We start from the raw sequence: 65,573 nt of genomic DNA on the forward strand, positions 1-65,573 counted from the left end.
AAACTACAAACCAATATCTTTCAAAAATACAACTGCAAAATTCTAAACAAAATTTTAGCAAGTCAAATCCAACAATATATAAAAAAGATTAAAATATACTGTGGTCAAGTGGAATTTTTCCAAGGAATGCAGGGTGGATTTAACATTGAAAAATCAGTGCAGGTTCTGGGGCTGGTCCTGTTGCCTAGTGGTTAAGTTCACTGCGCTCTGCTTCCGCAGCCCAGGTTCAGTTCCCAGACATGGACCTACACCACTTGTTGGTGGCCATGCTGCAACCCACATACAACATACATACAACCCACATACAAAATAGAGGAAGACTGGCACAGGTGTTAGCTCAGGGCAAATCTTCCTCAGCAAGAAAAAAAAAATCAATGCATGTTCTGAAGATCTATTGCACAACAGTGTTAATATACTTAGCACTTTAAAGTGGTTAAGATGGTAAATTTTATGCCAGTTATTTTTGCTATAATTAAAATTTTTTTAAATCAATGAAAATCACCATATTAACAATCAAAAAAGAAAAACGACATGATCCTCTTAATAGATGTTGAAAAAGCATTTAACAAAATCCAACATCCTTATAAAATCCAACCAATCTGGATAAAGACACTCAACAAACTAGGAACAGAAGCGAACTTCCTCAGTCTGAAAGTGGTATCCACACAAAAAAATCTATAGCTAACATTTTACTTAACTTAAGAAACTAAATTTTTTCCCACTCTAATATCAAAAACAAGAAAAGGATGTCTACTCTCACCACTTTCTTTTCAACATTGTGCTGGATTTTTTAACCAATATAATCATTAAAGAAAAAGAATAAAAGGAATCCAAATTGAAAGGGAAAAATTAAAATTGTTCTTATTCCCAGGCAATATGAGTGTCCATGCAGAAAACCTAATGGGACGCACAAAAAGTCAGCTAAAACTAGTATGTTTGGCAAGATTGCAGGATGTAAGATCAATATACAAAAGTTAATTGTATTTCTATACGCTACCAAGAAATCATCAGAAACAAAAGATTTTAAAAACATTTACAAAGGTATCAAAAACACTAAATAATTCAGGATAAATCTGACAAAAAATATGAAAGACCTGCACGCTGAAAACTACAGAGCATCGCTAGGGAGAGAAAGCAAAGATGACAAGCAAATGGAGACAGACCTTGTTCATGGCTCAGGAGATTCACACGGCTGATGCCAATTCTTTCCCAACGATCTATAGATGCTCGCAATCCCAATCAAAGTCCCAGAGCCTTTGTGCGTGAATTGATTAGCTGATTCTAAAATTCGTGTGGAAATGCAAAGGACTTAAAATAACAAAAACAGTGTCGGTGGGATAACTCTACCTGATTTCAAGACTTAGTATAAAGCTACAGTAATCAAAAGTGTGGCATTGAAATCAAAGCAGACAAATAGATCAGGGGAACAGAATACAGAGGCCAGAAAGAGACCCACACCTACGTGGACAACTGATTTTTGACAAAGATGCAAAGGCAATTCAGTGGAGAAAGGACAGTCTTTTCAACAAATGTTGAAGGAACAATTGGATACGCATAAGCAAAAATTTATAAAAGAGCGTATTTAATCCCAAACTCACACCATATACAAAAGATTAACTCAAAATGCATCAGAGACTTAAACGTAGATCATAAACCTATAATATTTTTGAGAAGAAAATATAGGAGACAATCTGTGTGACCTTAGGTTAGGTAAATTTTTTTAGATTCAACATCAAAGGACAACCCATAAAAGAAAATTTTGATTTAAGACTTTTTCAAAATTTAAAACTTCTGCACCTCAAAAGACACGTAAGGGAATGAAAAGGTCAGCTACAGACTAGGTGAAAATATTTGCAGAGCTTATGGTTGATAAACGACTTGTATCCAAAATCCATTTTAAAAACTCTCAAAATTTAATAAAAAGAAAACAAGAAATCAATAAAAAATGGAAAAAATATTTGAAAAGACATTTCACCAAAGAAGATATATGCATGGTAAATAAACACACGAAAAAGTGATCATCACCATTAGTCATTTTAAAACTGCTGTGTGATACCACTACGCATTCAGGAAAATGGCTATAATTTCAAGACTGAACATGCCAAGTGTTGGTGAGGACATGGAGGAAGTGGAACTTTCGCACACTGCTGGTGGGAGTGGAAAATGGCAGGACCATTTCAGAAAACAGTATGGCTGTTTCTTTTTTTTTTTAAGATTGGCACCTGAGCTAACACCTGTTGCCAATCTTCTTTTTTCTTCTCCTTCTTCTTCTCCCCAAAGCCCCCCAGTGCATAGTTGTATATTCTAGTTGTAGGTCCCTCTGGTTATGCAATGTGGGACGCCGCCTCGGCATAGCTTGATGAGCAGAGACATGTCCATGCCCAGGATCCAAACCAGCGAGGCCCTGGGCCACTGAAGCAGAGTGCTTGACCTTAACCACTAGGCCACGGGGCCAGCCCCTGGCTGTTTCTTAAAAGGTACAGCCACCATATGATCTAACCGTTCCACTGAGGACATAGGAAAGCCTATGTCTGAACAAAGACTTGTACATGAATGGACATAGCAGCTTTATTTGGAATAGCCCCAAAATGGAAACAACCCAAAGTTCCATTGACTGGTGAATGGATAAATAAATTGCTATATATACATACAGTGGAATGCTGCTCAGCAACAAGGAAGAATGAACGAGTGATACAGGCAGCAACATGGATGAATCTCAAAATATTTACACTAAGTGAAAGAAGCCAGACAAAAAAGAGTATGTACTGTATGCTTCCACTTACATAAAACTGTAGCAAATTCAGACTGATCCTACAGGACCAGCACATCGATGGCTGCCTGGGGATACTGGGGATGGGATGGGATGATGGGAGTAATTTACAAAGGGGCAAACTTTTACAACGAGAACTTGGGGATGACAGATCTACTCACTCTCTTCATTGTGGTGATGGTTTCATGAGTGTACGCATGTGTCAACACTGCTGAAATGGTACACTTTCAATGTGTGCGGTGGCTCAACTATACCTCAATAAAGCTATTTAAAAAACAAAGCAAGTATCCATCTCTGGCTCATGTGCACCCTCACATTCCAGTAGACAGAAGTCGAGCTCTTCCTAGAACTTTCTCTCATGTTCTGCTGTGCTCCAACAGCAGGTCTGGGATGGGCCTGCAGATTCAGCACCGCAGCAAGCCTCTCTCCAGACAGTGAACTGCCAGGCCCCTCTGCCTGTAGGCACTCCCAGCCTCCAGGGGTTCTCTCTTGGAACCTCCTCTCTCACTTAGATTAGGTGAGGGAGAAGGCGGGGGGTTGCAAGTACCCTCTCTATAAACATTGCACTTCCCACAAAGATTATGACAAATTTCCCCCTCTCTCCTGACTTGTCTTCTTGTGCAGACTTGGGGGCGGGGTGCTTCAAAGCTGCAGTGAAGACTGGGTTTGGCTGGGATGCTTATTTACCTGGCAAGGAGGTCTCTGATCCCAATTGTTAGCAGCTTCAGGGCAATCTCTTGCTCAAATGGAAAAGTCCGGAGGAGAAGCTGCATGACGGAGGAAGCCTGACTGTTTCTCCCAGGCCAGGGAGAGGAGGAGGACGGGGAGTGGGTGGGGAAGCTCAGAAAGCTTCAGGCTGCACATAGAGCTAAGTCAACAAGCCTTTAATGACGTCTCTCTTGGGGGGATTAAGACGTGGGTCAGCCAAATCTTGAAGTCAGCAGAGTTTTGTCTCAGGCTCTTCCCCCACATTCTTCCATCCTCTTCGGCTCCTCCTTTCAGCTTCAGCGTTGCTGAGGACGGAGAACAGACAAGTCTTTCATGTCTGATGTTTTCCCACTACATGTTCTTTCTATCACACAATTGTTTAGCCTTGACCAAAAGCAATTTAAGTATTCCAATCATGTACCTGTCATGTCGATTCACGTAGGTTTTAATGATGCCTGCCATATGCTGAGTCTTGTTCTGGAAGTTCTGAGAGAGAAGAATGAGGAAGAAAATCCTCGTAAGGATCCCACAGGAAACTCTAGAAGGCTTTCTCTCTGAACCGTATCTGGAGTCTATCCTTCACTCTCCGTGCACACAGCCTGACCTCTCACTTCTCCCCTCACCTGAAATTCTGTCTCTTCTTGAGATTCTTGAGCAGGCCTTGCAAGGATGTCCGAGGGCCTGGCTCCCAGGCGGGCTGGGGTTAATGCTGGGGTTAATGGGGTTAAGCAGATCTGCCAGGGAGCATTATTCTGGGCTCCCAACTTTGCCCAAACAGACCACATCAATCGTTACTGAGACTTCCTTCTGAGGAAGTGAGCATGAGGGCCTGGTTATTTATGACAACCTCCTGAGGATCTCCCTCTGCCAACTGGGCTCCCCAGGAGGGGAGATGGTCATTAAACTACCCATGTCTGCTGTCCCCTTCCTTTATAAACAAGATCTCATTCTTCAAGTGGATACCAATGCCAAGAAAGGGGTTGGCTTAGTGGGGGAGGGGCCTAGAGAGAGAAATACGAGGGGCAGATAAGCTCACAATGAACCTTAGATCTAGAAGGAAAGTCACCTGCCAACTATACAACAGTGATGCTAAGGCCCAGAGAGGGAACGTATCCAGGGCTACACAGACAGAGGGGCAGGACTGAAACTAGGAGTGGAGGGTCCCACCTCTCACTCAAGGGTCCTTTTCTGCAGTTATTTTCATTTTCAAAGGAAATTTCGAAGTAACTGAGAGATTTCTCAGAATCTTGCTTTTAGTAACCTTGGAAATTGAAACTGCTTTGTGTGTGTGTGTGTGTGTGTGTGAGGAAGATTGTTGCTGAGCTAACATCTATCCCAATCTTCCTCTATTTGATGTGGGATGCCCCCACAGCGTGGCTTGAGGAGCAGTGCTAGGTCTGCGCCCGGGATCTGAACCCACGAACCCTGGGCCACTGAAGCGGAGCACACAAACTTAACCAGTACATCACCAGGCTAGCCCTTGAAACTTGCAAACTTCTTCCTTCTCTCTTGGAGAACTGAGTTTTGTGATCAGGATGAAATTTCATTTTCTGGAATGGGGTGCCTCAGAATTTTCTTCTGAGGGGCAGAAGGAGGGGTCACCTCTCAGAATGTAGGTAAAGATAGAGCAGGAGAAAGCCTCATAGCAGCCCTGCGGAGTCATTTCTTTTACCTCCAAGTGGTGGATGAGCAGACAGAGGACCAAAGAGGGAGAGCAGTTTGCTGTAGTCAGTTTTTGAATCCATGGTTGATTCGATTCAAATGATTAAGAAATAAAAGAGAATATAGATAGAGGCGTTATTGGTTAAAGTTGGAGAAAAATGAGTCTAATGGAAGATACTGGATAGATGCTCAGCAAATCCACTTCCCCTTCTTCCTGGGCATCAGCTACACTACATTTCCCAGCCTCGTTCACTGTTGGGTGTGGTCATGTGACAGTTCTCGCCAGTGCACTGTGGGCAGAAATATTGTACATCACTTCCAGGCAAGACTCATCAATTCTTCCCACGTGTAACTCTATTCCCCTGTCTTTCTTCCTCTGCTGGTGGTGTGCCCCAAGAAGGCCCTAGAACAGGATTTTTCAACCTCAGCACTATTGGCATCTTAGGTCAGATAATTCTTTGTTGCAGGGGCTGACCTGTGCATTGTAGGATATTTAGAGGCATCTCTGGTCTCTACCCACTAGATGCCAAAAGCATCCCCACTTGCCAATGTGACCACAAAAATGTCTCCAGACACTTCCAAATGTCCCCTGGGGGGCGAAATCATCCCTGGCTGGGAGCCACTGCTCTAGAAGATGCCAAAGCCACATCATGGAAGGAACTTGGATCCTGAATGACTTCACGGAGCAGAGCCCCCTTCCCATATTTTTCAGTAACATGAGCAGGAAACCCAAGTTTTACTGCCTAAAGCCAGTGCAATTTGAGAGCTATTGGTTCAAAAGTTAGCTTCTCCTGACTGGTACAATATTGCTAAATGATCCCCATAAGTAGACAGACTTACCCAACCAGGCAGAGCACACTAGACCAGGAGCCACCCCCTGCCTACAAGGGCCGGGCCCAAATAGAGCAGCAGACAGTCACTTCCTGTGAGTAGACACCTCCCAAGATAAAGAAAATAGCAGAACTGAGCTCCACAAGCCCAGAATGTCTGCCCAAATTCACAGTCAGATAAGTCACTTCTCGGCCACAGGGGCAGAAAAATCTGAAGTTTGCTTGGAAGAAAAGTCTTCTTCTGGGAAACCCCCATCTCTGAAATCAGGAGGCTCTGCTCTGGGGAACTCCAGCGCCCGCTGTCTTTTCCCAACTCAGGACATTCGCTCAGTGCAGAAAATGGTCTGTATTCTGCTCTGTACAAAACATGGCCTGTGTTCTAATTTTCTCACTAAATACTTTATCTTATTTTGTTGTTGAAGTCAAGGCTCAAGCTTTGGCCAAGGTCAAGAGCTGGCCTGTGACCAGACTGAGGCTTTGCTTTGTGACCAAGGTCCAGGTTTGGCCAATTAGGAACCGGATTTGGTCAGGGCCAGCCCCACGGCCGAGTGGTTAAGTTCATGTCCTGTGCTTCAGTGGCCCAGGGTTTCACAAGTTCAGATCCTGGGCGCGGACATGGCACTGCTCATCAGGCCACGGTGAGGCGGCATCCCACATGCCACAACTAGAAGGACCCACAACTAAAATATACAACTATATCCTGGGGCCTTTGGGGAGAAAAGGAAGGAAAAAACAAAAGAAGAAGATTGGCAACAGTTGTTAGCTCAGGTGCCAATCTTTAAAAAAAAAAGTAGAAGAACAGGACTTGGTCTGAACGGGCCACAGAAGGGTAAAACCCACAGCCTTGCCCTGAATTAGCTGATGAATTTTGTCCAGAGCTCCCATCGCACAGTCCATTTCCTTTCTCCATCGTCCTTTATATTTCCATTTACTAAATAGCCCAGTGATACACTCACTGCTTCCCATAAAGCTGTCAAAGGAATGAAAGGAGTGACCTCGGTCCAGGAGAGGCAGACCAGGGGAAGGGAAACGACCGGCTGGAGATCCAAACACACTGACTCGTGTCCAGATCTGATCTGCCGCTAACACGTTGTTCCAAACCGGACAAATCACTTCCCTTCTCCAGGCTATGTCTCCTCAGCTTAAAGTCAGCACACTGGGTTGGGCGTCTTGTTTAATTTTAATGTTAGCTGCCCCGAGAAGCATTAACTTGCAGTCCTGTTTATACATCTACTGTTAACGGTAACGGGGTGCTGCTGCTTTTCCCTCCCTCATCCCTCGCTATGCCCAGCTCAAGCCTTGGCTGTCATGATACTCAAGAAAAGCTGCAATAGCCTCCAATGGGTCCTCATTAGCCTGGACTGTCCCCAAACCCCAGTCTACTCCACTATGAAAGAGACTGAACCACATACATTCTCTCCTTTCAAGCTATGGTACCAGAATTCTAGGATTCCAAGATTCTAGTAGTCTATATCAATATTCCAGATTCTAGTCTAAACATCTGGAAAACTAAAATTCTAGAAGGCTAGGAGTCTTATATTCTAAAGCCATAAAAGTCTAGAATTCTAAGTATAATTGAATTTCTCCAGGAAATAAATGAGGTTACATAATGGTAATAACTCAGATTTTCCCAGGCTCCCGCTCCACGTGCCCCAAGTTCGTGATAGGATCTCACGCCTCCCGGTGAACACACTTGGTCAGTGAGAAGACAGCACCTTCTGTGCCTCTCGCTGGGCTATTTAGTACATGGAAATATGAAGGACAGTGAAGAAATTAAGTGAACTACCCTTCCCCTCTCTCCGGCCAGGTTTACCTGTCTACTACCGAGCTTCAGTTGGCCAACCCCACTCCACTCACACACACCGACTGGCTAGATCAGCTTTGTCTAAACCTCAGTGGTGGACAGAGGCCTAGGCACAAGCTGAGCTCCTCACTTCCTAATATTCTTATTTAATATTTTAGGACTTCATATTTCTAAGTTTAAGATAGTTTAGAATTCCAACTTTCTCACAATTTACACCCTGAATATTCTTGGATTTTAATAGGCTTAAAGAAATTTTCGATTCTGAAATACTATGATTCTGAGATAGTGGAAGATGCTAGAGTGTCTTCTGCCTCCTCTTAGAGGCTCTGGGATGAAGGAAGGCAGTGAGGCCTCAGCCAGCTCTGAGCGAGGCTGCAAGAGGGAGCAACAGGCCTCAGGGCTAAAGGATGCTGTAGACCAGGATGGAAGGAAGAGCAATCAAGCTTCTTTGTAGAATGCCCAGAGTAGTCGGGCCCCAGTGGGCTTCCCAGGCCCTTGGTGGGCAGCAAGAACCAAGTCAACAACCTCCAATCAAATGTGTTATTTATTTACAAGTGACTAGAAATAGCAAAATAAATCTGAGAGTCTATGTCTGTGAGCAGGCCCGGAGTTATTAAAGCTATCCATGGCTATCCACTCGGGAAGTTTTCCTCCCAAGGGTGAGGGTGAACCCCTGGCCTCCTGCAGGCCTGGTCCAGGCCCCTTGTCTCCCAGGGTTTGGAGCGTTGGAGGCTGATCCTCCAACTTGGCTGCAGACCCCTCTGGCTGTGGTACATGGTGGGAAGGCAGGGAGGGATTCAGAGAGCGGGAGTGACTGAGGCTTGTGCCAGGAAACGGGCCTTGCCTGAATCTCAGATTTCATAAGAAGCCCAGGGGGCTGGCAGAAATTCTCGGCCCAACACATCCCAGAGATAGGAGCACCATCTGTAGACCGAAGCAGTGAAGTCCCAGCTTGGAGGAAATTGAGGACAGAAAGAGAATTGTCTCTGCTGTGGCAGGGCTGGGCTTTAACAGAAATGACCACAATATACGGTCTGGCACTGTGGAGAAGTTTTGACAAATGCTTTTATCAACCAATCAGCTGGTTTACTAAGCACCACCATGTGCCGGTCAACATGGCGGACAGGAAGGTCTCTCATTTTTGAGGGCCTCACACAGGCTAGTGCCTCAAGATAAAGCCCCAATCCCTAAGCTAGTCTTCAGGTCTTTTGTGACCTGACCCCAAGTTCCTTTCCGGTCTCACATCTGGGTCTCTCCATTGTGAACCCCATTGGTTCCCCCAGTAGCCCATATGTCACCCCAGCATCTCAGTCTGCACTCCCTGTTCCTCCAGCTGGAATGTCCTCGTCCCCTCTGGTGCTCACTTACTCCCCTCAGGACCAGCTCAACTGTCTCCCTCTCCTTTGCGAATCCTGCTCTGACCGCCCACTTGCTTGGGTTGTACTTCTCCTGAGTACTCAAAACACATTCTTACAGTGTTCCCTCTGAATGTCAGCCTCCCCATGAGGAGGCACCTTTCTCATAGCTGTATCCCCAGCCCCTAGCACAGGGCCTGGAACAACATGTTATTGAGGATATTTGCAGACATGGAGGAGTGGGAAGTGGTCAAAGCACATTGGAATAAAGTGGAAGAATCTGTGCAGATTCAATGGAAGCAAAGTGACATCTAAATGGACAGGAGGAGCCGAGCAAGAGGGAGACCCGGGGGCTGACAGTGCCGGGCTTTTAATCCCAGCAGGATGTCTGGGCTTTTACGGCCAGTTCCTGCCTTTCCTAACGGGCTGATCTTACAATCCGATTGCTTAACCTCGTTGTCCTCCTCTGTAAGATGGGGGTGGTTGGAGGATTAACTGAGTTAATACACGTAAACTATTTAGGACAGTGCCTGGCACATTATAAGCCTTCAAAAGCTATTAACTTTTGTAGTAATAATAGTGTTATTAGCTAGGATAGTGGAGGCAGCAGTAGCATCATTGTGTAGGTTATGGGCAAAACAAGGTCTCGTTAGCCAGGTTGGAACAGACCATGGGGATTGGCTTCTGGGGGAAGTTGAAGCTTCCCCACCCCCACCAATGTGGCTCTATCCTGTGACTCTCGTGGATAAGGGTCAAGTGCACTGCTGAGCCACAGAGGAAGGGCAGAGCTCTGAGTGCGCTGAAGACACTCAGGCTGGCCATCATGTAACACGGTCTGTTTGGGATTTACTTCCTTGTCAGTGTCACTCCTGAGTCTCTGTCTCCCTCTCTCACCGGACCTGAGCAGAAATGCTTTCTTTCCTTCTCTGAGGTTTGTCTTTTACTTGGTCCTCTATCTCTCTCTTCCACCTTAAAAAGACGACTAACAGTATTGTGAAGAACCGCAGATGGGAATAGAGGCCTGGGGTCCAGCCCCAGCTCTGCCCTGAGCTTCTGGTGGACTCTGGGCAAGTCCCTTCTCCTCCTCGAACCTAAGGACTTCTTTTCAATAGTGGAAACATCGAGCTGCACGCTGTTCTAAAGTCCTTTCATTCTGAACGTCTGCACGTCTCTGTGGCAATGTTCTTTCGTATGAAAACTCCTCTTGGTTTCATTCATCATTCAGCCAATAGTTACTGAGCACAGATAATACGTCAAGCAGTACACCAGGTGCTGTGCATCGTGGGGTGACTGAGCCAGACAAAGTCTCTGAGCTCAAGGAACTCACATTCGAGAGGCTCTAGAGGAAGATCAGATGATAAACTCACTTTGCAATCCAGGGCCGCTTAAGAGAGGAGGAAATTGCTGAGCACTGAACGCCTCACGTGGGCCAGGTGACGTGCCGGCCACCTTGGCCTGGGTCATCTCGGTTGAGCCTCACCATCACTTTGTGATGTAGTTGTTGTCATTTCCATTTTAAAGGAGAAGGACATGAGGCTAAGAGACAGCCAGTAGCTTGGTCAACCCCACCCAGCTGGATGAGATGGAGCTCAGTCCAATATCATGCCAAGTGTCCTCTCCAGAACAGCACTCCTTGGTCCCTCTTGAGCCTGAACCCTGAGGCCCGGGCACACCAAGAGCAAATCCCAGATCCACTGCCTAGGAAGGGCCCCCGAGGCCAACCCTCCAGCCTGGCTGAGGCTTCTTGGGGCATCTCCACTTCAGACACTACGGCTCACTCCTCTGTCCCACCGTCTCGGCAGGGAGAGCTGTAAGATTTGTGGCTGCATTCTACCCTCCTGGCCCGTAACCCTATAAAATAGCAAGCAGCCTCTGAGATTGAGAAAAAGGGGGACAAGACTTAAAAATAAACACTGATGAAGATTAAAAATGACCAGTGCGTCTTGGGGATTTACATCTCATAAAGTGAGATGGCCGAGGAGGCCAGACAGGGAGCAGACAGCCCTGACGCCTCTGCCTGGTGGATAATTTATCCCAGAAAGTAGAGGCCTCTGTCTGCGACTTGCACAGGCCACGGTGGTTCTCCGGGGTATGCCAGCCCACTGTTGGAGGAGACTCAGGCTGAATCAGTTTTGTTTTCCCAGACCAAACCCACACAGTCAACACTTTTTCATTCCTTTTTACAGCTATGATCTTGTCTGAGGTTCATCTCACGCTCCTGGTGAGGCTGACAGGACAGGGACACTTCTCTCCCCCCATCAGATGAGAAAATTGAAGCTGACAGAGGATAACTCATCCGGGATCTCCCAGGGAGTCAGGACTCTGAGCTGAGCAGTCATCGGTTGCTGTGACAGCCCCCGTTAGGCCCACATTCTCTTTACCTCTCATTCTCCTTCCTCAGCTCCTAGCCCACTCTCAAATGAGCTGTGCTCAGCCAATGAATTAATTCAGCTAAACTTTACTGAATAGCAGTATTTACTGAGAACTGTTGCAAACACAGAGATCAGCAAGATTAAGCAGATTCTAAAAGCAATTTAACACTTTTTAAATATGTGGTGTTGGTGAGGATAAAGGTCACGTCAATGGAGAGTCTCTCTCCAATATAATAAACAGAAGAAGTGAAAAAGCAGAAAAAAATAAGTAAAAGATTTGGCGAGAAATTGGGAAGAGGGAATTGATGTTGGGGTAAAGCAGAGGAGAGACTGTCTATTTGCCAATTCTTCCAAAGGCATTCCCTGGACATCGGGAAGGATTTTGTCCTGGACGACTGCCCGTCAGATGAGTTCATGTGTAGGAGCACGTTCTAAGATTAATACGTAGCTGACAATCACCCGTGATTTTGATACTGATGCCCCTGCTCACATTCTTGCCGGCTGTATCATGGGCTCTCAAACCTTCTGCCGTCCTCCAACAGCTACAGAGGTAAAGCTTCAGTCTTCACAGCAGAGTGGGAAGAACTCAGGTTTGGAATCTGATTAACCCGGTTTTCAACCTCAACTAGATGTATGCCTTCGAGTTAGTTTCTCAGGCTCTCTGAACCTGTTTTCTCATCCATTAAATGGAGATAGCAACATCCACCTCAAAGTTTTGCCTTGAAAATTTTTTAAAATGCGAAAGAGAACCTTAAAGTTTAACTACGTTAGTTCAGACTTTATGTGAGGCCCCACGATAATGGATAACACATCCCCAAGTGAGATGCCGGACCACCATGCGAGGGCGGCAAAAGGTGGTGTTGAAAACTGCCTTTGTGGTTCTTTGCTGACCACCCACCTCTGACATATAAAAGACCTGGGAGAGGCCAAGCCCACAGCCAGGGATTAGAGAGGGGATTTCTGGAAAGAGCTATAAGTACATTGCGCATCTTCATCCACTCCCTCCCATAATTCAAGCCTGGGAAAATTGATTGTAATGGGATAGTTGGAGAACTTGATGCTTTCCTATATTTGGGGGCTACAGTGCACTGGAATCTGACTCCTGCTGCTAAATCTAAAGGGCAAGAACTTGACTGACCAGCTCTTCCAGCATAGGAGAGCAAAGGGAGGTCGCTGCACAGGTGGCAAACTGCGTTCTCAGAGTTTATCAAGCAATTTCTGTTTTCTCTAAACCAGAGCTGGACCACTTGGAGATGATCTAGGTCATCCTAGACCCTGTCAGAGGACCATCTAGGAGGAAAGACTTCAGCAGAAAGAGGTTGGTGGTGCTGGCAGACGCCAGCGGCTGGGAAGGGGTCAGGAGCAGCCAGCTGGACTAGAAATGCACTTACCCACACCAAGGGGTCACCTGTATGGGGCAGGGGATGGATTTTCTCCAAAGTTCCCACAAAAATGTATGCCTGCCAAGCCCAGAGAGCACCAACATTGTAGCTTCAAGTTTATACCAGTCAGGTAAGAGCTTTCCTATCCTTTCTTTCTCTCTCTCCCTCTGCCCCTGACAATGGAGAGATCAAAAATCCCCATTGGTGGGGCCAGCTCCGTGGCCTAGTGATTAAGTTCAACATGCTCTTCTTCAGCAGCTTGGGTTCGGTTCCCAGGCACAGACCTACAGCACTTGTCACAAGCCACGTTGTGGTGGTGCCCCACATACAAAATAGAGGAAGATTGGCACAGATGTTAGCTCAGGGCAAATCTTCCTCAAGTGAAAAGAGGAAGATTGGCAACAGATGTTAGCTCAGGGCAAATCTTCCTCAGGAAAAAAAAAATCCCCAAAGGTTAGCAAGATGAGGAAGGAGAAAGAATAATCTAGATTAAAAAAGAAAAGAGACTGACCAGCAGCAGTTCCAGGTCCCAGTGGGTAGTGAGGAAAAGTGTTACCCTTAAATGAAGGCTGAAGTTTATTACTACTGTTATTGCTAATAGTGGTAAGAACAGCACACTGGACAAGACGTGTTAATTATTGAGAAGAAATGATGCTTTGTGACTTAAAATAAATGGAGAACTTCGGTTAACCTCAGAGAAGAGAGAAGAGTCATGGAACAGGTTCAAGTTTTCATCACACAGGATGGAAGGGATTCAGCCCTACAGAATGACTGGGGAAAGTTTCTTCTTGATTATACTCTTGAGTCTCACTGATTCAACGTAACCGTTACATGACATAACATATGTCATCTCTCACACACAGCTGGACTTGAGTACTGAGTTCGCTGCCGCCATTTCTCTGGGCCTCGTTGATTAGCAGAGGACATGGTCAACCTGCTAAGGTATCTTTGAGCAGCTGCAGTGTATCTGACCTATGCTCCGTTCCAGAGGTAGAGATAGGAGGAGAAGATCTGGTCTTATCCCTTGGTGAACATATAGTTCACAGGACTAGGAAGCCCCTTAGTGGTGGGGAGACAGAGACCCAGAGAGGGGCAAGGGCTTCCCAAATCCACTGTAGAGCCAGATATGGAACCCAGCTCTCTTCTATACCTGTCCCTTTACTTTGGACAGCCTCCTCCCAGAAATCTAAAACAGATGGAATCAAGTGCTAGCATGGCCAATCTGATGGTCTCTGCCACTTATTGTGCACCTACTATGTGCCAGGTCCCTTATGTAGGTTAGAGCCCATTCTCACAATAACCTGCCAAGGTAGGAGCATCAACAGCCTTTACACAGATGAGAAAACTGAGAGGCCCATGAACTTAAGTGACTTGGCCATGAGCACATGGCCAGTAAGGGCCCGAGTTGGGATTCAAACAGGTTAGTCTGACCCCAAAGCTAGTAGTCTTATCACATAACCTTACCACCTCTCTGGAGGGCTGCTAGAGTCGCAAAAGAGAAGTGCCAGCAGGGTACGGTCAGGTCTGGGTCCTCAGAGCCCCAGAGGAGCCCTAGCTGTCCCATAGTGCCATCTTTGTGGGGAAGAACTAGTCCAGACTGACCCACAGACTCCCCAGCCATCCCAAAGCCAAGAACGAACAGGCTCGCACTTTACTGGTTCCTTCCAAGGAACAAAAAGTCAAGTAAATTCTAAAAATCATAAAATGGTGCGAATAATTTTTTAATTAGTTGGCAAATTATATGGCCGGAGGGGCCTTACTCTGTTCTTGGAAGGAGATATTAACTTTATTAGCATTTTTTCCTTTTGCAGTTGAGTTGGTTCTTTGTGAAGGTGGGTGCGTGAGAGCGTGGTCTGTTCTCATTTCGTTTGGCAGGAATCTTGGCTGGGGTTTACAAGGAGAGTTACTTGCAGATTTTTCTTCTGCCGGTGAACTTGGCCTCCCTCACTCCCTGCTGAAACCCAACTCTTTACAGGCGGAAACAGGAGATTAAAAAAAAAGATAAAGAAAGAAATAAATTAGAGGGGAAAACAACTGAAGAATAAATAATCCTCTTAAAACAGTCGCTGGGAGAGGCGATGGAGAGAGTCCTAGACGGGGGCGGCGTGGGCTCTGGCTGGGCGATGCAGGATGGCTTTCTGACCTTGGGCAGACAGCCTACCCTCTCCCAGTCTCTGTCTCCCCATCCGTGACACAGGGGATGGTCCCTGCCCCATGGCCCCACTCAGGTCTGCTGAGAGGACGAGTGGGATCTCGCCTGATAAAGTGATTTGACTTTTACAAAGCACTGTCCACATAGAAAGGTCCTTGGGTGTCACTGGAGCCAAACCTGACACCTACAAGGGAGTCTTCAGGGTGACATGTAAGAAAAGGAGCTCCCTTAGCGGCGGAGCTCCTGGAAGGGACCCTAAAGGACATCTACAAGGTGGGAATATGGGTGGGAGTGAGTGTGCTGGACGCGTCTAACGTGAGTCTGCAGTCACTCGGGTCGCAGAGTGTGCAGTCTGATTGTTGCATGGGGGAGGGCACAGCGTGTGTGAATCCTTGCACTGGCATTGGGAGTTGGGGGGATATTCATTTATCCGCCCATTTCACAGGTGAGTGTTGAGGATTTATTAGGTGCTCTGCTCTAAATGCTGGGGATTCAGTGACGAACAAGACAGACTAGTCTCTGCACGTGTGTGAGAGTGTATAGCAAGTATGAGGGAGTATTTACATGTATATGCAAGCACGTGTGTGTGAAAACACGTCCGTGTGTGAGTGTGTACCTGTGAGAGTCTGCATGTGAGTGTTCGGGAGTCCGTGTGATTGCTGTGTGTGTGGTGAGAGAGAAAGAATTCCTGGCCACCTAGAGGGCATCAAGCTTTCTTAAAGCACCTTAAGGCTTGAAGGCCCTGAGATATCTTCTCGTCTAATCCTTGACGTCCAAGATAGAGACTGGAGGCCCAGAGAGGAGCAGCATGTGTAGAAGTTGAACCAGCAGCAAAACAAGGACCAGAATATAGACGTGCTCTTTTCCTACTGCAGATGCGTGAGAAGGGGAGTGTAAATTAACCGAGGGGCTGTAGGGAGAAATCTGAGGGACAGAATGGAAAGGCGGGCCAGGCAGCATATGGAGGGTCCCGAATGCTGGGACGAGGAGGTGAAACTCATTTTGAGGAGCCACAGGAGGATTTGTGCAGGAGTGTAGAGTGGTCAGGTGTCTGTTTTATGTACATCCTGCTGCTGCAGAGAAAATCAACAGGAGCAAGAGACACAGCTGGGAGGGATCCCGGAGGAGGCAGGTGTAACCACCCAGGTGAGAGGAGATGAGCCCTCACATAAGGAGGGCGGAGAAAGGAGGGAATGAGCCGAAGGATGCTTCTAGCCTGGAATCAGAGGCCTTTGCAGCCTTCAGGATGTGGAGGGTGAGTCCCATTTTTCTAATTGTCTACGTGACGACGTGGTTTCCCCTAAACCCGGGAACTAGTAGAGTCCTGGGCGTTTACACGGCATCTCCTTAAAACTGCACGACAGCCCTGTGAGCTGGACATTGTTTTCTCCATGGTACTGATGAAAGAGTTGTGGTTCAGAGTGGGGAGTTAACTACCCAAAGACACCCAGCCTGACTCTGGCAGAGCCAAGACCAGAACTCAGGTCTTAATTGCTCCAAACTGAATACTGAATGAATCGGTAATCACTTACTAGGCATCCACTTTGTGTCAGGCCCTGGGCTTGGCACCTTATGTGCATTACTTCATTTCAGCCTTCCAGTCGCCATTTCTCCATCTTTCGGGTGAGGAAAATGAGATTCATAGGTGTTAATTAATTTGGCCAATGGTACACAGCTGGTTCAAGCCGTACCTGAGTCTTCTGATTCCCAATGCCCATAGTCTTTCAACAATCCTGCATTGCTTTCAAAATCAGGACAAATATGTTTGCAACACAGCTTAGGATGAAGTGAATTTAGGAACTCCCATTCCTAGAGAGTGTACAAGCTTAGAATATAGGCCGGTTCAAGAAAGTTTTATCAAATGCCTAGGTGACAGGCCCCTGCTGGGGATTAAAGGGTCCCACTCCGAATCATCAAGAACCACATAAAGGAATTCAGATTGGGCTTCAAAGTCCCATTCCCTGCCGCCTTCAGAGACAGAGCAACTGTGATCTCCTCTGGGTTCCCAAGGACAGCCACACGGGGCCGGGGCTGGAAGTCAGGACACGTGGGATGTGTGGCCCCAGTAATATCATCGTGAAGCTCAGGCAAGACCGTGTCAGGTCTTTCCAGCCGTCTAGGATTCTATGTCCTCACACCCATCAGAGGCACAGTGTGCTTTTCCTCCGGTGACTAAGATGGTGGACCTTTGCATCGGTGCCAGCCTGGGTTCCTTCACCCTGAACCAGGGCAGGCACCGGGAGCCTTCACGCTGCCCACTCAGACCTGCTCCATCACTAATCTCCATCCAGTCTCTCCATCCAATGCAGAGAGGAGAAGGACCCTCCCACCGTAGGGGGATATCTACAATTTTTCTTGTTTTCCTAAGCCTAGTATCGGGTTCATCTGCCCTGAGACTCTCTGGCCCTACCACTCTTTCTAGATATTTCCTGCCTTCACCCCCATTCCCATTTCCTCAAATTGCTGACCTAAGTCAAGACGTCCAGAATCTGACTTCCAGGACTGCCATGTACGTCCCTGAGATTCCCACTGCCGGCCCTAGTCGGAGGCCCTGGATGAGGCATCAGAACAGATGGGGCCTGAACTCCCCACCCCATCCTGAACTGTGAGTCCAAGACTGGTCACTCCGATGACCCACGGCCATGCCAGCTCCAACACTATCCTTGCCTTCCCCACCAGCTTAGCTGCCAAGAACCCAGCATGCCTGTGGTCAACCTTACCCAATTTACCACGCTTGGACTGATTTCTTCGGGCTTTTTGGTCCCAGAGTCTCTAACCTCACTCCACCCTAATCCCTGAAACTAATTCCTGGCCCCACTTGAAAGGCTTTCAGACTGAGTGAAAGTAATCTTCTGCCCCAAGTGCATTGACATTAAGACACCGTGGGTACTTCCTTCCTGACCAGAAATGCCATCAGAGAGTCCAGTAAGGGCTTGGCTCACAGCCGGCGTCAAGGTCTCCCCAGCATCCGCTCCAAAAAACATAGTCGTCAGAAAACACACCCAAGAAAGTTGTCAGGAAGCAACCAGTCGTCTGAATTATTTACTGTCCCCTGGAACATAGCCAGCTAGATGCTGGCCACGCAGACGCTGGGAAAATATTTATGTGGGTCCTGTTGGATGCTTGGCCAAGAAAGACTGCCCGCTGTCATCTTTTCTTCCTGCTGATAAGGCAAAGCTACATATGTCAGACGGCTCTCAGAAGGGCCTGGTGGTGGGGGCCTGGCATCTGATCAGAGCAAGTTTGATGGCTGCAGCCTTCAGTCCCAGGCCTATCTCTGCCACCAACTGGTTCTAGCCCTCCCAGAGTCTCAGCTCCTCCATCTGTAACATCATGGAGTAGACCAGATGACCTCAATGTCTCTGCGATCCTATGAGATTGTGACTTAGAATCAGATCTATTTTCCAGATCTGCCATCATGATGCCATTGGCTCATCACAAAGCTATTTTTCTTGGCATCCTGGAAACATTCCTGAAATTCCAACATCCTAGAATTTCTTTCCACTGATCCAGTTTCGGTAACCAGATGGGAGAACTCCATCTGGAGGAGGAAGATCTGAGCTTAAAATAAAAGAGTAAAATGGAAGAGGGGAAATTGAGTTCAAGCAGCTTTCATCATGCAGCCAATATTTGCAACACTCGATGCTGAGCCCATGGGGACGGCGAAGTGCCTTTAAGCCACACTCAGCCCAGTCCTGTCCTGCAAGAGCTCACAGTAGGGCAGTGGGCAGGTGGCCCACAGGGCTCCTCTTGTTCCCAAGGTGACCCTCGTGTTTCTTCCTTCCCATAAATCCCAGGACCTCTGCTTGCCACCCTCCTCACCTGGCAATTCTGTCCTTGTCCGTGATCATCCTGAGCACCCCACTGCAAGGAGTTTTGGCCTCCCCAGCTGCCCACTCCGTGTGGACAACCTGCCCTCACAGGCCCTTCTCCATTTCAGAGTTTGCGGCTGCTCCCTTTGAAGACTCACCCAAAGTAACAAAGCCACAGATCTAGACACAGGACAAAGTTTCAGAAACCCCAGAGTTCTTTCAATTTCTCTATTCAGAGACTCCTGACATCTTCCCTGAGTTGCTCGATGATGTCTCAGGACCTCCTGCCTGCCTCAGTTTCCCTGAGTAGGGAGCTCCCTCAGCCTTCTCTCCCCAGACCCACCCTTCTCTAGGAAGTTTCCACACCCCAGTCTGTCGGTGCAATCTGGTGGCTGTAGCCATTGAGAAATTGGAATGCAGGAGCAGTTTAGGCTGGGTGAGTGCATTCAATGGATATCTCCCCAAGAGAGTAATCAGGACCAGCAGCAGTGGTTGGGCCTGGTGTCACCTCAGTTTACCTGGTCTGAAGAACCATCCCTTGTGGACTCTCCTTTTCTCCATTCAATAGCCTCACTTGACACCTGTTCGGTGCTAGACACTGCGCAAGGCATGAGTGAGGAAGTGTGCAAAGGCAGATAGAGCCTTGCTCTCCCCCTACGCCCCAGGTCCCTGGGGTCCTCAAACCAGGGCCGAAGACGAGACCAGGCCAGCTCTCAGCCTCTTCTCCCTCATCCCCTATCATGACTCTTGCCCTGTCACCTGCCTCCCTCCCGGAATAATTGCATCACGGGAGGTCAGAGCCAGAAGGGCCCTTAGAAGCCAATCTAAGAAACCTCAGACAATCTGAAATCAGTAAGGATGGAGCTACGTGGTATAGTTTAATAGTAGCCTCCCCCTGAAAGGCCTTGTCCCGTGTGATGCAGACATGTGACCAAGGATCACAGCTTGAAAAACTCTCATAGCAGAATCATGTTATGCTACAAACGAGGAAACGGAGAGCCAGAGAGAGGCCGAGCTGGGACCGAGAGAGGACGACCAATAGTTCTGACTCTCAGGGCACAGTGTTCTCCTATTCAGTGTAGACATCTCTTATAATCCTTACAAGACCCCTAGGAGGTATGCTGTGTTAACATCCCCTGTTCAAACAAGGAAACAGACTGAGCGAGAAAAAATAACCTTCAAGGTTACACAGCTTTGAAGTGTTGAGTATCAACTCATACCCAGAGCTGTTTGATTCTAGAGCCATTTTGTCTAGAACCCAGGTACTCAGCTGTTCAAAAACATCACCCAGGGGAACAACGACCAGTACTGATGTTGTAATTAGCTGAATAAGGCCAGTCTCCCAGGGAAGATGCATTTCAATATACCCTATTCATTCAAGAAGAAAAATAGCTAAAACGCAAACAATATCCCGTGGGACAATGGTAGCGAGAGCAACAACATGCCACACCAACTCAGAGGAAGCAACGAATAACTTCAGCAGAGGTTTGTGGCAGGGAATTGGGAAGCTCCCCGGGAGAGGCGATAGTTAAGCAGGGCCTCGAAAGAGGGGTGGAAATTCACCAAGAGGAAAGGGGTGAGGAGTCGGACGTGCCAGGCTAAGGGGGTGTTGAAGGTCCATTTTCTGTGTCTATGAGGCAATTCGTGGGTAGAGAGATGCAGGTGAGGAGGGAGATGGCGGCCATGGGCTGAAAGTCCCTGGGTGCAAGGCAAGCGGGGCCTGATTTTATATTTAAGGCCCCAGCACATAAAAGTTTTCAAGCAGAGAAGCAACCCCTTATCAGTGGAAAAAGACTCTGGGGATAAAAAATTAATACATCCCAGGGATAGGAGCTCATAATGTTCACGATGATAATGACAGCTCACATCATTCTTACAAATCTCAGAATAAAACTTTCAAGCAAACTAATTTATGCCTAACATCAGTCCTGTGGGTTAGGTACCCTTGTCACACTTCTACAGAGGGAGAAGGCAAGGCCCACAGTCACACAGATCTGCCCTCTCCGAGTCCAGGGCAGTCAGTCAAGATGCACCTCTGCAGATAATCTCTCAGGGGCAAGAGTACAAACTGAGCCTGGATTTCTGCCCTGGATGGGAGTCTGGACTAGCTGCTCTCCGGATCTCATCTAACATTTGAGATTGCAAAATTCTGAGACTCAGCAGCAGGCTGGCTGCCTCATGGGGCTGCCTTTCTGAGCTGTGGGTGGTCAGGAATGTTTCAGGACCTCCTGGGCCCAGTGGTCCAGGTCAGAGTGTCTGGATTAATGATCCATCTCCAGGCAGAGCGAGCCGAGGCCCTGACGCCAGGCACGGGGCATCGATTCGACTTTACACTCTGAGCTTGCTTTCATCTGAGGCTCTCCGGGTGGGCTGGGGCCTAATAATTAACATCTCTGAGCCCCACAACATGGGTGAACTGGAGGAAGGGAGAAAGAGTCTCTGAGTAGGTCCCCATCAGCCGTGGGTGTGGAGCCTCCCCAGCAAAAAACCTGGGCATGGCTGCTTGGCAGACGACCACATCCCCCCCGCAGCTGCCACATCAATGCTGCCTGGAGTTTGCACAGTAAGTGGTTTTGGTCTCATCTTTGAGCTTCACAACATTTCTATGGGAAAGTAGCACTAGGATGATTATCCTCACTGTGCACATGGGGAAACTGAGGCCCAGAGAAGGACAGGGCATCTCCCAAGGACGGAGGGACTTGGATTAGAACTCAGGTCCCCTGCTTTCCTACCTAGCATCCTTCTAGTGCAGGAGGCCGTCTCTTATAGGGATGTTGAGACCCTCCTGGCACCTCAAAGTGAGGGAAGGTAGGGGTGTGATATGATTTTTTGTTTTACAAGAGAAATCATTAGAGGGATGTCCTGTTATTCATTCATGCATTGGTCTCCAAATACTTACTGAATACCTGGTGCGTCCCAGCCTCTGTGCCTGGTGCTCAGCAGAGAAGATGATAGTCCCTGACATTGAGGAACTTATAGTCAGGGAAGAGGGGACAGTGGGGAGGGTGGCAGGGGAGAGGTGGACATGCACATACTAAGTTCAGTGAGGTGTCGTGGTGCTTTACTAGTAAATCCATCTAGTTGTACAGAGCACTTTGGGCACAAGGTCCAAGGACGGCATCAGCGAGGCCGCTCAGAGGAGTGAAGCACACATAGCAGCGAGGATGTGATCAGAAAAGACTGCAGAGGGAAGACAGCCCCAAAGTGGAGCCTTCAAGGAGGGCTCAGTGTTCAGCAGGGGAATGGGAGGTGGAGGGAGGGGGTGAGGGTGGGCTCCTCCTAAGGAGAAGGGAAGAATTGATCCAGGCAGAAAGAGAGGCACAAAGTAGCTTGGTTAACTGGGAGCGACGGCGTTGGCTGAAGGGTAGGGTTTGAGTAGGAGATCATGGGAGATGAGGTTGGAGAAATAAGCAGGGGTGGATCAAAACGGCCTCCTGGGCCGGGGTGAGGGACTGAACTGCATCCTGAGGAACTCAAGCTGGGAGGCAAGGCGGTCAGAGCTGCATTTTAGGAGGCTCCCCCCGCTGGAGTGTTGAAGACGTACCAAAGGGAAGAGAGATTCGAGCAGACACATCTGGGAGGCAACAGTGATGGTGACCTGCTCTAACTGGTTTGTGGCCACAAAGGACACCAAAATCTCTTGTCTGGTCTGAAAAAGGCTGTGTGCCGAGAATTTTCTTATATAAAAAAGGGCTCCCCGTGGTTGTCAGCCTGTGCCCATGTCCACAGGTCTGGACCCCTTCCACACTCCTCTGGTCTGAGAAGAAACCACTGCATTCCTTCCTCTCTTTGTACAGGATTCCTCACACTACTTTACTCACTTCTGCGGGTACACATTTTCCCACAGTGGGTTCCCCACTGTCCCATCACTGCCACCAACACATGGTGGCAAAACACCACATCTTCACAGCCCTCCACACCTTAGATGACTCCACATTATCTGGCTGTCCCTGTTCATTCTACGCCAGGTCTGGATTAATTTTAATTGAGCATCTAATATGTGCCAGGCACTGCCAGGCTCTGCAGATGTGGCCTCTTCTCTTGCCTTCATGGGCCTCTATGGTTAAAATCAGAACTCCTTAGGCTATCATTTCCCGAGCCTCTTAGACTGACCTCAGCTGACCTCCATGGCCTCATATACTCCCTCTCTCTTCCAACACTCTGCATTTGTCACACTGAGCCACTTGATGTTCCTTAAATACCCTAGACTATTTTTTCCAAATAGAAATATCTGTTTTTATTAAATGCTAATACATACACACTCTCATTCAAATAGTATCAAAGAAAGAAAATAGAAAGTAAAGATTTGTCCTCTCTCCCTTCCCACTCACTACCCTCCAGCTCCCGTTCCCCAGAGATAAACCCTGTTGACATTTGGGTCAATGTCCTTCCAGATCCTTTTAAAAACTTTTTATGCTCTAGCACATCACTTTTTGCAAACTCTTTCCTGTCCTTGAAGACTCATTACAATGCCTTATTCTCTCCGTTGAGAAGTTCTCCGTGACCTCGTGGGCAGAATTAGGGGCCCGATGCTTACACCAAACATAGCTCTTGAACCTCATACCGAAACCATCTGTTCACATTGTGCGCCTCCATCAGGTTGAATGTGACTGTAATTGGAGATGACAATCTCTGTGAGGACAGGGCTGTGACAGTCTTGGTCCCTGCTGTATTCATAGTGCCTGGCACACAGCAGGTGCTCAACAGGTGTCTATAGAATATGAGACACACGGATGGATGGATGGATGAGTGGGTTGATGGATGGGTGGATGGACGAATTGATGGCAGGTGGGAACTCCCATGGCATACTCCCTAGGATACACATAAAGGGATAGAATTGGCACTGAGGAGTGGGAAGGACCCCAGCTGGGGGTTAAGGACCTGGATTCCTGTTCTGGCCCTGCCTTCTGCCTGCTGTATAGCCTTATATAGGTTCCTCACCTTCTCTAAGCTTCAAATTCCCTACCTGGAACTGACTAGTGGGGCTGGGTAGTTCCCCCAGAACCCTCCCCAACGGATGCTCCAGAATGCTCAGCTGGCCCTGGCCCAGCACCCCTATTTCACACCTCTGTAATTACCCACCTGCATGCCTTTTATTATAGAGATTGGGGTGAGGGCGGGGGCTCATTAAATAAAGGGCAAAAGGAAATTGCTGGCTTGCCGAAATGACATCGTTGGCATTAACTAGATTAACTTCTGAAATGAAAAGCACACAAAAGCAAAAACCAAAACAGAGCAGGAGACACGGCTTCCGCCAGGGGCTTCATGGTTCCCTGCTTCTGCCTGCCTGCCCCCCAAACTAGGCCTCCCAATCGATCCTCCCTGGGGAGCCCATGAGAGCCACTTTCCTGCCTTCATACAGGACTTCACTTCAGCGAGCCCAGAAAAATGGCCTTGGGCACTGAGCCCCAAACCAGGACTTGGGAACTCATAGAGCCTCCAGTCTATAGGAAAGACGGGCAGGCACACAGACCACATGCAGAGCGATGAAAGCTGGGATGGGGAAGCCAAGGGCTCGGGGGCCCAGAGTCTAGGGATCAGGAAAGGAATCCCTGATCCAAATGATGAGCAGTTCTCCAGATGGAGCTTCTGAGAATGGCAGTCCAGAGAGGTGAGAGGAAGAAGACAGGGAGACAGGAAAGAGAAAGGCATCTTCAGGCAGCCGTGGGCAGCCCCGCACAGCTGGCCCGTAAAGGGAGGGAATGCCACTGTCTCATTTAGTCCTCCTGTCTGGCAATGCTTCTCACAAGGAACCTGGGAACAGACACTGCAGCAGCCTGGGCAGAGGACTGAAACACAGCACCAAGCCAAGGATGCCAACGTGTGAGAGAGCCCACAAGGCAGCAGCGGGAGGAAGCTGCCACCGAACTCAGTGCTGGTTTTAAGACACAAAACAGAGGCAAGAGGCCGTGATGGACTGAGACTGAGGCGCTCTCCCTGCCCTCGTCAGCAGAAGAGGCAGGTGCACACTGAGGGATGTGGACCCAGCCCTGCTCACTGGTTCCAGCTGCCTCCAGAGGAGGAAAGGCTGAGCTCTGATGCCTGGCTAACTCTGTCGCACAGGGAGGACCCAGGTCTTGTAACGATCCCAGAGCATGTGAGAAAAACCCTCTGCCCCACATAAACCTGGAATCTTCTCTCCCTCACTCCAGGGGTCAGCTAAAGCAAGTCAGAGAAGGCAGAAAACGGGAGAAGAAACACCAGCTTGCTGGTGCCTGCTCTATGTCAGACAATTTACATGCACATTCTCTTTCATCCTCAGAAGGCTCTGGAAGGAGGTATTCTTTTCCCCACTTGATAGACAATGAAACTGAGGCTGAGGGAGCCTTACCCAAATTTTCCAGCTAGCGACTGTCAGAAGCTAGACTGGGCACTGAGGTCTCCCCAGTTGCAAATCTCGGGGTTCTCTCCCCACACTCTCTGCCCTCCAGACCCTGCCCTCACCCGTAAGAAGCATATGGTCTGGTTGTGCTGTGGATCCAGTGACGTCACACTAGCCTGGTAATCTTTGACTAAAAATCGTGAATCCTGTCATTCCTCTGAGCTGCTGGACACCAGAACTGTCCAATCGATAGTCCAATGAGGATTTTGAACACAACTTGTATCCCTCGCTCCCCTGATAGGGGCAGTGTGATGTCTTCCGAAGAGTGACATCTAATGATGGAATTCCAGGCACAGGAGAAAAGGGATTCTTCTAGGTACGAGGCCATCCCAGCACAACTTCAAACCTCATCCAGCTGCATACGAGCCCACGCCCCGGCCTGGAGGCCACCAACACCCTTGTGGGTCAGTCCTGGTCAGGATCCCCAGATGCCAGACTAGGTCACTGGGTATTAATCATTGCCAAGCAGAAGTTAAACTGAAAGCCAGTTCATTAAAGATTAAGCTTCGTCGCCGTAGCCCTCAGGGAAAGGGAGCTTTGGGTGGAGAGCAAGGTCCTGTTCGGGGGGAGGTCACCTGCTGTGAGAGCCTTCCCAGAGCTCCTGTGGGGAGGGGCCGGGGACTAGGTTCTAGTCCTGCCTCTGCTCTGGACCTGCTGGAGGACGTGGGGCAGGGCACTTCCCCACTCTGAGCTCCCATTTCCTCCTTTGATACGTGGAGAAGATTCCACTGGGCTCCTTGAGGTGTTCTAGTGTATGTTGCCCTAAGAATAGTCTATATATGTCTGCTTTTCTCAGTCTATAACATCTCTGTCCCCCTGCCCCGTTGTCCAATGCAAGTTCACTTACTGTTGACAATCTTTGTGGCTATGTAAATCACAATGCCACCATGAGACCTGGAGTGTAGGGACTCACAGCTCTCCTCCCTGTTCCACACACCAGCCAGATACATCTCTGACCCCAGAACATGCCCTCTTTGCTCTCCAGGCACTGGCCCAAGTTGTGCTGCAGGGAGCTCCTCTAAGTCCACTGATCCACAGGGACAAAAATTCCCTCTTTGGCCAATTCCTAGAACCTCCCTTTGGATCATCCCATCCCAGTGGGATCTGCTTAACCGAAGCTTTGCACAGGACCTTCACAAATCTTGATCTGATACCAAGGTAATTCCACAATATATAATAGCCATTCACTGATAATGAACAATCCATGAAATTGAGTCATTTCGTACTCTATATGAGGCACTGTGATGGTGTCGGTGCTCCAGTGGTACTCCCAAATGGAAATGGCACCAGATGCATCTGGGTTTGCAACCAGAAATTTCAATTAAGGTGGGACATCTGAAGACAATAGTGGAGAACAATGATAGGTCTTAAAATATAAGGGTACTAATAGGAGAGGGCAGTTGGGGTTGGTAACGAATTCTCTCCTCTCTTTTTCTGTTGCTGTTAACCAGGCTCCTCGTGAAATGATCTAACCACTTCTCTGTCTGTAGGTGGCAGCACTGGCTCCTTTCACTCCCCCAGGGGGACCATGATTTTCACTTGGGAACAAGTCCTCCAAACGATCGGGTAATGCGAGGATAACATAAGAGAAAGGAGCTTCAGAGCAAACATCCTCACGCACTTCAGATGTGAGCACATCTGGCGAATTCACACCATTTCCAAAGCCTCACTCTACATAAAATAGCCCCTTTGGGAGTCTAGCAAGGTACCACAGATCACCAGTAACCTTCTAGAGAAGTGTTGCGGCGTCCCTGAAACTTGAGGAAGATTGCCCAGAAGTCCACCAGGGTCCACAGAACCCGCTGGAAAACCCTTGTGTGGGAGCACAGCAGACAGACAGCTAGAAGACAAAATTCTGCCCTCTGAGCCTGTCCCGCACCAGCCTGGAGCGGGTCACCCGGGGCTGCTCCCCTTAGGCATCACCCCAAACTCCTACTTGCCAAGGGCTCACTGCGTGCCAGGCAGGTCGCTAAGCACATTCCCTGTACTGCGCCATTTACGCCTCGTGACAGGCACTCTTACTACCCCGCCCGACAGACAGGAAAGAGTGGATCCAAGAGGGTAACTTCCCAGAATATGCAACCACCACATTGCACACATGGAGAAACTGGAGTGAGTGGGAGACTCTTGCTCAAGGTCATGTGGCAGATCACGGACAGCGCAGGACAAGGACCCTGTACACGCTTAGAGTGAAGAGTTTGCCGAAGCAGTGTGACAATGCGGGACTGGGGACCAGAAATGGGGCTCCAGGCTCAGGACGCACCCCACACCTCCCCCGAATAGTGTACCCACCCACTAAGAAAGTCCTGGGGGGGAGTCAGGAACGCTCCTCAGATCCACTGCCAGCTCTGCCCTGAACAAGCTGTGTGGCCTCAGGCATGTCCCTTCACCTTTCTGAGCATCCGCACCCTCCCCCAAGTGGGTGGTGAGTATCTAATGAGATAGTGGCAAGAAAAGAAAGCTTTTAAAAGTATAAAAGCTCTCTTGGAGGTGTTATTATTAATTATTATTGTTATTGTCATCATCTTTCATGGTTATTAATGACCTGTTACCTGCTAGGGATCTGTCATCCAGGAATTTCTTTAAGCCCTTCTTGAACCTGTTTATATTTCCAGTCACCAGCACCTCCCTTGCTTTTGATCCCCAGCCCCCAGCCCAGGGAGCTGCGGGCAAACGCCTCTGCCGAGGGGCTTGGGTTTGAACAGGCTTTCTCAATCTCTTTTGTGGGTTCCATCCTGGCCAATCGGATTCAGTACAACACAGCCTCACTTTCTCCTCCAAACCCCATTCATACACCCAGGTCTGTGTTAGGGATCTCAGGAAGAAGGACAGAAAGATATAGACCTTGGCTTCTCAAATAGTCTGCCTCAAGCCCAGAAGCCCTGGGTAAGGTAGGGACTTAGGACTCCCTCTTAAGTGCCTGTGCTGGGGCTGAGAACAGGGTCCAGACCCCACAGCCCCAGACACCACCCAAGAACCAGGGCACCACCTGCTCTCAGAGCCCATTTTCCTCCTCACTCCAGAGGCAAAGGACTGGGAGTCCTTTCTCAAAGACACTCGCAAGCCAAAAACACAAAGCAAATTCAGTCAACTTTGCTGCCTGCTCTGGGATGAGCTCTGCAGATTTCCAGTTGAATCAGACGTGGTATGATCCTACCCTCAAGAAGTTCACAGTCTGATAGGTGACACCAAGGCATAGACGTCATCTTGCAAGGCGAGGAGAGGTGAAGTATTGAATAGAGGATTTAAGAAAAGCGGTTTAGGGGAGGGCCCAACTAGCCATGTCTGGAACAATCAGGAAAGGATTAATAAAGAAGGGACTTTTGAATTTAGGTGCTAAAGGATGGATAGGAGTTTGCCAGGTGGGGAAGGTGGTGAACAGAAGGGAAGAATTTCTGGAGCTGGGAGAACACAGACGCACAGTGTTCAGGGAATAGAGGTGGACTGGTCAGAGGACAGAGGGGTTCAGTGGGGTGAGAACTGCTGGGGAACGGTTCTGCCCGTCACTGAGACTGACAAATGCCCTCATTTCCTGATCGTCGAAGAGCCTTGTTCACAGTTGAGTTTGGGTCCCATTGGAGAACTCCCTGACTTCTCTTCGGTAAAACCTTTGGATTGCTTGGCTTGTAGAGAATGCAGAAGCAGCTGGGCATCAATATATTCCCAACCTTGGGCCGGTGTTGACTCTTCCCCAAGTCTGTGGGCTCAACGTCCCAGCCAAGGAGAGAGCGGTGCACGTGGAACCCAGGTCTCCGTCGCCAGCCCCGCCCCCCCCCCACCCTCCTGCTCACTCAATCCAGCTGGAGGAAGCTGCAGACAAATTCAAGGTGATTGTAACAGTAGCATTTGCAGGCAAATTATACTCCAGGAGCTAATTAGGAAGGGATTGGGGCCCTCAGTCTTAATTAATATCTAGTCCCTAACAACTTAATCCCAGGTGAGATCACAGCAGGATCTCCCCCAGTGCCGAAATTCTTTCCTCTGACAAATCACCTATATAAATACATATATTTTAATAGCAGCAATTATAAAGTTCTCTGCCAACTTATGGGGCTGTTTAACATTCCTGGATGGAGGCCACAGTTTTTTCTCAGGTCTCCTCCCTCCCCACAAGCGAAGCCTAATGAATAGTCACTCTTTTGTGGCTCTGCGTTCCATTTAACCAATATCTCCAACCCAATGAGTCTTCGCAGGGAGTTAATAAGCAGTCTGGGAGGACTGCCTGAGGAGGTCCACGAACCCGATCGTTAACTGCAAGGCCTAATCAGCATCTGCTTCCCACCCAGAGTCCCCCACAGCTACACAGCCCTGGTCCCCCCAGTAATGGATGGAAAATCGGCGATTTCCTGACAGTTAGCAACCAATTTTCCACCAATTAGAAGAGAGATGGTGGTCTCTGGAGGAAGCTGGATGGCTCCACTGCACAGAGCTGGGATTGGAAGAGAGATGATCCTAGAAGCACCAGGGAGCCCATAGCCGGGTGGGTGGGGTGGGAGGGGATCACTCCCTCCTTTTCCCTCCCCTGCCTCCCCAGGTCAGCGCAGAGGCTTTAGCGGTGGAAGGCATCACTGGGGGACAGAGGCTCCACCATCGCCATTGGAACCCTTCTCATTCAGTGACCCCGTTACACAATAAACCCACCCTCTCTCCTCCAGGGCCAGCCCAACGGGGGCTTCTCTTCCGGCTCTCTCCTTGGGGCCCAGACACTGAGAAATCCCTCCAAGGCACTGTGTGTGGAGGCAAAATGAGGGCCTCAGCACAGGAGCTGGACAGCCATGCCTGGAAATCCTCAGTTCATCTCTTTTCAGCTGCAGGTGACCTTGGGCAAAACATCTAAATTCTCTGGACCTCAGTTTCCCCGTCTGTTAAATGGTGCTAGTCATAGCACCTACCAGATAGGAAGGTTATGAGGATTACATGAAATAATGTGGGTAAAGCACTTTCCATCACACATCGTAATGCTCAAAAGTAGGCCCTATTATCATTCTTACTATTAGTATTATTTTCATAATAAATGATAGTATTCTCAATCAATATTAATCACAAAGGTGCATCAGGTGTTGTGCTAAGCAGGATGAGAGCCCCAGACATCCATGGACATTTCTCCAGTTCACTGGCCCCGCCCCTCATCCTCTCCCCACTGGATTTCGGCTAGTCATCTCCCTCCGGTCTCACACCCGACACAGGGCCAAAGCCGTCTTTCTAAAGTGCGGACTTGACTCTGCCCATGTCTCTGGCTGGATTCAGACCGTGCAGCGGCTCTCACAGCACAGCTTCCTTTCCTGGGCCTCACAAGCCTCGAGCCATCTCTTCACTGCTGACTCCAACTTCATCTCTGCCTACTCCTGGCCCTATTTCTTCTCAGCCCAAAACAGAACTGCTCTTTGTGGCCACAGGCCTTTAGCATAAGACCCACCTCCCCAGAGGATGTGAGGATTCAACAACACAAAAAAAAGAGCTTCGCACACAGTAGGTGCACAGGAGATGTGTCTCTCCCCTGTTCTCAGGCCAAAAGGGGATTGACAATGCTGCTGACAGGCTTTTGAGTCCCGAAAGAGAGACAAAGTCACCTCAACATCACTTGAGCATTTATTGGACTTGATTGTAGTCTAAATTCTCGGGTTATCTGTCATTCTCACCTGGTCATTGTAACAGATTCAGACACGGTGTCTCCCTCAGGGAGCTCGTCTGTGGGGAACAAAATAACAACAGCGACTATTTAATGAGTACTCGCTCTGTGCCAGGCGTGCTGCTGAGAAACTTTACGCGGTTATCTCATCGGATTATCTAATTTGATCTTCATAAGAGCTTCAGGAGTAGGGTGAACATATAATTTATCATACAAAACAAGACACTTCTGGGAGTGAAAGGGAGTACTATTAATAATTACACAGGACAATAGGCATAAACCAGGACTGTCCCAGGCACGCCAGGACAGATGGATGTCCTGTCTCAAAGATGTATTTCTTTATTCTAGAAACGAGGAAATGAGAGCCAGCCTGATGGCCTGGTGGTTAAAGTTCGGCATGCTCTGCTTTGGTGGCCCGGGGTTGGCTCCCAAGCGTGGATCTATACCACTTATGTGTCAGTCACCATGCTGTGACAGTGGCTCATATAGAAGAACTTACAGCTATACACAACTATGTCCTGCGGCTTTGGAGGGGAGAAAAAACGAGGAAGATTGGCAACAGATGTTAGTGAAGGGTGACTCTTCCCCTGTCAAAAAAAGAAAGAAAGAAAGAAAGAAAAAAGGAAACGAGGCGCTGGGAGGTTGAGGACTATGTCCACACTTATATCACTTTTAAGAGCAGGGCTTCAAACCAGGCCCTCTGACTCCAAGCACATGGGCACACACAATTAAGATCCGAGGTGAAACAGAACGTTTCCTAAGAGAAGAAGGGAGAGACACGGCTCCAGACTGAAAGCTGAAGCAGAAAGAGAGGTGGTAAAAGTACAAGGGTTGCTGGCGAGGGGACGCAGTTGAGCTGAAGGCGGTGGACACTCCAAGGCGGACGGGAAAGGGAACTGGGGATGGGCAGCATACAGGAGGGCACGTGAGATGGACAAACAGGAGGAGACAGAGAAGGAGAGAGGAGCTTGGAGAACAGCAAGGAGCTGGAGCCTAGGTCGGGGTGGAGAGGCCTAAGTTAGAGCCGTGGCTGCAGACGCAGGTGAGGGCTGATCACAGAGGCTCATGAATGCCAGGCTACAGGAAACAAGGAAGAAAGAAGGGCTGCTTGGCCTGGCCCCTGCCTCCTTCACATGCTCAGTGCCCTCTCCTCCCTCAGGGGAAACATTCACCCTACGGTCCTCCATGAGCTTCAGATTCTCTCCTTTTCCTTTTGGATCCACCTGCCTCTTTCAAAGCAGACTAGAAAGCCTGGGCCTCAGGGTCCCCATCAGAGAAATGAAGGGGCTGCAGAGCTTCTTCTGCCCCTTCCTTGGACCGATGTTCTAGGAGTTCTCTAGATGTGGGCAGGGTGGGGCGTAGCGACCTAGCCACGGTCACCGGGCAGAGCTGGGGCTCAATAGGCGTCCCCTTCTCTCAGGCTTTGCTTGTTTCTCAGACCCCTCAGTCTTGCCCACCTGAGCCTCCCACCACCTCCAGCTCCTTTTCCACACAGCCCAGCAGCCATGATGTTGCTTTTCCAGAGGAGGTGCCTGGGGGAGGAGGCAGGTGTTGGGGTCAGAGCTGCTGATCTTGCAACTCAGGCGGTCCCTGGATTCCAAGCTCTGGAATTGGGGCGGAGGTTATCTCATGTCCATCCTGGGAGAGACTCCAGGTGCTGCAGCCTCAAGTCTGGGCAGGTAACGCTCCTGCCGGTGGAGAAAGCCCACATCCGTGAGGCCAGGCTTGAGGAGCCTCCAGGGGTGCCTCTGCCTCCTGCACCCCCTCCCGCTGCACATGCATACTCCCGCTCCGTCATGCATACGACTCTGCCTTCCTCAGCCCTCGGAGGTCCCTGCACCACAGTCTGGCCAGTCCCACTCACCCAGCTCCAAGCTCTGGGCTTGCCATAGAGCAGGGACAACACATGTGGCTAATGGTGACCCTGCTCTAGTCTCATCCCTCTGAGCCACCTCCACACGTTTGCCAGAGGGATCATTCTAACAGAGCTGATCTTGTCAGTCAGTAGCTCCTCAACAGCAAGAGAAGTGTTGGAGCATCTTCACACGCAGCCTGCGGAGACCCTCCAGATCCAGGCCCTGCTCATCTCCCCAACTTTATCCCCTCCAATTCCCCCATGTTCACCCATGCACCTTCATTAAATCACTCGTCCATTATCAGATAGGTCCTTCTTCATGCTAAGCCCTCTGCTGGCTGCTGAGAATCATTCCTAAGATGATTCTAATACCCAATTCCACTGTCCGGGAGGGGGGCTTCCCACAGCACCAAGCAATTCTCCAACACCAGCTGGGTGTCCTACAGTTCAACTCTGACGATATCTACCCAGAGATAGCATCAGATTCCAGAGGTTAAGGGTTCAGTCCCACAAGACCACCCTCCATTTCAGACACGAATTATAAGTCCAGGTTGTTACCTCTGTTTCTGACCAACTGGTTATACATCAGAGGTTCCCTCCACGGGTTTGATTAATTTGCTAGAGAGGCTCACAGAACTCAGGAGACCTGTTTACTCACTAGATTACCAATTTATTACAGAGGATATTAAAGGATATAAATCAACAGCCGGATGAAGAGATACATAGAGCAAGGTCCCAAACAAAGGAGCTCTGTCCCCGTGGGGATTGGGGCCCACCACAGTGGCACTTGGAAGGATTCTTGTTCCCCAACTTGGAACTTCTCTGAGCCCTGTCCTCTTGGGTTTTGGTGGAGGTTTCATTGCATAGGCATGATTGATGAAATCATTGGTCGTTGATGATTGATTCAACCCCTGTCCCCAAAAATCAAGGGGTGGGACCGAAAGTTCCAACCCTCTAATCATATGTGGTTTCCCTGGCAACCAGACCCCATCCTTGGGTGCTTTTTGAAACTCACCTCATAAACATAAACCCAGTTGTGGTGGAAAGGGGCTTGTTGTGAATAACAAGACATCCATTTCACCTTTATGGCTCTGAAGGGATTTCAGGAACTGAGGATAAGAGACCAAATATTATGACAAAAGATGCTCTCATTGCTCTTATCACTCAGGAAATTCCAAGAGTTTTGGGAGCTGTGAGCCAGGAACCGTGGACGAAGACCAAATATATGTGAGAAATATATTTTGGTTATCTGAATGACCAAATATATATTTCTCGTAAATTACAATATTTCGTTCCCCATTTTCCAACATCATCATGCTGCCTAGGCCTCCCCTTCCAGCCTCCCCTACCTGATGTACCCCTGTTCATCCTCCAGGACCCAGAGCTGTAGCCCCATCCCCACCTTCCTCCAGGCTCCCAGCTCTCTCATCACAGTCTCTTTAGATGTCTGTTTCCTGCATTAGATTGGAGCTTCTCAAGGAAAGGGCTTGAGTTTGAGTCACTTCTGTGCCTCTCACTGAAAAATAAATTTGTCACCCTTCCCAGTTCCTATGTCCCTGGACCTACATTTTTCATTATTTCATCGCCCCCTCCACTGCCCCCTTGCCTACTGGTAGACCTTAGGATACCTGTGTGTGCTTTAGAGAAAGATGTCCCTTCTGTTGGACGCAGCCCATGTCATAATGTGGTCTTGTGAGCAGAGCACTGGTCCCAACTTGCCCTTTGGCCAGGCACCTTGGTGCAGGACACACCCAGATAGTCATATGCATCATTCTCAACGCCCGTCAAGATGCCCAGCCAGTTATATTTGGGGGAAATACCTTTAACTCACAGTCACACTAGCATTAGGAGCTAATGGACCTCCTGCCGGCCCACTGTCTGCTTCCTCTCAAAGAAAATGGGTATGGGAAATTATGAAACAATCGTGAGAATTGTGCATGTTCTGCACACCAGTCGGAAGGTATGTATGATGGGGCCCTTTCCAGCTTGCTGCACGTGCCACCACTTCAGCAGATGCCGCCTTCCCATTGGAAGGACTTTCAGCCATTTCACTCTGCTTCTTTTCCCTCTTTAGTCTTCGTGTTCTCAGCTTCTGAGATTCAGCCTCAAAGCTCCCTTCGCAATCTTCTACACATTTGCACACACAAAAGCATGCACACACACACACACACACACACACTCACTTCTGTAATTATTCACTGAAATAGGCTCTAGGAGTTGACCTCCAGAGAAGCTGACTTGCCAGAAAAAGCAAGGTCCTGAACCAAGGTGAAAGATAATGGAGAGTGATGTGAGTGCTCCTGAGCCCTGCCATGGCCAGGTGCACCTGGTGTTCACTCTGGGACATTAGGCGGTAGGGCTTGGTGGGACCAAGGGAGCCCAGTAGAGACACGATGGAAAGCCTTGCTCTGAGAGAAAGTAGCTCAGAGAAGAGCAGGCTTTGGGTAGACCAGATGTCTCCATCCCTCTCAATTCTCAGGGCTCTTGTGGGAGAAGGAAGCAGATGCCGATGCATTCTGGTACCCAAAGAGAAGAACTAGAACCCCCCCCGGCTGACAAAGCGGGCAGGTCTGTAATCAGTCACAGGAGGCAACATGTCACAGAGATGTGGGAGCAGATGCTGGATGGCTAGTGTTCGGCTGCCCTTGAAGACTTTAAGAAGTGAACGTCACTTTGTTTCATCGTCGAGGATTCTGTGAATCTAAGACTCCAGATTACTAAATATTGTTTCATCTCATTACTACATCATCTCAAGACTTTTTTAACTCAGTGATTCAAAAGTGCTAAGATTTTTTTACTCCCTGACTCTGGAACTTGAGAAACTTCGAACTGTAAAATTATCTAGGAGACACGGTCATTTGTGTGAATTCCTTGTAAAAGGTGTTGAGCACATGCTTTGCACCAGCTACTTATTTAGGCACTTTGCATATATTATCTCATTTAATCCTCACAGCGTTCCTGTAAGTTATATACTATTATTATCCCTATTTTTGAGATGAGGGAACTGAGGCACAGAGAGGTTAAGTGAATTGCCTAGGATCACACAGTAGTATATAGAGAGCCTATAATCGAAACCTGGAGTCTATATTCTTCACCACTGTACTAGGCTGCCTCCCTGTGTTATATAAGGAATCTATGCAGGCTGATGGAGGGGGGCTGGCCCAGCCCAGAGCTGAGTTACGGGTCCTTCTGAGATTCCCGCTCAGCCCACCACCCCCAACCCATCTGAGGTTCACCCTTTTGGCTGAGGAAGCTGTGCGTCTCCCTTCCCCTTCCCACCTTTCCAAGAGGTGCTCCCTCCACGATCTCAGGTTCTGAATTCCCCAGGCAAAGCCAGCCACGTTCTTCGGGCTGGGGTCCAAGTTTATTTAAGAAGAGGAAAATGTTATTATGGAAATTATAACAGCTTTACGAAACAGAGCGTCACTGTATCAATCCAGGGCCACAAGAATGCTCATCAACTTAATAGCTTCCTGTTGGGAGCCTTTCAATCTGTGCCTGAAGCTGGCAGGCATCAGGGCGCGGGAGTGAGGCCAAGCAACTGGGTGACACTGCCCCCCCGCCCCAGGCCCTCAGGATGAGTGACAGAGCCCACGGAAGGGACCACAGGGCACCCCACCCTGCCTTTTCATGCCCTGCAACTCTGAGCCAGACAGCAGCTCAAGTTTCCAATTTTCAAAAGCAGAGCCCTGGTGGTGGTGTGCGTGTGTGTGTGTGTGTGTGTGTGTGTGTGTGTGTGTGTTGGTGTGTGTCTCAGGTGGTGAGCAGGGAGGAGATGGCTGGGCTCCTCCCCCCACCCACCCCATTCCACATCCTCAGCCTCACTCAAGTACAAACAAGGCTGCGGATGCTCAGACCTTCTCCTCAGATCCAGTGCAGAGGGTCAGAATATAGGTCCCTGATGAGGAGAGATCTTTAAGCAAAGGACTGCTTTCTTTACCTCTTGACGCTACGGAGAGAGAAGGCCATGGGCTTTAATTCTTTTTATCTCTCTCTTTTTTTGAAAAAAAAAAAAAAGGAAGAAGAAAAGAAAACCATTAAAGTGAAATTCCTGGGGTGGGGAGCAGCCAGGAGTCTGGCGCGTGTCTCCTCCCGAGTAATTATCTGGCATTTAGCGCCCCTCTTCCCAGCGCTTGTAATTAGCAGGGAAATTAAGATGCTGTCATCCTACCTCCCAGCTTCTCTCTGCTGTGCCCAAAGGCCTGGGGAGAGGCCTGGAGAAGGGGGGAGGGGAGCAATGCAGCAAGAAGAATTGAGATTAGACAGCAGGACGGGCTTTCAGCTGAGAAGGGACAGTTGACAGGGGAGCGGAGGAGGGTCCTCTGGGAAACACCCTCTGACACCTCCAGTCACGGCCATCTCTCATCTCTCTGGATTCCTGGAGCATGTGCAGGCTGGACCACACCCCTTCGCACTGGATGATATCCTGGCTTTGAAGAAACGGCTGTGTTCCAGTGAGGTCTCCTTGCGTCCACCAAAATCTTCACAGAGGCATCTTCAGTGCTCACCTCTGTTCTGGACCCCGAGGACAGAGATGACTCAGACCCACCCAGAGGTATAGATGCTACCCAGGGAAAAGATAGGGCATTTGGGGGGCACAAACAATACAGGTTTGGAAGTGACAAGAGCTGAGAGAGAGAGGACCAGTGCTTCCATGATTCAGAGGGGCCGAGTGAAAAGTGAAAATCATTGAAATTATGAATAATTTCAAGACAGCAACAGCAGAAAATTAAACCAAGTAGGGGGCGGGGCTCTTCTCAGTGTGGGGCCTTGTGTGACTGCACAGGCTGCACGCCCATGGAGCTGGCCCTGGAGGGAGGCCAGTGTGGGTCTTGCTAATCAAGGAAGAATTCTTGGAGGAAGCAGCGTTTCAATTGGTCTGGTTCAAGAGGTCAGTATCGTTTAACAGGTAAAGTTTTCTTTGCCTATCTGGTCAGTTTTCTCATCCTTCAGGAACTCACTCTATGCCCCCTCCTCCAGGAAGGCTTCCCTACTAACCCCAGGCTGAGTTAGGACCCTCTGGACTCTCACAGACCCACTCTCCCACCCCCTCCAACACTGAATATCTCTAGAACACCAGTTTCACTCCATTACAGATGACCTGTTTAGGAATCTGCCTCTCCCACTAGCCCGTATGCTGCCTAAGGTCAAGGTCTGTGCTTGTTTTTTTCTGCATTCTTAGTGCCCCACGGAAGGCCTGGACAAGGTAGGCGTTCGACAGTGGTAGACAGACTGACTGAATGAACAACGCCGGAGGGAGCAGCTTGGGCAAAGCCTTCCTTTGCACTTAGGGAACATGAGGGTGAATCTTTACCCGTGAGGCTGAGAAGTCAAGTGGGCTTCAATCAGGAAGGCCCTAAATGACAAGCCAAGGGCAGGGCGGTCTCTAGGAAGGTTTGAGCTTTGCAGCTCGATCTGTGTGTGCTGTGGAGGATGGACTAGCGGATGATGGAGGGCAGGGAGCAGTAAGCCTGGCGTGAGAGCAGTCAGAAAGCTGTTAACGGCGATCCAGCAAAAGGTTAGGGCAGCCTGGACCAGACCACAGCCATGGCAATGGAGAGAGAGAAAGAGCTGCACATGCGCTCTGCAGCCAAGTCACCCTGGTGGCAGCAGTGCTGGGTCACCAGCCAGCTATTCCAATTATTCATAGAAATCAGCTCATTCCAGGGAGGCTCAGATAAAACTCCGCACACAGTAATGGATAGGGAGCTCAGAGCGAGGAGATAAGCAGAGGCCCCGAGTGCGGGTGATCAGGTGGGGCCTTGCAGGAGGGGGAGGAGGGGTAAGAGGTTATCCAAACATCCCTCAAATAGCAAAGGCTCAGAGCCAGTCTGCCCGGCTGTGACTGTGGAGGGACACGCAGGCTCGTCCCCAGGCATGGCAGCCAGGGACCTACTGGTCCTTGGGCATTATTCCTAGCAGCAGGGGAAACTGGATCCCTCTTTCCACCCTGAGACTCCTATGGGAGGGCAGGTGCCTTCTGTGTAGGTCTGGGGGCACGAGGTGAGGGCGTGTCGCCGGTAGGGAGCCTCTGAGGCCATTTCTACCCTGACTCTCCGGCTCCTGAGTCCATGAATCACCACAGCGGCATCTGTCTGTAGGGTCAGGAAAAGCATGGTCTGTTCTCCGGCCCTGGGCAGATGGTGTGGCAGACAGAGAGGGGTTGTCTACTCACTTTGAGCTGGGCCAGAAAGCCTGTGTCCCCATCCGCCTCAAATCCCTCCGCACAGGCTGGAAAGGGACCCGCCAAGCACCCATACTGAGACAAGAGGGAAAGTGGGAAGTGGTGAGAGAGGTTTGCCCAGAGGAGGAGAAAGAGAGTGAGAGAGCTGGGGGCTTACCAGAGCAGGGCAGGAGCAGGACAGGGGACGCCCATCTGGGCGCTCAGAGGGCGAAGGAGAGAGAGACACTAACGATGAATGACGGATCCCACAGAGCACCTGCCCCCGGGTCAGGACTCTCCTAGATGCTTCATCTGAATTAACCAGGGTCGCCCTCATAACTGCATCTTATCAAAGAGGAAATCAAGGCACTGGGTTGAAGTAAACTTCCCCAGAGTCACACACTAGAGGAGGAGGAGCCGGACTCTTGGACCCAGGCAGACGGGCTGCATTTTATCACTGCATTGAAATGATCCCCCGTTTGCACAGGGCTTGCTGTATACCAGGAACCAATTGCACTTGGCCCCTAGGAGGGGTTATCATCCTCATTTTATAGATGAAGAAGCTAAGGTTCAAAGAAGTGATTTGCCCACAGTCTCACTTCAGGGAAGAGGCAGAGCTGGGTTGGGAACCTGTACCTGTCTCAGAACTTGCTTGCTCACCCCAGGCTCTACCAGATGGGGCTGTGCTGAATGGACTCTCAGGAAGCAGGCGCTGGGGCATCTCCAGGGGAAGGCAGACCCTGAGGCCCCACGCGTCCCACCCACTGGAGGTCAGCCCAAGAGGCCCATCTGCCGACACTCAGGGCTGGGAGGAGATAGCGCTTTTATCTCTGCTGAGAGTTCAAGAGTTTATTCCCTCCCGGGCAGTGGGGAGCCTGTGCCCGTTCTTGGAGGGTGTCCAGTGACAGGCCAGATTGGGGGGGTGCTTCCTCCCCTCCCCCCAACACACTCCCCTCCACACCCTACCACCCCCAGAGGACAGCAGGAAGCAGCTTGGCCCAAGCCCTTGAGCACGGGCGCTGGGTCCAGTGGAAAGGACCTGCTTCGAGCACAGGCCTGGGTACCAGGCAGCCAGGGTGGCCAGTGGGAAGAAAAGTCTGGAGTCAGGCACACCGGGAGGTGGGTGTGGTCCTGGCTCCACCACCTTTTAACTATGTGACCTCAGACACAGTGCTAACCCTCTCTGAGCCTCAGTTTCCTCCTGTGAAAAGCTCAATTTTCCTTTCAATCTTGGAGAGTTGTTGTCAGGCTTGAAACAAGAAGATCATGTATTTCAGTCATTAACTCACAGCTAGGGCTCTAAAGTGACGCCTCCTTTCCTGTGTGCACCTCGGGAATTTGACTCCAGTCAATGAAGCAAAGTCCGCTCCAGTGTCCCAAAGACGGAGCGAATGGGCTCCCCCTCCTCGGGACTCCTCATGCTCTCACCCCTGCAGAGGATGCAGACTCTGAGCCTGGCACCCGGGGCCTGCAGGGGTCTAGTGGCTACCTGCCTCCGGGCCTCGTTTCCTGCCTCCAGCCCCCCAGGTGACTCATTCTTCCTGAACAAAGCAGGCCCTATCTTCACCCCCAGCACATCCTTCAAGGCCCAGCTCATCGCTGCCTCCTCTCAAAGCCGCCCCCAGATGCCCCAGGGAGAGTGAGTCACTCCCTCCACTGTGCTCCCACAGCTCTGAGCTCCTTCTGCTTTGTGTTGTGGGTGTAGATTTGTGTATTGGCCTCCCCAGCACACTGTGAGCTCCTGCAGAGTGGGGGTCTTTGTCTTCTTACAAAATGCCTGGCACAAAATCTGTGCTCAGTAAATGTTGCTTAATCGATTCACTAACTAATCGAACAGAATATCCTAGAATCAGCACATTTCAGAGACAGCAGAGCCTTAAAGATCACCTAGTCCAAATGCCTGTTTTTCTAGATGAAGAGGCCAGGAGCTGGGGACAGTTGGGGTTTGGGGTCCAAGGACAGGCCCAAGGTCATGCAGTGAGCTTTCAGCAGAGGAGGCGTTACAATGCAGCTTTCCACAGCGCGATAAAGGCAAAGCCAGTTAGTTCCAATGCACAGTCAGACAGACCAAGACCCATCAGTGGCTCTCCACCGGCCTCTGGATAAATTCCATTTGTTATCCTGGCTCCCTAAGTCCCTCTGCGATGTGGTCCCAGCCATCCTCTCTCCCCTTACTTCCGGACGCTCCACACTGAGGTCACACTGGACATTTCCAGCACCCAGAATGCCTCCTTCTCTTTTGCTCCCAGGCCTTACCTGCTGTTTTCTCAGGCTGGAACACCCACCTCTTTGCACAGGACACTCTCCATTCCTTTGCCTGGGCAAATCCTCTAATCCTTCAGGTGCAGGCCTAGATGTCACTTCCCCTGAAAAGCCTCCTTTGTCCCCTCTTCTTTAGCCCCCTGTGATTCCATCTGTCACAGGACACTGAGATTGTCTGTTTGCATCTCTTTACAGTCAGAGACTGCTGATCTTGTCCCCGTAGTGCCCAGCCCAAAAGGAGTAAATGTGAGCAAATGAATGCAGTGTAGGGACTGGAAATCCCGACCACAGGACATACCGGTGGTCCCAAGTTCGCTCTGGGACGTGTGCAGGGAAAGGCAGTGAGCCTGGGGGAGGGAGAGGCAGGGCATGCTTTAGGACCACCGGGCAGAGGCAGTGGAGGGAGTGTGCTTCCCACAACCCAGGGAAACCATGTCCTTTATTGACCTAAGCCCTCCCTTCTTTGTCTTTGGTCCAGTGACCTTTGTTATTTCTGGCAAAGCTTTGAGTCACTGAGGAAGAAAACCCTTGGAAAAAATAGGCCAGCCCCAAAGACCGAGTGAGCCCTCACTGCCCGGCCTCCCAGCCTCTGGCCGGCCTGGTGGGCCTGCTCTCTGAGCTGGGCTGGAAGGGCATCTGGACTTTGCCAGGTGGAGGACGGGGTGGCCAGCCAAGGTGGAGGAAAGCGCATGTGCAGAAGCTCAGAGGGAGTGTGGCTGGTTCAGGTAACAGTGTAGAGTTTGGGGAGAGGAAGACAGGAGCCTAAGGGGTGAGCAGGAGTTTGTGGGAAAAGCCTAGAATGCCAGGCTAAGAATCTCGGACTTTGCCAAGAGTTCAATCCTTTTGCCAAATGCTCATTGCCCTCTCTGCACGCAGGCCCCACCTAGAGTTCACAGTGTGTGGGGAGAGAATAAACTCAGAATCCAGTGTGAGAAGGGATGTGATCATGGGGACCACAGAGGGGCCTCTCCCCAGCCTGCCTAGGAGGGCTTTCCTGTAGACGAAAATCGAACGACAAACAAGACTGCATTTTCTTCCTTCCTTCTTTCTTTCTTTCTTTTTCTTTTTTTCTTTTTCTTTCTTTCTTTCTTCCGTTTTCTTTCTTTCTTTCTTTCTTCCTACCTTCCTTTTCTTTCTTTCTTTGTTTCTCTCTCTCTCTCTCTTTCTTTCTTTCTTCCATCCTTTCTCTTTTCCTTTCTTTCTTTTCCCCTTTGCTCATTTTTGCCTTCTTTCATTCAATTTTTGGATAAATCATCATTAAAGAACTACTCTGCGTCGACCACTCCGCTAGGCCAGGCTCTATGCGATGAATCAATAGGCTATGGCCCTGCTACATGAACACTACAGTCTAGTGGGCAGACAGACATGATACAGATGGTCGCACTGTATACACACATGCTCACACAAAAGAACCACAAACCTGGAAAGGTCCACAAAAACAGAAATATTTAGTGCCATGAGTAGACGTAGCAGACCTGCAATCCGCAGGATGGACAGGAGTTGGTCAGGCGGACAGCATGAAGCGCAGCATCCGGGAGGAAGGAGTAGTGCACAGAGGCTCGGGAACAGGACGGAGAGTCACGTGCTCAAGAAAACAACAGACAAATAAGCAAACAGAGGGCCAGGGCAGCTGGCCTCACTGAGCACAAGGGAGAAGGGCACCAGATGGTCCTGGAGAGGCGGGGGATTGGTCAGGGTCCAATCAGAGAAACGGAACTGCTAGGAGTGACGGGGATTTATGACAGGGGTCTGAAATGCGCTGTGGGAGGTGATTTACCGTCTGCCTGAGGCTGTCGTCTGAACGTCTGATCCTGGGGCCTGAAGTCGCCAGGGCAGCTAGTCGAAAGGGAAAGATGTGAAGATGGAGTCCTGAAGCTCTCAGTCCTCCAGAGCTCCTTCTTGGCGTATGCCAGTGGCTGCAGAAGTGGGGGCCCTTCACCGTGGGGCTAAGCACTCTCCCTAGCCAGGAGAAGCCCCAGGATGGTAGGGCAGGTGGAGGAACCGCAGGACAGTTGCTTCCCTATGCCAACATGAGCGACTGCACCAGGGCCTAGGACCCTACGCTGCCCTTCTGAGTGTAAAACAATACGACTGCGCTTCCACTTCCTCCTTCCAAATCTCCCGCAAACACTCTCTTGCACTTCTTGCACACCTGGAATATGCAGTGAAGGGAATTCTGGGAAACATAACTCCAGCATCGCTAACCTGATACACCACAAATCCACCAGAGGTGGGCAGAGGCCAGATCCTACTGGGTCTCGTTAAGCCTAGCTGATGTTTTAAGAGCAGTGGGAAGCGCTGCTTGATTCTAAGCAGGGAGGTGGGGGTGGGGAATGACATGATGCATCTTATATTTTAAAAAGTCCCTTTGGCTGCTGTAGAGAGTGACTTAGAGAAAAGCAAGATGGAGGCAGGGATTCCAGATAAAAGTTTCCTGAAGGGATCCCGGCAAGAGAGCAGGGACGTCTAGATTCAGGGGCAGGGGGTGGGGTTGGCAGCAGAGTGGGAAAGAAGCAGGTAGATAGGACTGACTTAGTAATGGGTTGAGCATGAGGGTGGGAGAGAGGGAAGGTGATTACCGGGGATGACTCCCACGTGGCTGGTGAAAGTGCGTACTAAACTGGGAGGAACTGGAAGAGGGAGAGGTCGGGAGGTGGGAGTCTGAAGGAAGGCCGAGAGCTTGATTTTGGACAGATTGAGTCTGAGGTGTGGCATCCAGGTTAGGGTTATTGGGTAGGATTTGGGGTCCAAAGAGCAGGATAGATCTGACTGTGAGAATATTCGAGAATAAATCTTGTCTAGGTAGTATCCTACCTGTGAGGTAGGAGGAAGGCGAGGTCCACTGAGGCAGAGGGTGTGAGACAGAAGAGAGAAGAACCTCAGAACCACCATGGAATTTTAAGACATGGTCCGATTTTCATTTTAGAAATATCTTTCTGACTGCAGTGTGAACGACCGTTTGGAGGGTGATGCCAGAGGGAGAGAGACCAGGTCTTGGTGACCAACTAACTTTAGGTAACTAAAACATCAAGTTTTGCTGCTTTAAGCTATGATTATATTGACTAAGAAGGCAGAATTATTTAGCTCCTGATGACCCAAAGTTCTGACTGCCTGTTACGGTATGAGGTGGGTGCTAGCTGGATAAGACCCATTTCCAAACCTACATGAATGAAACTCATCCAAGGCCGTACTAGTTATTACTATTTTAATGGATGTCATAAATTTAACTGCTAAAAAGATGCAGTGGATTTGTAAATCAAAACCATTCAGAATGTAGAATTTATGGGACACCAAGGTCCTGCTGACTTCGCCTCCTCAAAATCTCACAAATCCACTCACTTCTCTCCATTCCCATTTCCACCACCGCAGCCCATCCATCATCATCTCTCAACTGATTCACTGAGCAGTCTCCCAGCTTGTCTCCAGGCTCTCCCCCTCCAGTCCATCTTCCACACGGCATCACTGCCATCTTCTCTAAGTACAAACCCAACCATGTCATTCCAGCTAAAACCCTTCACTCGCTCCCACAGCCTCTAGGATAATGTTCAGCCTCCCCTACATGGCTCCAGACCCTGCCTGATCCTGGCCTTCTCTCTCTTTGCATGCCCCACACTCCTCTCCCCAACTCTTCCTACCCCTTGCTCTTCATCAGTCATGCACACTCAAGGAACAGCCACTGCAGGTCTCAGAATGAGCCTTGCTCTCCCCCTACAATAGGCTTTTGTAGGCGTTGCTCCTTCTCCTTGGAACATGCCAGTTTCCTCCCTGCATTCCCTTGGTCTAGCAAATTCCTGCTTAGACTTCAGTATCCTTGTCCGGCCTGACCACATCTGGATACCAGCCCCCTCACCCGCACCATGCTGCCATAGCCCTTTGTGGGCTCCTGTCGGGGAATATACCCTCCTGTGCTGTAATGCTTGTCTCTTTCTCCTTAGATAAGACAGGGGCCATTTCTTCCTTCCTTCCTTTCTTTTTTTCCCAATTTCCAAAGACTTTAACTGGCAAATATGTTTTAGAAAAGAAAGATTGATTCTACTGCTTCCAAGTTAGTGGAATGAAGAGCTGTGTCCAGGGACACATCGAGTGGTGTCAAAGGGACTGCTGCTTTGTCCCCCTGTTATCCATAGATCCAGTCAAAAGCAAAAGACTTGTGGTCACCAACCCTTCAGGCTTAAACCACAGGCTGGTTTCCCTTTCAGCACTTTTTACTGAATCGCTGTGTGAATGATGCTCCTGCCAAGTTGGATGCGGAAGTCCCCTCAAATGGTGCCTGGTTTAGATTCCACTGGATTGGTCTCCCCAGGCGTCACTGGCCCTGTCTTCCCCAGATTCAGCCCCTCCCAGACCGTGGCCACACGGGCCCCGAGCTCGTGTGTTTCTCCAACCCCGGGAAGAACGGGCAGTCTTTCAGGTCAGTGCACTGCTCTTCAGGCGTTCCTCAGAGGCTGAGCAGCTTCAAGGCCACAAGGCAGAATCCCTTCTGCTGGAAGCACTTGACCATCCTGCCCCCCAGCGGCATGCCCTCCAACTTGATGGCAATGAGGATGCGCTCCAAGTTGGCCGTGGTCCCAGAAGACGGCAGGGCAAGTGGTGGGTGCACTGTGGGGCCACAGCTGAAGGCCTATACCTCAGTGCCCAGCACAAAACCTGGCATGTGGTAGTTGGTCAAAAAATGTTTACTAAGAATCAAAGGGATCTTTGTAGAGCTTAGATGGGAAAATTTGGGAATATTTGGACCAATCTCAATGAAAGTCAGAGACAGCCATGCTTTCCCATCTCCCCACAGAGTCTGCCTTGCAAGAGGATGACAGACAGGTATGGGCTCCATACCACAGCCCCATCCCAAAAGCAGAGCTGTCTTCATGGACCCTGAGCCACACAGAGATATGGAGGGGTGCTCCCCTTCTTGCTCTCCATACCAAGGCCACACTGCTCTGTACCACTGCCATCTTCTGTCTCCACAGGCTGGGAAGGCCACCCTGCCCGGCTGGACCCACTCCATGCAGGATGCCAAGGGCCCGCTCCACTTTCTCCACAGACCAGAGGAGGGTCTGGGGTGCCCCTCTCCCCTCTACTGCAGCCAAACGGAACCCCAGCTGGGCCTGGAGCCAGAGAGATAAGAAGATCCAGTCACTCTCAATTTCCCACAAACTTGACACTCAGTCCCCTTTGCAGAAAAAACAAATCACCTTCCACTCTTGAGCTATCGGGAAATCACAGTGTCTCAGAGTCACAGGGACCCTGATAGAGCACCGAGTCTGACCTCCCTATCCTCTGCTCCCCACTCAGCCACTCATTGTGCAAATGGGGAAACTGAGGCACAGAGACAGGTGAGGGCTTGATCAGGCCCACACTGAGAGTCAGTAAGAGAGTTGGGGTCATAAACCCAGGTCTCCTGTTCCTGGCTTCATATTCTTTCCAACCCCCAGGTTGAATAAATACCTGAGAGTTCACCGCTGCACACATGAGGACCTGCTGCACTCTCACTCCGCTGGCATACCTCCTGTGACAGGCGGCGCAGCACCTCCAGGCAATCTAGACAGCTCTCAGTGTTAGGAAGGCCTTCTCCACCCTGAGCCTGAACCGCCTCCCACCCCCTGGGAACTTGTCTGGGGACTCACAGGGCCTAGGGAGATTCATGTGGAAGGAAAAAATGGATAATACTATATTCCTTGGAATTCTCTGGGATGGGAGAAGCAGACTGACAGCCCTCCTTCCTGCAAGGAAAGCTGTGGATGGCGGCAGGAAGGGGTCAGGGAGCATCCCCTGGACTACATTTCCCAGAAGGCTGAGGAGGGGGCACAGGTCAGGAGCTTGGAGTTTGGAAGGTGGGGTGTTCTATGGGGCAACTTATAAAGTTGGGAAAACCTGTGACCCCTCCCCCGTGACACCCTTAAATCTTCGGTAAAGTGACAAAGCATGGCAAAGTTCCCAGGGCGATCGAGTTTTTGTAGGAAAAGGAGAAGGGCCAAGTTTTGTGTGCGGGTCTGATGGTTTGACACAGTATGGTTGACTCTCCTGGTTGACTCTCTTGAGCAGGGACAGAGAAGTATGACAAACAACTGTGGGACTGCTGAGCAGTCCGAGGTCCTGACCAAGTGTCCCCCACATCTCCTGGGAGCATGGAAGGCCCAAGGGGCCCATGGATAACACACAAAGATTGTCTGTGCCACCAGGTCAACCATTCTTTCCTTCATTTGGCAAGTATTTCTTGAATGCTGGCAATGTGCATTGGGCCCCGGGGCACTATTATCAACAGACTTGGTATCTTGGATGCTCTGCCCTGTATTTTCGGCTGGTAGCTCTTGAAAGGGTGTCTCACTGCCCCAAAGAGTCTGCAGGTTCCTCAAGCGCTGGAGCTTCCTTCTGCCTTCTCCCCATCACCCCGTTCACACTGAGTCTCCAGGGGTGAGTTCAGGGATTCACGGGCAGGCACAATTTCATCACCCACATTCACTATCAGTCATTCAATCAGTTAAACACAGCAATGGCCCAACTCTTACGTGCTCTCAATCCCTGGAACCAAATCAGGCAGACCCAGAGAGGCTCAGCCCGAGGTCATCAAGTCTATCCCTCTGCCTCTAGAGCAGGCTAAAACCTAGGCTGGTCAATAAGAGGGGCCAGGACAGAGGAAGAATAAGAGTCTGGGAGGCAGGAGAGCTGAGTCTGAGATGGAGTCTGCCGCTGGCCTGCTGTGTGGTGGGCAGTAACGGTAACGTGCTTTGGCAGCAATTTAGAACCCTTTCTCTCATTTGATCCTCTCAGCAACCTGGGAGTTAGGCAAGGCAGGGTCTATTATCACCATTTTACAGAGGAGGATGTTGAGGCCTGGAGAAGTCAAGTGGCTGGCCCAAGGTCACAGAGCTGGTGAGTGGTGGCGCCAGGATTTGAGGCCAGGTCTGTCTGGTTGCAGAGTCCCCCTTCTCCCCTCTGTAGCACAGTGCCCCTGGGGCACATACTCCAGATGCTGCTGCGTTGTCTCCAACTGACAGGAGCACCAGATCTGAACTGATTCATGAACTGATGGCTCCAGCCTCCCTGCATCCCCCGCCTGATGAATCTGCCAGCTCTTCTACCCCAGCACCGCTGGCCAGTGACCAAGGAGAGGACAAGAAGGCAGGATGGGAGTTAGGGGGTGGGCAGAGGAGACGGAGCAGAGGCAGACAGGAAGGTCTTAGAGCATCCATCACCAGGGCCAATTCCCCCCGGGATCTCAGCTGCTGTCTGGTCTGCCTGTGGACCAAGTTCCCATCCAAAAGTTGGCCTGCCTGACAACCTGTCAGTCACTCTCCCGGGTGAACTCCTTCCCAGGATCCCTTGGCCTCCAGGCCTGCTGGGACCCAAGCAAATGGGCCAAGCATAGCTGGGCTCTGATGGGGAAGAGAAGCAGCCACTCAGACATCAACAACAGACGGACATATGTCTGAGGAGTTGGCCAGATCTGCCGCCTGCTTTTTTGGGCTGATTCCTTAGCCCATTGTCCCCCCCTTAAATTCCCTAAGCTCCTTGCAAAGCCTTACTGGGTTTTCCTGGGTTTATGGGGTGCGACTTCTTGTCAGTGTGCCTCCCTCCCTTGGCCTTCATCTTCACCTCAGTGTCAGTCAAGAGCTCATGCCCTCAACTCCTGTGTTGGCCTGCTTGGCTGGACTTGCATGACCACCACACACCCTGCCCTGTCACATCCTGTTGGCCCCAGAGTGCCCAGAACCAGGGAGAAAGGAGGGGAGGAAGGACCTGGACCAACAGAGTGGGGTCATGCCGCCAAGGTGGACTCTAGGGAGGAGGGTGACTGCTCCAGTCTCTGAACTGACTCCGTCTTAACCTGCGTCCACTGGTGCCTGCTCTGCGCCCGACCTGCACCGCTCCGTCACACACAGGCATGAGATCGGTCAGCTCCTGAGGGGTTTCCAGACTGGTGGGGACCACAGCTCAGTAAACAAATAACTAAAAGACAGGTGATAATTGCTCTGAGAGAGGCCAGCGTAGAAGGAAGGCCTAAGGAAGGGGTAAGTAAGCCTTACAGAAAGAGTTCAATCTGGACTCAGACAGAGCTGAATTCAGATGACATCTTGCCATTGTTCACTAGCTTCTTTAAGTTCCAGTGACTTATCTGTAAACCGGCATGATAATATTACCCATCTCACAGCATCGCTCCAAGGATTGGACAGTAAAATGGGAGATCTCTTTGGGAGATCAAGTGGAAGGCTGGATGGCTTCATGGAGGAGGCAGTACTTAAAGGACAAATGGGAGCTGCGAACTACTCAGGCAGCAGGTGGGCATCTGATCACTCAGGAAGGTTAGCTAAGGAGACCTCAGAATCAGCCCAGGCAACACCTTTTCTGAGAAGCCGGGCCTGTTCCCACTTGCTGTGCAGCACTGCCCTGTCTGTCTGTCTTTGCCATGAGACTGGAAGTTGTTCAAGGGCTAGGGCCTGCCTCATTCACCGTGACACCCACAGTGCCTGCTGCCAATGGCACTCAGTGGAGGTATATGGAAATAATTGAAGATGACTCTGCAGAGCGAAAAATAGGAGAAAAGGGATAGAAAGAGAAGAAACAGAAGGGGACTAACATTTTTAGCCCCACTATGTGTCAGGCATTAGGTTGGCTCCTCATGATCAGGTTTAGTTCTCCCAAGAGACTGCCGTGTACTTCATTCTCTGCTTTACAGATAAGGAAATGGAGGCTCCCAGGGGCCCCCTGACTTGATAGAGGTCAGGCAGCAGGAAAGTAGCAGCCCCAGGGCTCCATGCTCCCCTGGTGGATCTGCAGGCCCTTTCCGTCATCCTGGGCTACCCCCATTTGGCCTAAGGATATTTGACCAGAGCCCCAGGACCCAGAGGGCGGCCCCTCCCAGTCCATCCTCTACTCGCACTCCAGCTGTGCAAACAGACTCCAGCTGAGAGGTTCCAGGAAAGGCTGGGGGGCAGTCTGGCAGGTCCGACAGGTCAGGGTGAGCTGGGCTTTCCCGAGAACAACTCCCACCCCGAGGTGGCCTAGAATACGTCCCTCCCCAGGCTCACTGGGGAGAGGGGCTGAGAGCCTGGCTGGCTGACGCCAGGTGTCATCTCAGCCAGCAAGCTGACTCTAAAAGTAACTCTGCCCACCTCCCTGCTCCACGTGTAACAGGGTCCCTCCCTGGGCAGCTCTGCAGACGGGACTCTGCGAATCCCAGGTCTCACAGCAAGCCCCAGGTGGGTGTGACATCAGAGGTCATGCACCTCCCACTGCACCACCATGCCACTGGGTGCCACAGGAGGGACGGAATGCTGGGAAATCCATTGGCTTGCTCCCTCTGCCTGATTGCATCCTTTTTTTCCACCCTCTTTCTCCCTCAGAGTCTTACCTTTCACAGCGCTAGCTTCATCCCTCCGCTTTCCTACCTCCAGGGCCCATGCAAGGCCAGATGTTGTTATCCTAAGGGTCCTGTCACCAGTCCTGCAACAATCCTAGGCAGGGAGTGAGAGCTGGAGAAAAGATCTCTCTGCAAAGAGCCCGATGCAGGATCCCCACCGTCCACACCCGCAGTCAGAACTTCCCAGCCTGACATGGCAGAGCGCGAGTTTCCTTAATTGAGTGATTTTATCTCTGAAGGACCAGATAACCCGCCTCTAGGAGAGAATGGGCAGGAAGATTGATTCATTCACAGGAAGCCAAACCCAGGCTGCCACATGTACATCCAGCAGTGGGAGGGACACGCGCTCCCCATCTGCACTTGGCTCTCAGACAAGCCAACACAGTCTTGCACATACCACCCAGGGAGTCAGGATCCACCCTGCCCATGGGCTGGCACCAACATAAAGGGAAGCATGACCTTGTCAGGGGATCCCGCCATCCCTCCCCTGAGGCTTCCCACAAACTCGCCCCTTTGTGATCTCCCCTATGAGTCAGGGAAGCCATTCCACAGGGGGGATCTTCCCAGCTCAAGAAAACACACCCCATCCTCCCTATGGGCAGAGTGCAGTGCAGGGAATCAGCCAGTCCAAAGCAGACCCTGGAATTCACAAAGGCTTCACCAACCACTCCACAGACTTTTAATGCTTACCTACTACGTGCTAGACCCGTGGGATGGAGGATGGGGTGGCAGAGGAACGAAAGAGTTTGGAGTCGGAAAACACTGGCCTTTTCACTTCATTACTCATGTCAGACTAAGACTCAACAAATATTTCTTGCATCCCAACTATGTGTTGGCCGCGTTCACATGGAGTTATTTCATTAGCTCAATTCTCTATATTGTAGATGTGAAAACTGGGACCCAGAGAATGTGTCATTTGTCCAACGTGTGCAACTACTGGCTCGATTTGCTCATATGTAAAATGGGTTCATAGCAGTGTCCACCTTACAGGGTTGTGAGGATAAAGGAGTGAATTTACGTAAAGATCTTTGAACAGGGGCTGGCACAAAGTAAGTAGTCGATAAACGTTACTAACAGTTGAAGTCCTTGTCATAAGTTCTGTTTATAGGAATAGCAGGAATTGAACTCAAATAACTCAAACCTCATTTTCCCCTCTCCGTACCGGGCTTCTTTTGTATTTTGTTGGTTTATAAATATTGCCAACAAATAGTCGCTGGGCATCAACTCTGTACTAGGGGCATTGGGAAGTGCGAGCAGCTCTAGGTCTGGTGTTCAAAGCCCCCCATGAACCTGCCCGCTCTCCCTCCCCAGCCTCATCTCCCTCTCTTCCCTTAAGCAAACGCTTTCCTCGGTCACACTGAACAAGAACCACTTCTCAACTGAGCCACCCCCTGGTTCTCCTGCTTCCAGGCTTTTCTTCAGACTTAAGACTTTCAATTTCTGTTTCTGTGGGCTCTGAAGTCCCAGGAGTTGTACCCAGGGGTACTTCTGCTGGCATAAATCTTGACGTCTATGTGACATGAGAGAGATCAGCTGGCTTTCACGTCAGAGCCGTGGCACCAAACTGCGGCTCTGCCACTCTGGCTACATGACCTTGAACGAGTTACTTCATCTCCTGAACCCACGTGTTCTTACATGAGAAGTGTGTGCAGCCATCCTCACATAGATTGCATTGAGTGAAAGACTGTGGAGAGAGCTGTCCAGCCCTTTAAGTTTTCAATTCACACACACACAAACTACATTAAGAGATACGGTTTCCTCAGTTTTTAATTTTCTTCCATGAGCTTTTATGCCTACTATATCTTAACCACACTGAAATCCAATTAATGGCGGCATAAACTTAACACCAGCCAAGATATTTGGTCATTTTGAACTTCATCTCAAAGTAGTTCATGACACGTTCAGAGCATCTCAAATCCCAGGGGAGGGATCCCTGAGCATCTTCGAGAATTCCCTCAGTCTTGTCTTCAGCATGTAGCCACAGCCCACTCCATCTTTCAAGGCTCATCCCCAAGTTGAATTACTACTATGGTGTCACTCTCTGTGTATTATAAGCTCCTTAGGGAAAGAGGCTGGGTCTGATTCATCACACAGAGTCTAAGGAGGCACCCCACAAATCCTTGAATGGGCCACCATCGTTCCTGCCATCCATCCGTCCATCTATCCATCCATCCGTCCGTCCATCTGATCACTCACTCATCAGGTGTGAGTTAAGGACCTTGTCTTGTGCAGGGAATTCCTCCTTCAAAAGGTGACAGCCTCCACCGTCTCTGTCCTCTTGCATTCTTTCCTTCCCCGGGATCCATCTGGCCAGGTCTGTCACTCTCTCTGGGGTCCTCTGCCTTCCTGAGTTCAAATTCAGTGCAGCCTCTTCCATTCCCATCCAAGCAGGGCCTCACACCTCCATGCAGGTGGAAGTTGGGCCTGGCACCTTGGAAGGAACAATGTCTTGTGATCCACAGCTGGAGGCCTTAAAGGACATCTGGATGGACCATCAGTTGCCCTCTCAGCTTTTCAAGCCCCACGGTGCCAAATCTGAGCTTAGGCAGATAAGGAAGCTAGATTTTCATGTGCACATTTGGTTTCAGGGGAAGGGAGGCTAGGGAAAGGCCAGAGCTCACTTAGCCTAGAAAATCCTTCTTATCTACAAGTCCTTTGAAGTGGGGCAGCTCTCAGAGACTGGCAGCCAGAGGGGAGCCTTTTCTCCACATCCAGTTCTCCATCATTCCTCAGCTGGAGAGGCTGGGACTGTCCTGGAGTAATTCTGGGATTTCCGAAGCTCACAAGTCATTCATTCACTCAGCAAGCACTTCTAAATCTAGCAAGTGCTGGGCCCCGTGCTAAAGGCTAAGAAGACTGAGATGAATCAGACCCGCATGCTTATTTGCAACCACAGAAGCTCTCAAATTGCTCCCCGCCCAAGAAGGGATGTAGACACGGAAGTAGAGACAGTGCACTGGAGTGCTTACAGTCTTAGTTCCTGGTCTGGAATTTGATGCCTAAACACCCCTGCGATGTCCATGCATGCAACGGGGTCTCAAGCCCCTGACCATGCATTTCCCAGGGTGGGGGAAACGGTTCCCCCACTCCCTCTCACCTGCACCCCCCTCCCCCAGCAGCTTGTTGCAACACGGGACCCTCTGACTGGTAGACTGTGCTGCTTCCCTCAGAGCCAAATCCTGCCCGCTCTGCTCCTCCCACAGGTCCTAACCCTGACCTCTGGGCTTGCCAGAATCTCTCTGGTTGCACCCGTCCTGGGACAGCCGTGAAGAGAACTAGAGGCAATGTCAGGTTCCTATAAAGCTCAAGAAAAGATTGTTTTGCTGCAGAAAAGCCACTCTAGCAGCAGGGAGCAGGAGGCATGCCACGACTGTGGGCTGGAGCCCAGGAACATGCCAGGTGAGAGCTGATTCACCTGGGCCAGGCGGGAGCCAAGCTGGGACAAACCAGAAGGCCTCTGGGGTGGGGGAGATTCAATGGGAGGTCACACTGCGCATTGGGAGAGAAGAGGCTGACCTAGAGGCCAGCCAGAGAGAGCGCCCCACTAATGAAGGAGGCTCATCCCTCCCTGGGGCTAACAGCAGAGATAAGGCCAGTGAAAAGCAGAAAACAGACAGCAGGCGCAGCTTTCCAGCCCCCAGGCCCTGGCTCCCTCCTCCTCCAGCCAGATGTGCTCCCTCCCTCAGCTTCTCCTTCCTAAGGCATCTATTCTCAGGCTTCTAAAGTCCCTGCCTTAGCAGCTAGAGGACAAGGGGGGCACCTGGTTCATCCCTGTCCCATCCCAGCCCCACCCCTCCCTGTGCCTTGCCCAGGACCTGCACGTGGCAGAGTCTCAGCAAATGGACACTGAATCAAACATTGCACTGGTTTCTTTGGTTGTAGCTGGTGTGGAAGCTGTGTGTCTAAGGAGTAGAGGTCAGCCACCTTTAGGGTTAGGAGACCGAGGCCTTAGCCCTGGCTCTGCCAGTCACTTAGCTTGCTCAAGGGTGACGTTGAGCAGGTCATTTTCTTCTATGGGACTCAGTTTCTCCATCTTGGAGGACCATGCCAGACAACTCTGAGTCCTACTAGCCATAAAATGCTCCATCATGGTCCAGGAGGGCCCTCTCCACATTTATCTGGTACATCCTATGTCCCCTATCAGAGACATCTGGGAAGGCTACCATCTCCTTTCTCCCAGGGCACCTCCATCCTGCCGTGAGACTATTTCTGAGCCCTGGGAACCAAAGGAGGAATGTGTCCAAATCAAGCCAAGTCACCTTTGCTATTTAAAACCCCGCTCTGCGCAGCAATGGTGGAGGCCGGGAGGAGAGGCAAATCCCCACTCATTTGGGAGGCCACTTCGCGGTGGCTCTAAATTCCCCAGGATTAAGAGACCTCCAGCACCAGCATCCCACTGCCCTTTTCTCTAATGCTCCCCTGAGGCCACTCGGCTGATTGGAATGTTCAGCCCACCCCCTCAGTGGCCAGGCAGGATAAGCTGCCTCTCTGGGGACACTCTGCTGCCTGTCCTGTTTCCCAGAACTAATCCATGTTGACAGTCCTGGCCCAGGCATTCCCAAAGGGCCCGAGTCCTGAAGCACAGAAGGCCGGACCCTCCAGGGATCCGAGGGCAGCCTGGGGTGAAGCAGGCTGAGATAGAGCCAACCGAGGGTGACTGGTGGAGCCTCGTGCCACAAGCTCTTGCATCCTAGCATATGCAAGCCGGGGGGCCCTTCCAGACAGTGTCATGCACCCTCACTGTACAAATGGAGAAGTGAGGCTCAGAGACGGCAGAGCACCTGCCCAAAGTCACACCATAGGTCTGTGATGAGGTTAGGACTCAGATCCAGGTTTCAGTTATTCATTTATCCCATAATCTTTTTTTTTTTTCTTATCATCTGCCAAGTTCCAAGACTGACACTTGGGATACTGAAATAAATTTGTATTCATTTAACAAATACCTGTATAAAACTGACTATAGTGCCAGCCACTATTCTAAGCACTTTAGAAATATTATCTCATTTAATCCTCCTAGAACCCTGAAGGCAAGTTTTATTATCCCCAATTTACAAACGAGAAGGTTAAAACTCCAGGAGCTGAAGTGAGTTTCCCAGGGTCACCCAGCTAAGATAACTAGTTTAGATATGAACTCAGGTCTGTCCTGGGCTCCTTCCCTTATTCTGTATCGTTCAGTTGGAGGCAAGAGAAGTTAGGTCAAGTACCGTGCAGTGCTGGCAGTGGGGGATGAAGCCCACGGGGCAGCGTGGTTGAGCAGGCAAGCTCTGAGGGCATCAGGCTCACACAAAGCTGGGAGGTGGCCCCAAGCACAGGCCTGCTCCAGCAGCCGCACCTCTGCCCCAGAGTGGCCGCGATGCTTGACTCCAGGGAACCCTGTTTGCTATGCATTCGATGTGATTTGTGTTCTAGGGCTGCACACTGCAGCAGGACCCTGTGCACCCACACAGGTGACTGTCAGCCAGGTGTGAGCCTGTCACTCATTCAAGGCCGCTGTTCTGGAGTGACGACTCCTCAGACCAGAAGAGAGGCCTTGCCAGCCCCAGAGGTGATGCCCGCCAGCCGCAGCCCCCACCAGTTCTGCAAGATCACGCCGAGGGCAGCCTGCGGGTCGTATGTCTAGACACTCAGACTGAGAATGGGGTTCGGCATCTTGGGAGAAGTTTCCTGAATTCTTTTTACCTTCGGGAATGGAAACTGACCTAACAGAGAATTTGTTCTAATTATACAGAAATAAGGAGAATTGAACAAGAGATCCTCAAGGCTGAACTCTTCAGTAGGGCTTCTCCTGCACTCTCCCTTTGTCTGTCTCTCCAGTGAGAAACCCCAGAGTGCAGACTCTGTGCCAGCTCCTGGCTGGGCAGCTGGCACAGAGAGGGTTAGCCTGGGGCCCTGCCCACCAGAAGTGCCCATCTAGTGGAGCAGTGAACAGTGAACCCAAGAGCTCAGCCCGTGATGGTCCTGGGCCATCAGTAAGGAAGCTGGAGGGGAGGAGGGCAAAGGAGCACAGGCACCCTGGAGCCCAGCCTAGAGGTCAGGGACAAAAGACAAAGGGCAGGTTGGAGTCGTCTTCCCTCCCTTCTCCTCACACTGCGGGGGCCCAGCAGAAATGCCACCTCCTTCAGGAAATCTGGCTTCTTCAGGGCACACTGATGGTCACTCAACACGTACTCAACAAACATTGATTGAGAGTAGAACGGTGAGCAAGAGAGACAGGCCGCACTCTCATGGTGCTCATGGCTGCTCCCTTCTATAAGAAGTCTTTACACACATTTCACCCAGCAAACCAACTCAGAGGTTGTGTGTGTGTGTGTGTGTGTGTGTGTGTGTGTGTGTTTTCTTGCTCTTAGGTATTTCCCAAGTTTCTTTCAAGAAGTAGTCAAGTATCACGATTAAGAACCCAGCCTCTGGAATCTGACATCACTTTTGGATCCAGAAGTCGTCCCTGTGTAACCTTGATCCAGCCACTTAGTCTCTTTGAGTCTCAGTTTCATTTGTCAAATTGGTACAAGGACAGTTACCTGAGAAGGCTGTGCGGATGAAATAAAGGAATCCACATTAGTTACTTAACCCAGCTTGTCATGAACAGGGACAGGCTCCACTGCTGGTCCCAGAGGCCCCACAGTGTCAGACGTTCCCTCTACTTATTTCGTACTTTGCAAATGTCTAGTGCTTGCCTGTTCTTTGGCAGGGAATGGAGGGTAAATGTGCATGGTATTTAAAAAATTTTTTCCTTATGGTAAAATATACATAACATAAAATTTTCCATTTTAACCATTTTTAAGTGCACAATTCAGTGGCATTAAGTACATTCACAATGTTGTGCAAGCATCGCCACTATCCATCTTTAGAACTTTCTCATCATCCCAATCAGAAGCCCTCCTCCCCATAAACAATAACTCCCCATTTCCCCTCCTCCTGCCCTGTAACCGCTACTCTACTCTCCGTCTCTGTAAATTTGCGTATTCTGGGTCCCTCATGTAAGTGGAATCACAAAATACTTGTCCTTTTGCACCTGCCTTATTTCACCTAGCATACTATTTTCAAGGTTCATCACGTTGTAGCACAGGTCAGAATTTTGTTCCCTTTTAAGGCCAATAATGTCTCATTCTATGGATATACCACATTTTGGTTATCCACTCCTCTGTTGATGGACATTCGGGTTGTTTCCCATCTTTTGGCTGTTGTGAATAGTGCTGCAACGCGCATTGGTACACAAGTGTTCAAGTCCCTGCTTTCAAGTCTTTTGGATTTTCTGACAAGTGGAATTGCTGGATCATATAGTAGTTCTGCATTTGATTTTTTGAGGCACCACCATACTGTTTTCCACAGCAGCTGTACCATTTTACATTCCCACCAGCCACGTCATATGGCTTTGAAGTAGAAGTTAAAAGGGTGTGAGGCGGACTTCCAGGACACCTGGCACCCTCCTGTGGAGACTTTCCCCAAAGCAATGGAAGCAGAGTGGTGACAAACTGAGGTAAGCCCAGAGGAGGTGCCTAGGGTGGGGAGGGGCTGGGAAGCTACAGTGAGGAGAAAGAGTGGGAGGGTCCAGAGTGTGGGTCTGGCGAGAGGGCCTTGGAGGTGTGCTGGCTGCCAGTGTAGGTCCAGCACACTGCTCGGGGGCAGGCGGGCTGCCCCAGTCAGACGAAAGTCCTGTCAGAAGTGTCCCAGGGAGAGCAGATCCATCTCAGCAGGAGGAAGAGAAAGGCTTTCGGAGAGTCAGAGCTGTCCAGCGATGGGAGTGGGGAGCTCTCCCTCACTAGGGGTGTGCAAGGAAAGACTGCCGTCCTCCTGAAATGGAGGCGGAAGGCATTGGAGGGTGGACTGGAGACCTCTGTGAGCCCTCAGAGCAGCGTGTTCTGCAAGTTTGCAATCCAAAGATTCCGTGGCTGGATTCCATTTGAGCCCATTTGCAGGCAAAATGTCCGTAACTTGTTATTCCCTCCCATCCAGACGAATCCTGCCCTGGCTTCTCTGAGACCTGTATTGGCACGGACACTGTGCAGCCCCAGCAGGGGTGAGCCTCATCTCCATTTCCCGTGAGGATATTGGGTGACGCCCTAAGTTCCTGTGGCTCCCGTCTACCTTTTCGATTAGAAGTAACACTCCACGTGTGCAAAGCCAGGCTACAGGGGACGGATTTGGAAACAGTGCCAAGGAGAGTGAGGGAAAAGGGCTCTCCTGCTTAGCCTTCAAGAACCTCCTGAGTCTGCCCCACTCCTCTGCCCACCCCGGTCCCACCGCCCCGCCCCAGCCTCCCACCCAGGCACAGAGCTAACCTTACCTCCTCTGCTCAGCACTCAGCATCTCTGCTCCAGACAGTCTCTCTCCAGCACGCTTCTCTCCTGTCAACCATTCAGCTAACGCTCCTGGTCCAACCCACTTCCTGGGATACCATCTCTGAATCACCCTACCTACACAAAGCCTGCCATCTTTTTACCACTCGTCCAGGTTTCCCCACCTAGAGAATGCCCACAAAGATCTCCTCCTTCTAGAAGGCTTTGCGTGCTGGGGTGCCACTTACCACGGTCACCCGTGGAGGTTGATGCTCAGCACCTGGACTGTTTGATATGCCAGGATACGTCAGTAAAGATGAGCAACACCTCTGCTGTCATTGACTTACATTGCAGCTGGAGACAAAGAAAATAAACTCGGAAACAAACAAACGCATACAATCACTTGATATAGGGACCATTGCTGCGAAGACAATAGAACTGGGGACATAAAGGAAGCTCCTTTTGGTAGAGTGGTCAGGGAAGACCTCTCCAAGAAGGGGTATTTGAGCCAAGACCTGAATTCTGAAAAGAGCCAACCATGAGAGGACCTGGGGTGGAGGGAGCCTTCCAGGGATGTACGAGGCAAAGGTCCCTGAGTGAGCTTGGTTTGCTCAGGAACAAGAAGGTGGCCACTGTGGCTGGAACATGGACAACAAGGCAGAGAGTGGATGACGTGACGATAGAGAGACAGGCAGGGGAGGTGATGTAAACCTTGGTAGGGATTGCAGCGGGAAGCGTTCTGAGTGTTAGAAGCACGGAAGTGATACGGTCTGATTTATGATGTATAAAGATGGACCTGGCTGCTGCATAGAGAACAGCTCGAAGGGGGAAAAGATTGGAAACAGAGTGACCAGTTGGGAGCCTGCCGGAGTAGAGTGGAGCAGGCAAGCGGTGATGCTGGCTTGAACCTGGGAGGCCGCAGAGAAGATCATGAAAGGAGTCAGGGTTAAGGCGTATTTTGGAGGTACAACCACCTGGGGATTGGGAGAAGGGAGACCTGACAGAGAAGGTGACACTTCTCTGGGTTGTTGGGTTATAAAGAAGGATGAGGAGTCCTCCAGAGAAAGATAAAAGAACATTCCAGGTAGATTTTTTTTAAAGATCCAGAGGCAAAAAATGATGTTTCAGAATGATGGCTGTGAATGCAGGTACTGATGAGCTTTCAGAGATGACGAGTGAGACACAGGACACATAAGTACATAAGGGTCTTGAGCATCATGGGAAGAGCTTAGTCTCTATTTCTTGTAGGTAGTAGGTAGCTATTGAAGGTGCTAGCATGTCAGAGTTGTTCATTTATGTTTACATAAGGACCCTCCTGGGAGCCCCAGTATTGAGATGTGGAAGATGCTTTCACAGGTATTTCATGGGACCCTGTAGAAATAGCCTGATGTTTAGGAACTGTAGATTCTCCTCTCCCCATGCCAACGGCAACTCAGTGTCCAGGTTGAGCTCTGTTCAAGGAAGTAGTCTGCCTGTGAAGTCTCTGGGCATCTGGCTACCCTGGGGACAGAGCCAGGTGACCAGAGGCTAGAAGAAAAGCATCTGGCTGTGGGTCCCAACCAGCCACACTGTCATTATACCCCTCCGCAGGCCATGCCCAGCCTTATCCACAGATAGGATGAGCACAATCCCACGTACCTGTGGCATTTTCACCAGTCAATACAAAGAGCAGCTTCTGGACACAATTCCTCATGCATATTTGTCACTAGAGCTTTTCCACGATTTCAGGGAGATACTGATGTGTTCACTCCAGCCATGGGTCCCTCTCCAAGAAGCCATTTGACTCTAGGCCTTAGTTTCCCTGTCTGGAAAGCGAAAGACTGGACTTCATGACCTAAGGTGTTCTCCAGCTCTGGCATCCTCGACCTGTTTACTTTGCTCCCTTTCTGCTCAGAACTTATTTGCACGTCTGCTCTTCATGTCAGGGAACAAAGCCACAGTGTTTGGATGGAGCCCGTACCCTGATCGGTCTCCATCCTGGGGGCTGAGAGGCCCCGTCAGATTCCACTGAAGGGAAAAGCAGAATCCTGCGAAGGTCTGCTGTGCTGCATGCGTTCTGGAAAGCGCTTGCAAAGCCTGAATTCCCAGCCCATATGCTGGAGCAAGCCATCCTCCTTTTGAAACCTAAGAAAGTTGCAGGAACAGCCATTTACCCGTCACATGGCTTTCCTAATTTCCCTGGCACCTTCGCTAATCATCGAAGGTGGCGGGGCGAGCTCCAGGTCTGATGCTGACGTGCTGGACCACAGTGTGTTTGCAGGAAGAAAATCAGAGCCGAGATCTGACAGGGCTATGGTTCTGCTGAAATCCAGGAAGCAAGCTGAGTCGCAGGAGGGCAAGACCGATGACGCCCTGGAAATTGGAGTCAGCGAGTCTGTGAGCCCAGCCCTGTGTGGTGTCAGGAAGGGTGGAGAACTGTGCAGGATAGAAGATACTGAGCGGCTCAGGACTGACGACCGAGGGGAGGTGCAAAGCACATGGTATATCCATGCAATCTTGAAAACCGTACTGCATCCCTTCTCTCGACAGAGATTGATATGTGTGCTGTGTCAGGCACCAGAGGTCCAGTGTAGACATCAACCCAATTCTTTCCTTCCCAGAAATATGGACCAATGGGAGATGTGCCTCATGGTTCCAACTGTAGACACTCAAGGGAAGCGAGGGAAAGTGTGGTCTCGGCAATGACTAGAAGGCTTTCTGGAGGTGGTGACATGCCAGACACACTAGGAAAGATGCAAAGGGAAACAAATGGCTCTGTAGCACCAGTGGAAAGAGCTTGGATTTTGGACCAAACAGGCTTGGTTTCAAGCGGACTCTCTGAGCCTTTGTTTTCTCATCTGTAAAATGAGAAATATAATGCCAGTTCTGGGGATGCTCAGAGACTAAATGAGTCAAGGACAAAATGGGCCTGGATCAAAGTGGGGTCTCCTGAAATGGTTGGCTGATGGGGGGCAGGGTACAGGGGGTGATAAAGAGTCTGGGGGAGAAAACCTCCTAGTGCTCCCTCCCCAGCCTTGACTGGACTCCTCCCAGCCCAGCCCGGGCCCGGGGGCCAGGTGGGGAGGGTCCGGCCAGCACCCCAGGTCCTAGTGGCCTGTTTGCCCTGAGCTTCCTTGGGGCATCCGGAGAGCAGGATTCTGTGGGCCCAGCAAATTTCCACAAGCCAGGAGGGCCCCACTCTGAGGCTCACACCTCGGGAACTTGAGATGTTGGCCAAGTTCAAGCTGTGGGAGGGGAAGGCAGTGCTGCGTTGGCTGGATTTGGTGGGGAAATGGGTCTCCAGGGCAGAAAAGGAAAATAAAGAGAAGGATTCCTGCCGGAGCTCGCTCACGGAGAGATGCAGTTCTCAAAGCCTCCCCTTCCACCTCCTCTGCTCTCAGTCATGGCTGGAGAACTAGCTTCAGAATCGGGCCTAGCAAAGACCCCTTCCTCCAGGAAGCCTGCTTGGATGGCCCAGTCCCTTGTGAATTCTCATTCCTCCAACCCTGTGTATCTGCGTGTGCCTTCTCCTTCGTACGCCAGGTGACTGCAGCACATTCGGTTCAGTACAGTTCATTTTTTGACTCAGATTGTAAGCTTCCACCAGGAAAGGCAAAAGGGAGAGGAGAACAGACATTTATTGAGTCCCTACTGTATACCTCACACTGGGCTGAGCACCTGTTATACGTCATCTCACTTACACCTTGCAACAGCCCTCCGCAGTAAGGACCACTACCTCCATTTTACCGATGAACAGACTGAGGCTTGAAGAAGCGTAAGTTCCAGGATTGGAACCCAAGACTGCTGGACTCCAGAGCTTATCTAGCTCCTCTCTATCAAAGCAAGATCTTCTGAGGGAAAAAGTATACATTCTGTGGTGAAATAAGTTTGAGAAATGCTGCTTGTTAAGCATCTCTCTTGAGTCTCCCAACCCAGTGGCATATTCAAGGCTCTGAGAAGTCCTGCATTCCCCGAGGGGACACCTCGGTCACATTATAGCTGCCAACATCCCCCCGAGGCGGGATAGGCTCTCTATAAAGCAAAGATTGTCCAAGTGGAAGTGCTCAGAAACAAGCTCTCTGAGGAGCTGAAGGTGGGCCTGAATGCTGAGGCAGACGTGAAGGAGGGGGTAGGAAGAAGGACATACACTGTGGGAGAGAGCATGAGGGGTCTGGCCAGGGAGGCAACAGCCCCAGCTGAAACCCAACATCCTAAGCTCCTGACCCGTTAACGTCTTCTTTGACCACAAAGGTCTGCCTTTAAAGCCAGAAGCACAGTGTCTCTGGTCATGCTATTGAGCATTGCAGACAGGAGGCGGCAGCTGAGAAGAATGAGTCTGTCTCTGTTGCCTCAGGAAACAGGCAAAATGCAGCAGAAAGAACTTGAGATAGACTTTCCTTAGGCCATCGGTAGGGGATTCTAAGCAGTTGCCCATGAGCCACATGTATTATCCATCCACTGCTGCTTTGCTCATGCACCCTGCACTGAAGTGTCCTCCTTTCTGCACATCTCCATCTTCCCAGCATCCACGGTGCAGTGCATCCGTCAAGAAGCCTTCGAAGACTCCATGTTCTCTGCCTTCTCTGGAATCGGGGAGTCCCAGTCCATTTCCCCTCCCAAAGGAGATGCTGGAGACTTAAGACACTAAGATTCAAGACTTGAAATCTTGGTATGAAGATTAGGCAAAGAAGTGGTCCTGCCGAATTCTGCCCAGGACTAAACACACCTGGAGTGCCAGACACTGTCAGGCCGCTGCATGGTGACAAATGCCGATGTGTCCAAGTGTCGATCGCCCAGATGGGAGGCTCCCAGAAACTGTCAGATGACACACAGTTGAAGGAAAGGGGTGGGGGGCATTCGTAGATGGGAGTGCAACCAAAATCTTCAAGGGGTGTCTCACGCTTGTTGCCTAGAGCAGTGCTTCTCAAAATGTCCCCTGAATCAGCAGTATCTGCATCCTTGGGGAAGAGTTAGAAACGCAAATTCTTGCACGCCAACCCTCCTGGACCAGCTGAGTCAGAAACTCAGGTGGAGCCCAGCCAAGCGTTTTCGTAAGGCCTCCCGGCGATTCCGAAGCACGCTAAAGTTTGAGAACCACTGACCGGTGATTATTCCCGTTATCATAATTGCTCCTCAGGAGAAATAGCGTTATTCTCCCCTGCTATGGAAAGTGGCTCAGAGAGGACATTTGTTCCATCCTAGGGCTCACAGCCACTAGGTTGCAGAGCTGGGGCTCCCATCCCTGGCCATTTTTAAGCTTCCCAGCAGCCAGGCCGAGCTGTGTGCCCAAGGTCCTAAGAGAGCTGCTTGCCTCGGCCCAGAGAAAGCTTAATTGGCTCATTAATAGCTATGATTAGAGAGAAGGGAGAAGCCCTTATCTTTGAAGTCCCCCAGGCTGTGCTAGAAGCTCCTGCCGGGAGCTTGCTGTGGCTAATTAAAGCTGAGCTGTGTTTCCTGTCAAGGGCCCAGAGTGTTAATGGCTTCAAGAGAGAAAAATTAAGCTTCCATTTCCATTCGGGGGTAATGGATAGAACCGGCAGAATGAATACTAGAAGAAAGGGCCTTTTAAAGGGCAGGGCCCCTGGGCTGCAGGCTGAGGCTAGGTCTCCTCTGAAGTGTGTGACCAAAGAGATACTGCTGGCTTTCAGGGGGGGTGGTGGTGAGGGGGTCTCAGATTCCCACAGTGCCAATTCTACGTCTGACATCATCTTCATTCTTACTGTTTTATGATTTTTGAGCATTGCAGTTTCTAGCCTCTGATCGTACCTGCCCAGGTGTGTGTGAATTGGAAGAGGTGACAGTCCTGATGGGGACAGAATCTCAGGGGTGGGAAGGTTCTGGTCCCAAAAGTCATACCCACTGCAGGTTCCCAGCGCTAGCACCGCTATTACTAATCTAGCAGCCACCTTTCCTCGAGGCCTCACTCAATGCCAGATGGGGAGCTGAGTGTCGCACGTCAGCCCATATGATGTCCCCAATAATCCCACAGAAAATGCACATGGCACAGGTAGGTTAGTTAAGTGACTTGCCCAAAGACACGTGCGTCTGAGCAACGGAGCAAACACAGCTATAGCTGAGTCAAAAACCCTCGTTCTTAACCATTAACCTAACCAAACCTTCCTGATCCTTGAACATCCTCTCTTGGGACCTGGGGTCCTTTCAAGCTGAGAATGCTGATGCCACCCCAAATTTCAACCTGGAGAGGCAACCTGGGACCTCTCCTCCTCTCTTATCCTTCTCCCTGCCACCACCCCACTCCACTTCAGGGGGGGTGACTGAGGGCAGAACCCTTCCTGAGGACACGTTGTGCTTGCTGTGTAGACGTAAGCACTGAGACGAGATTTCTGAACCAGAAATCAAGACATGTGATCTGAAAAATAGCCTATTCTTATTTGATTAATTTATTTCTCTGAAAAGTTTGATCAAGGCAATCAGATCATACAAAGTTTGTGAGCACATAGAGTCTTTAGTGAAAAGACTATCACGTGAAAATGAGTACAGAAGTCAGCCCAAAACAGATAGCTCGGTTCAAATAAGACCCAGAGAGCTTAAGCAAGACCTGTCCGTGGACACCCCACAGGCGGTAAATGGGGTTCCCCTGGGAGCCCACCTTTGTGTCTCCAAGGAGTCAAAGGCTTTCCCTTCTTCCAGGCCTAAGTGAAATGCCCCCTCCTCCAGGGAGCTGCCCCCTGTCCCCACTCCAACCCTCCTCCCCCCAAGTGGTTGTTCCCCACCCACTCAATTTCCTGCCACTCTGCCTTTGGTGGCCTATTTCAGAGTTGACAGTGGGCAGCCCACTCCCACCCCACCAGTTCTGAGACTCTC

At 50.3% G+C, this 65,573-nt stretch overlaps 2 long non-coding RNA genes across 2 annotated transcripts; one reads left to right on the forward strand and one right to left on the reverse strand.

The window, feature by feature from the left end:
- Positions 1–3,661: 3,661 nt before the first annotated feature.
- LOC123285863 (uncharacterized) lies at positions 3,662–50,600 on the reverse strand. The gene is made up of 3 exons (XR_006527896.2): positions 50,485–50,600; positions 3,900–3,964; positions 3,662–3,783 (listed from the first exon to the last, which is right to left on the reverse strand). It is a non-coding gene; the product is annotated as an uncharacterized lncRNA (long non-coding RNA).
- On the forward strand, positions 21,222–47,067 carry LOC123285865 (uncharacterized). Its single transcript, XR_011503405.1, has 4 exons — positions 21,222–21,410; positions 37,098–37,268; positions 44,065–44,153; positions 46,103–47,067. It is a non-coding gene; the product is annotated as an uncharacterized lncRNA (long non-coding RNA).
- Positions 50,601–65,573: the final 14,973 nt, after the last annotated feature.

Source organism: Equus asinus, chromosome 5 (assembly GCF_041296235.1).
Source record: "Equus asinus isolate D_3611 breed Donkey chromosome 5, EquAss-T2T_v2, whole genome shotgun sequence".
NCBI lineage: Eukaryota > Metazoa > Chordata > Mammalia > Perissodactyla > Equidae > Equus > Equus asinus.